Here is a 72089-nt window from a genome sequence, read left to right as displayed (position 1 = left end):
AGCAGGTTCTGACATTGCCCTGAGAAGTAGTGAGAACTACTAAAGCTTGTGCTTGAGAGATGGTGGGACTGGGTTCACAGGCTAGGTCTTGACGTCATCCTGTGCTTCTGTAGGACATGTCCAGGGTAATGTGGCTGAGGCTGGGCACAGGGTGAAGAGAAAGTTATTGGGGAAAGACATAAATAAAGGTTGATGGAATGATGGTGCACCATGAGTAACAGGCTGAAATCATAACGAGGATTGGACTTCTCATTGGTTAGCCCATGGTCACCTTTTGGGCAACAAAAATCCTCCAAAACTCCCTCCATTCCAAACCCAATAGCCAGCTATGGAGGTGTTCAAGGGAAGAAAGAACTGGAGCATGGTTGCTGATGGTTGAGTGTGAGAGAGTCTATAACATGGACAGAGGTGAAGGAAGCTTTTTAGGCAAGTCTTTAAGAAGTGTGCCAGCAAGGGCCGGGATTGTCCCATCAGAGATACTCGGGATCAAGGCATGTCCACCATTCCTGACCACGTGAGGCTGTCAGGGGAGGAACCCACACCTGGGACAGAGCGGAAGGAGAGCAAAACTGAGACTTTGTATTCTGGAAACTTGCTTCTACTACCGCTAGTCTGTGACATCAAGCCTGTCATCGCTCAGACATGGAATTAAAAGCAGCATATCAATCAGGATTAGCCATTTTAACTGAGGGTCAGATCACCTACTCCACTTGCAAACTTACTGTCAGGGTCCCTCTCACTCACAGAGGATTTCTCCTTCGTGGGCGTCGTTGGTAGCACGGTGGAAACGGCAGTAGCTAGGGGAAAGACAAGGGAACACAGGTAAAATGTCTGGTTAAAGACTGTGATGACTCCCCATTTAACAGTGCTCCCACCCAATCTCCCCCAGCCCAAGGGCCCCAGGGGAAGAGACCAATCTAAATTCTGTAAACATTTAACCAAGCTTTTAGCAAGGGTGACCCTTGCTAACTCACCTTCAACAAGCCCCTCACCCATGCCAACACTCCCATTCACATCCACCTGAACCAGGTCCAGTGTGATTATGTGTTCTGTAGAGAGAATTAAGTCTCTCTTAGTCCAAGTCTTGGAGGAGTGGTGTGAAACAATTCTTACTTAGAGTTAATCATGCACCGTGCATGTTGGATGAGGAGCATGGAAAGCTGAATCCAAATTATCAACCACTGGTCAAAACATACATTATAGCACAGTGCATGACGCAGCTCGACAGCTAGGACACATAGAAGCGGAGTGGCTGAGAAGTAATCATACCAGGTTAAACTCACCCAAACTCTCCAGGAAGTCTACCTGCATGGGTTAAACTCACCCAAACTCTCCAGGAAGTCCACCTGTCATTATCCAGGGTCTCTGCCTCCACAGCATCCATTGCTGGTGAACCGCAGGAACCTGCAGAAAAAGAAATAAATCAGCACGTGATCATGGGGTGAGAGGGGCAGTAGGTCTAGAGGGAAGGAGAAAGGGGGAAAGGAGGGAGGGTGGGAAACTCAAAGGGGGGATTGAGGGGGGAGGGAGAGGAAAAAAGGGAAGGAAGGAAGGAACAAGGGAAGGATGGGAGGAACTAAGGGAGGAAGCAAGTAAGGAAAATAGGTGGAGTGTCTGGTTAAGCAAGACGAAATGTGAGCAGGAAAATCCAAAGAAATTCCTGATAATCAAGTAACCAAGCCATTGCATCACTCAAAGAGTAAGAGATGGCGAGACATGCATGCCAACCAGCGCCAAAGCTCTTGTCTTAGACCTTTGAGTGTTCAGAGAAGGGGGAGCAGTAAGTGTTCTCGCCAAAAGTGGTCTACCGCAGTCCCTGTGGGACACGGCAGCAATGTGGTCACAGGAAGTCACTTAATTTCATCACCAGAGTTGGTCACTACGCTGAATGGGAAACACACACACACACACACCCCCGCAAAGAAATGTGAAGCCCATATCCCACAGCACCCAAGCCTTCGGAAAATAAGGCTTTCCATCCCAATCTCACCGCCACCAACCCTGTTTTGACAAAAAAAAACCCACCAAACAACATGGGGACGCTTACAGGTAGACGGGACAGTCACAATTGTTACCTGACATGATGGCTTCTCTTGCAGCCTCGCCCTGCATCTCTTTGGAAGTGCTTTCCTCCTGGGAAAACAGAAGAATGGAGTCTGGAGGCTCACCTCCCTGCTCCCCCTCCAACCCGGAGCAAGAGCTCTGGCATCTAGTGCTCTGAGTCACACAGTTCGGACGAATGTCTTCCTCTCCGTGTAGAATGGCATCAAGCTCCTCATTAGCCGTAATGACTTTTCAATACTCAGAACAAAGCACCTTGGTCTTGGTGTGGCACTCTAACGCCGTCCTCTTGTGGCCCCTTGCCACCATCCCCTTCGCAATCTCCTCATAAATATCTATATTTCTGTGAGATTGCTTGAGCACTCTCTGCACCCTGCTTTCCCCCCAGAATGCAAGCAAGTCCAAAACTCAGCTTGTTAGACCAATGATAAAACAGCTTCCTATGTTCATGTGAGGTGATCACATCCAAATTCAAATGCTTCACCCTACATATTATTTCACACAGAGGTGTTCTAGAGGTGAGTTCTTGTAGTTAAAAAAAAAATAATGTATACTTTCCTCAGTCTGTTATTTTGCCCAGCACAGAGCAATAAACAAGCCATTTCATTAATGTTACAAAAGTAGAAGCAAACACCTCCACTACTTATGGCAGTTCTGATTTCTCAAATCTTAAGAATCAATAAATATTTACAGCAGCTTCGATTTATCAGACTCCAGTAAAAGGAATACGCTTTAAAAACATGCCTGGCCAGATCCACCTAATATCCTTTCTATATTTTCTTGAATTATATTCCCTTTCTATGTCATAAAAATTTAGTCACTTGTCCTCATATGCTGTTAGGGGTGTAGTACAGTGTTTCAACATGATTTGCTCCTTCTTCTACTGGTGCACTCTAGGATAACAAGACGTAAAGCAGGTCAGAACTGCTGTATCTGTAATGCATACCAGGAAGAATTACAGGAGGTGTCATGCAGGGTGAAGACTGTTATTTGCAGCTGTTTTGTGAAAAGAGGAATTGGAATGGGAAAAGTAATAAGTCACAGAAAGGAACCAACAATGGACCTTCAAAGAACCTCTGGAAAATAAAAGCAGACCCGGGTGCATTTTAATGATGAAAAATAAAGAATAGAGACAGTCCTATAGGAAAAGCAGATTGCACACCAAAAGAATTTCCATGGCAAAAGTTCCTGCTGCCCACTGTTTCACAATGCAGTGATGAGATTCCCAAAGGGCAGGTAGAAACTGAATGCAAAAGCGTAGATAAAGGTTCAAAGTCCAGGACTGGAATGCATATAGCCAAGGCATATTTCATTCATTTGTATGTCAGAGATGGAGTCATAGGTCTATCAGCTGAATGTACTGACCATGTTTCATCTTATCTGTTCTCCTGTCCACCAATATTCCCAACCCCAAGAAATCTGATTTCTATGATCTCAGGACCCACATGGAATAATAGCCATGGGGTAGAGGGCAGCAGTGAGAAGGGGCGGAATTCTCCCAGAATCAAATCTGATCTCCAGACTACAGAGATCAGTTATCCTGGAGAAAATGGTTGCTTTGGAGGGTGGACTCCATGGCATTATACCCTTCCATCACCAAACTCCACCTATCTCAGGCTCCACCCTCAAAACTCCAGGAATTTACCAAACCAGAGTTGGCAACCTTAAGTACAATGGAGGCTCAGGGAGTGATGCTTAATATAGAACTGGAGCCTGGTGTGTCCCTGATTTATCTGGGAAATCTTAGGAGGTTATGGTGTTCATCTGATACCCTGTCTTTTTTTACTGAAAAATTCAGGCCCTTGAATATCAACAGCGCTGTTTTAAAATCAGTCCAATTAATTACAGGCAGGAGTACAATTTCGCGTTTTAATGTGCATGGTAAAACTTTCATCAGGACTAGTTTTTTTATTTAAAAAACAGTATGTTTTAAAAGCATTTGCTGCTTTTTAAAATTACTGTGGAGTAGACTTAACAGTTAGAGATGTCCAAAGCAAAAAAATAAACCAGTATATTTTGGATTCTGGTCCAAAATGGAGGTGAAATAAATATCAATACTCCTGGTTATTAAGGTTGCAAATAATAGCTTGGTATTCAGATCCAGAATTTTTTTTTTATGTTTCTGATATTATTCAGCTCCATTATTCCCTATTGGGAATCTTTCTGGAAGGCTGGAGGGACTGTTTTTAAGCAAATAGTACCAAAATTGTTGGGAAGTTGCTGGTACATGTCCTTTAAACAATCTCAAAAATTCAAGTGGGCCCCTGAACATGATGTCCCCAACCATTCTCCATTGTTTCCTACGCGACTAAACCTTGAAGATTTCTTCTGGGCAAACAGTAACCAAACATTCAAGAGCAAGAAAAGCAACCACTGGCCGAAAACCTCTGAAATCAGACAAAACCAACCAGGCCAAAGAACTAATGCCGAATGAGGGAATTCCAGCAGAACTCAGGTCCCATGTGGCAGTACAAGCTCACCAGAACCAGTGTGAAACCAGAGAATCCCAGCAGAACAAATGTAAGCAATGGGGGCACTTTAGCAAACCCATCTGAAGCTTAGTAGATTCCACAGAAGCCCAGTAGAATAAACTTAAGCAAGTGGAGGGGAGACTTTTTCAAACTCAAAAAACCAATGTCAAACCAGAAAATCACAGCAGAACAAACTTAATGTTGGGGGGTGGCTTTTGCAAGCCCAGTAGAACCAATAGCAATCCACAGAAGTCTCTTCTGGCTGGCGTTTAACTGACGCGGCGCCTGTATTTCAGGAAATTGGAAGATATGCTGTCACAACTGAAACAGCACCAAACTAATATTCTGTTCTTAACTGTTTTAACTATTGAATATTTTGTTTTACTGTTCAATATGTAATTTTTAATTCTTATTGATTTTAACTGTATGTTGGCATTTTATGCTGTAAGCCTGCTTTGGCAGGGAGGACAGGATATAAATCAAATAAATAAATAAGAAGAACCAAAAACAACCAAGCAGACGTAAGACACTGATACAGACATACATAAATACATGCCCTAACATTAGTCCTTCCTAACATGGGGTCCTGGTTGCCATCTGCCTCCTTTCTTTCTCCTTTCTGTTGCCTGGAAAATATGCAAAAGGTGAATAAACTGTCTTGGAAAGTTTTGAAGTTTAAATTGCTGTCTCTGGATATACCCAAAAATATATGCCAGCTTTGGCAGAGATTTTCTGGTGTGTATTTGGATCCAGATATACCTGAAAAACAGTGAAAAGGGGTTTCCTGGGTATATTTTTTATTAGATATATCTGAGTGCACATCGGTATTAGCAATGTTATCACCACAAGTCAGTTACTTTTCTTAAACAAGAGATTTGTACTTTTGACATGCATATTTAATTTTCATAGCAACTTGCACTGTGTAGAATCAGCTGAGCACTCCTGAGAAACAGTGTAATCTGAATTTCAGCAGTCAGATTCTTCCCGCTCTGAATGTAACCAATCTAAAGAATCCAGGATAATTTTTTTTAAAAGAGAACACTGCAAATATCATGACTATTTCATCACTAGGGTGTCATAACTTCTTTGAGGAATATTGATCACCCCATCTAAAGCCCAGCTGTATATAATGTCAAAGGAGATGGCATACAAAATATGTTTTAATTCTCAATTTGCTCCAGAACAGTCCCATTTTATGCCAATTGGACTGAAATTGGTATGGCAAAAAAACAGAACTGAAACCTTCCAACAATGTTTCTTACTTCAACTGCTGTAGCTCCCACTTTAGAAACAGTGGACAGATCTAACTTTGATATAATTACCTGTCTGCTTTCCAGATCTCAGGAGGAGTTTCTTTCTGTTCATTTTGCTGTCAGTGAAAGTAGTAGCGTCAAGAGGTTCTAGTTACTTTCGCTTAGCAGAGTTTTATTTTCAGTCTTGACTTTACCAGAGAAAACTGTAAATAATATCAGCACTAACCAAAAGGTCTTATTCTTTATGCTCTGTGGGCATTATATGCAACAAAGCTGACATTCAAACAATTGGAACCTTGTGAAAATGACTTTCAGTTACTGGTGGCCACAGAACTAGAAAAGGGCTGACAATATGCAGCTGATAGTTGGGAGCTTGTATGCACCCTAAAGACAAAACTACATATTGTTTGTGAAACCCATAAGACCTCCTGATTTTTAAAAAGCTGAAACACAGCAGTGAGGTATGACCAATTAATTTGCAGTAGAAGTGTTGGGAGAATTCATGTTTAACCTTTCCCCAACTCCATTTTCTCTGTTTAAATTACATATACTTCCTGGCTGTTGTTTTATTACACAAGGGGGAGAAGAACATGTATTAACACCATTTTCTTTGCTCAGTCTGTCAGTTATTTACAAGACATCTATGCTTTTTCAGTTTAGGCAGGCATTTTTCTTAAGATTTCACAGTTGTATCCAATGAACTGCCAATGGAAAGTGCAGATTTCCCTTCAGTAGCCCCTTTCTAGTTCTATAAAGATTATTTCATGAATCACGGGACCTGAGCAAAGGTAGAGCCAAGGATGACTGCACTAATGAAGAAAAGGTGAAATCACTCCCCGGCCAATTAAGCATGCATAGCTTACTGCAAAGAATCCAAGCAGTCAAGCCTTTAAAGCTTGAATTTGGCTTCTATGCCTTCCATACGCAACATTCTTTTTTCCTCCAGCGTATTTATTTTGCAACCACAACCAAAAAAACACAGCCTTTCTTAATTGGGTGGAAGAGGACATGGCAGTCCAGCTGGGATTGCTGTGCCTGTGGGGAGCACAGGGGCAGCTTTGCGCTGCCTTCTTGTCCTGCCTGGTTTAAACTAGATGGCAAGAGAGGACAGCCAAGCCAGGAGTCATCCTCCCTCCCATATCACTAGACTCATGCTGCTTGTAAAAAAATAAAAATAAAATATAAAACAACAAGAGACAACCCAATGAATGGCAGAAGATACAGAGTGGGCAGAATGACCTTGATGTGGGTGGGTGAGTGACCTTTTTGAGGCAGCAAAGGGACAGAGAGGAAAAACCTCATGGAATCTGTATGCTTTTGAATTACTTTCAACTCGGAAGTGAAACAAGGAAAAAATCAGCACAAAAGTACTCTCTCTCAGAAAACACAAGAAAATAGCAACTGAGCACTGGAGGGGAGGAAATCAACACAGAATTTAAAAGAAAACCCAATGAAAATGCATCATGAAAGTGAGGCAAAACATTCATGCACAATAAACCCATGTCTTCTTTTAACTGAACACTAACAAAAGAGACAGAAGGGGCCTTCCTCAACTCACTGCAGCTTCCTGATTTGCCTGCTAGTCAGGAAGACCCTGTGACCCCAGGGATGCAGAAGAGCAGAAGGAAAATTGATCAGTGTTGTACTCTTAGTTCCTTGTTAGTCCATTGAAGGCAAGCCTTTTTTCCCCTTGTTATTATATTATCAATTTTACAGGCTGTTGTATTGTCTTTAGATTTTTTCCCCCAAAAACCTATCTACTTCCTAAGAGAGAAGCAGGAAATAAATTTATGAACAAACAGATCGTTTCTATTTTGCCAACAGAATGGGTCCATTGAAAGATAATTTTGCACTGCAGTATAAAGAGCTTCCTCTCATTGTCTTGCTTCCCCAGACCCGAACAGCAATGGCTCTTTAAAACAAAAAGTAAAAATAGAAGGGAGAGCTGAAACGACATTCCATAGGAAATCAGAACTCTATGGCTGCTAACAGATGAGCATTTTGGGCCGGATTGGAGGTGTCCCAAATTGGGTTGGCCCGAAAAGAGCCATCCCGAAGCCTCCACATGCTCCCCTATAAGCCGTCCCCATCCCATCCACAGGGTGACACAGATGCAATCAGACGGCTGTCACACACCATCCCCATTGCTCAGGTTGGGTTTTTTTCCCCATACATTTTTAGTGTGCTCTGAACAGAGTTGTGTTTTTTTTTTAAGTCAAATGTGGCTTGGGGTGGCTTGGCAGTATAACACCATCAAGGCAACTCACTGGAGTCCTTCTGCTCCCAGACAGCAAGGAGGCGACTGGCATTCGGCTCAAAAATTTGCAAGTGGTAGCTTTTTCAGCTGCAATGCAGAGGCCAGAGGACAGGGTAAGTATGGGACAAGGACAGGTAGTAGATGTTTGTGTGTGGAAAGATTTTTCTGGTGTATTTCTATTTCTCTGAGTCAGCCCAGTCTGTAAGCAGCCTTAGTGTCCCATTCTTAAACTTCATATGTTGACATGGTTCTCAACGGTTTTGCTGAAGGGTGCAGAGTGTTAAAGCTGCAGTACTGCAGTCCTAAACTCTGCTCATGACCTGAGTTCAATCCCCAGTGGAAGCTGGGTTTTCAGAAGCAACACGGAGCTTAACTTTCAGTCCTGGGCACTGAAAGTGCTCAGTTGTTTCTGCTTGCTGAGGGGTCAGAGATTTCTTCCAGCCCCTAAGCAAGCAGAAGCAAGGTAGAGCTTAACTTTCAGTCCTGGGCGCTGAAAGTGCCCTGTTGTTTCTGCTTGCTGAGGGGTCAGAGGGGTCTGAATTTTGAAAATATAGGCACTGCATAGATGTAGAAGGTAATGTGTCAACCAACTTTGAAAGACAGCTTCTTTTTGTTCAGCAGCTTGGGAAAAGGCTGTAGATGTGCAGCAGAATGGATTGTTTTTCCTACAAGTGCTTTTTTTGCCATCTGGAGCTGAAGATCAGCTTCTCTCACTGCAGTTTATTAAGCAGCTTATTACAAAATAAACTCCTTTCCCACAGAATCACAAGTATTCCCAAAATGTGCATTCCTTTTCAGTGGATGTTGAGCAAAGCCCCAGTTTATATCACTGGTCAGGACACTGTGGCTGCCAGCGCTGGCCCTAGGGCTCGCGGTGCCCCAAGCAGACTTGCCGAGCACCACAGCCCCACTGCTCCTCCCTTTTTCTTTGCCTGTCAGTGGCCTGTGCCATGCCCCCTCCCTTGTGTTATTTGCAGTGCCACAATGCAGCACCATACTCCATCCCCCCCTGGTGTGCTCAGAGGAGTGATGCCAGCCTTCTCCTTGCCTGTTACTTCAGTGGGCAGTACCGCATTCTCTCTTAAGAGAGAGCAGAATGAGGGGGGATGAAGCTTCATCCCATGCTCTCTTAAGAGAGAATGCGGTACTGCCTTTCCAAGCATCACTCCTCTGAGTGGCATCACTTCTCTGAGCACGCCCTTGGGGGGGGGGGGGTTGCAGAAGGTGGCCTGCTCCCCACTGCTGCTGAGGAGAGTCAGTGAGCCAGCAGACAAGCAGGTGGGAACCCAAATCGGTGCCCCCCCCTCCTGGCACCCTAGGCAAATGCCTAATTTGCCTAGTGAGTGAGCTGACCCTGGTGGCTGCAATCACACATGCTAAATAATGCAGTTTCAATCCACTTTCCAACATGATTTTATTGTGTGAACTGGCAAAATTCAGTTTGAAAATGCATTGAAAGTAGATTGAAATGGCATTATTTAGGGACTTCCGGGAGAGGAAAATGTTGATCTGAGCTGTCTCTCATAACGGAAGCAGGCTGGAACTTCTGTTTGAGGTAGTGGAAGGCAAATTAATGCCTACTGCCTACTTTTCTCAGTTAGAGAATAGTCCAAGACATGCATGAAAAACTTTGAAGAGATTTAGCTTGGCTTAAAGGGAGCCCTGAAGGGGGTCTTCTTTGAGGGGTCTCAGGGGAAGTTGCATAGTCATTGTCTGCAGAAGTGCCCAGAGTCATTTATTTGACATAAGCTCGTCAGGATCCTAACCTTCTTGGACATTGCTAAGCATCTAAAGCTTTGAAAGACCAGTGGAAACTTGGATAATTGGAAGAAAAGGTACAGAAGTTTTTTTTTTTTTCATTCCGGAGCTATCTATAGCTTAAAGGGACAAAAATAAAAGGTGGGAAAAGGAAATATAGAGAGCTTGGAAGAAGAGGAAGGAAGGGGTGAAATTTGGACTTTATAAAGGACAGTGTTAAAAAACTGCTAAAAAGTGAGAAGGAATTTATTGTTTTGTCTACTTGCGGTTTGGAAGTAAAAGCAACATCGTCATACTGGAACAGACCTGCAGCACATCTGAGCAAGACAGGAAATACGTCAATATCGTGAGATCTCCTTGTGAGTTGGTGGCAACAACAACAGGAAGCAGTAGAAAGAAAACCTACTCTAGCAATATCTACCATTGAGAAACATCGGAGGCCATTGCTAAAGGCTAAATTAAAAATATTGTTTTTTAAAAAATTTGGGACATTAAAAATTGTTGGAATCAACTGAAAAGAGGGTAAGAAGATAAGTACTATTGGTCATATTTTCTGTGGGCTCCTAGGAAATTTTTAAAAGGAAAGAGAAATTTTAAGAAGTAGTAAAAAGTTGCGGCCGCCATTTTGGAAATTTTAAAGACTTTTAAAATAAATATCCGGACTTTGGGGGCTCAGAGCACAGCAAAATTGGGCTTGCCATAAAGGGCAAGTCCTAATCTTTTGAACCTGATAGTCAGATTGAAAATTGGTAAGGTCAAAAATTTCATTTTTGAAGGTTTTAAAATTTTTAAAAATTCATATCTTTGCCTAGGAAGCTCAGAGGAAGATGAAATAAAGCTTATTATAAAAAGCAAGCCCAAATCTTTTGAACCTGACAGTTAAATTTAAAATCTGTGAGATTAAAATTTTTGGTATTTTTTTTTCTCTTTCTCTAAATGTCTGAAGCCAAGCAGACCCGACAAAGGGCTCTTTCATTAGAGAAAATGCAGGAACAATTGGATGCCATGGAAGCCAGAATAATGAAAGAAAGATGATAGATGAATCAAAAGAAGAAATTATTGCAGAGATGAAAAAAGACATGGAAGATCTCAAAAAGGAGACTGGGGAAACAGTTAAGAAAGTGCAGGAGGTAGAAGGAAAAATGAATGTATATGATACCACCTTGTTGAAAATTCAAGAAAAAGTGACAATTCATGACTGCAAATTGATGGAAACTCAGATACGTCTGAGAGGAGTACCTGAAGTGCAGGATGGTGATTTGAAAGGATATATAATAAAAATAATTGCAGAATTTTTAGAAGAATGATGAGACCAAAAATATTTTTTTTGCCAAGAAAAACAACCTACAAAGAGATGTTGTTATAAGATATATGACAAAGGAAATGGTGGGAAGGATCATGAATAAAAATTTTGAAAAGACATTGATAGTGGGAGGCAGTAAAGTGAGAATCATGAAGGAGTTGCCAAGGCAAGTGATAAATGATAGGAGAACATATAAAAAGCTGACAGAAAAACGGAGAGACAATGGCATGAGGTTTAGATGGATAATACTGTTGGTATAAGGAGTCCTCCTTTACACAGCCTGACAGGTGCAACGTGCCAGCAGGAGATCTAACTGACAGGTCAGGTCAGAGTGGCCTTGTCAGCAAGCCGGTTCTGGCTGGATAAGGACAAGGGGAAAGTACCTGCTGGAGTCAGCAAGATTATGGACTGCCTTGATTGGCTGATGTAAATATATAAGGACTGTGTATAGTTCTCTCACTGGAGAGGTGAATGCTGGCGGAGCACTTTGTCACTGAGATCCATGTTTGTCACTGCACTAGTTACTTTGTATATAGCTTGTAAATACACTGTTTTAATACTAGGTGCAGGTGTCTGGCTCACTTCCTTACCGGAGCTCATTATTGTACATATCTCAGTTCCTCACTCTGCACACACATGCACCGATAAATACCTGAAGGCTTGAGCTTTGAACTCCAGGGGAAAAGAGTCACAATTGCAAATGCACAGGAGTTGCGTAGATTTTTTGAAGAAAATAAAGAGTTTGCACCATGATGGATTACAAATTATTGTCTTGGAATGTTAATGGACTAAATTCACCACAAAAAAGAAGGGCAACATTTCATTGGATTAAGAAACAAAACTGTAATGTAATTTGCTTGCAAGAAGTACATATTAAACAAAAGGATTATAAATTTTTATGGAATAAAAAATTGGGAGTAGAGTTTTTCTCACTAGCTGAACAGAAGAAAAGGGGAGTGGTTTTATATATTAAACAAGAATTGGAGCCAAAATTAGTATTTAAAGACAAGGATGGAAGATTTGTAGCAGTGGAGATAATATTAAATGCGAAAAAAACATTGTTATTGGGACCGTATGCGCCTAATGGTGCAAAGGATGCCTTTTTTAAAGACATTATACAACAATTTGATGAGTTGACTTATGATCAAGTATTGCTAATGGGAGACTTTAATGGAACAGTTAAGAATTCATTGGATAGATCTGGAGGGGGGAAAATGATGGGGGGAAAGGTAAATTGTCAAAATCTTTCTTTGAATTGGTTAAACAAGAAAATTTAGAAGATATATGGAGGAAATTTAATCCTGAAGTGCGGGACTATACTTTTTTTTCAGCAAGACAAAACTTTCTCTAGAATTGACATGCTGTGGGGAACTAAAGACTTAAGTCTTATAACAAGGAAGATAGAGATTTTATCTAAAATTGGGGCCGACCATAACCCAATAATGTGGATTACAAAATTGTCCAAGAAATTGAGAAGATGGAGATTGAATGAAGATTTGCTACAGAATAAAGAAACAGTGACATTTCTAGAAAAGGAAACTAAAGCTTTTTTCCAAGTGAATGATAAAGAAGATATTGATATTCAGACGGTCTGGGATGCTTATAAAGCAGTAATGAGAGGAGTGTTGATTACTTTTAATAATAAAGACAAAAGAAAAAAGAAAAACAGTTAGTGGACATTCAAAATGAAATAAAGAAAAAGGAAGGGGAGCTGAGAAAAAGACCAGGGAAAAGAAAATCTTAAGGGAAATTACAATATTACAAACTCAATTGAGACATTTGTTGAATAAAGAAGTGGAATGGAATTTGAAAAGACTTCAGCAGAAATCCTTTGAGGGAGCAAATAAGCCGGGAAAATATTTGGCTTGGCAATTGAAGAAAAAGAGAGAAAACAGAATTATTAACAGAATTGTGGTAGATGGAAGAGAAGTGGTTACTCAAAAAGGAATAAAGAGAGAATTTTTTAAGTACTATGCCAAACTGTTTAAAGGTGTCAAAATAAAGAAAGAGAAGATGGATGAATATTTACAAAAGTTAAAAATAGAATCTCTAACTGAAAATATGAGAAAAGTTTTGAATGATCCAATAGAAGAGATAGAAATTGAAGCAGCAATCAACGCAATGAAAAATGGAAAAGCTCCTGGACCAGATGGATATACAGCTAAATATTTTAAAACTCTTAAGGATGAATTAATACCAAAATTGCAGAAGCTGATGAATATAATAAGAATAAAAGGGAATGTACCAAATACATGGAAAGAAGCTGTTATTTCCTTGATACCTAAAGAAGACAGAGATGCCACGAATGTAAAGAACTACAGACCAATTTCGTTATTAAATAATGACTATAAAATATTTACAAGAATCTTGGCAGAACGGCTTAAACAACATTTGATAAATTTTGTAAAGGAAGATCAAGCAGGGTTTCTTCCCAAAAGACAAATAAGAGACAATATTAGGACTGTTGTAAATATTGTAGAATATTATGAAAGACATCCAGAAAAAGAAGTAGCATTATTCTTTGCAGATGCAGAGAAAGCATTTGACAATTTAAGCTGGGACTTAATGTTTGCTGTAATGGAAAAGATGGAGTTGGGAGAAAGCTTTATAAGAATGACAAAAGCAATATACTCTGAACAAAGGGCAAGGTTGTGTGTTAATGCAGACCTCACAGAAGAAATGAAAATTAGTAAAGGTACTAGACAAGGTTGTCCGTTTTCACCATTGTTGTTTATAATGACTCTTGAAATATTACTGATGCAGATTCAAGAAGAAAAAGATATAGAAGGTTTACGAATAAAAGGATGTACTTACAAATATAGAGCATTTGCTGATGATATAATGTTTATAAATTAAAACCCCATACAAGTTACACCTTTGTTGTTAATGAAAATACAAGAATATGGGGAGTTGGCGGGACTTTCTATAAATAGAGAAAAATCAAAACTTCGTGTAAGAATATTCAGTTGAATAGACAACAAGAATTACAAAGATTAACGGGCTGTGAAGTTGCCTCTAAGGTAAAGTACCTAGGGGTGGAAATAACAATGAAAAACATTGATCTGTTTAAAAATAATTATGAGAAGTTATGGCATAAAATGGATGAAGATATGCTAAAATGGAAAAAGCTTAATTTGTCATTGCTGGGTAGAATAGCTGCAATAAAAATGAATATTCTACCAAGGATAATGTATTTGTTTCAAACTATACCTATTGTGAAGGATGCCAAACAATTTGATAAATGGCGTAGGAAAATTTCAGAATTTGTGCGGGCCGGGAAGAAGCCAAGGATTAAAATGAAAATTCTTTCAGATGCAAAACAGAGAGGCGGATTTCAACTACCAGATTTAAAATTATATCATGAAGCAGTTTGTTTAGTATGGATGAAAGAATGGATAACACTGTTAAACAAAAAACTTTTATTGTTGGAAGGCCACAGAAATAAATTTGGCTGGCATGCATATTTGTATTATGGAAAAAAGAGGATGGGTGGTCTTTTCTCTCACCATTATATAAGGAGCAATTTATTAAATACATGGATAAAGTATAAGAAATATGGAGATGAGAGAAGACCTTTATGGATTGTGCCAGCTGAAGTGATAAAGATAACGGTTAAGACAGGCGAAGAAAAGTGGCTGTCATATAATCGATTATTAAAAATACAAAGTGGGAAAATAGAACTGAAGACTGCTGAAGAATTGAATCATAAATATGATTGGTTTCAAATGCAACAAATAAAAAGCTTGGTGGAGAATGACATCAAAACTGAAGGAATAAGGAAAGAACAAACAGAAATGGAAAAAGTTCTGCTTGGAGACAATGAGAAACTAATTTCAAAAGTATACAAATTACTTTTACAATGGTCTACAGAAGATGAAGTAGTGAAATCTCAAATGATAAAATGGTCAATCAATGTAAATAAAGAAATAAAGATGGAATCTTGGGAATATTTGTGGAAGAACTCTATGAAACTCGCAACATGTCAAAGTATTAAAGAAAACTGTTTTAAGATGATGTATAGACGGTATATGACTCCTAAAAAATTAGCAAAGATGAATAACAAGATGCCAGACAGGTGTTGGAAATGTAAAAAGCATGAAGGTTCTTTCTACCATATGTGGTGGACTTGTGAAAGAGCTAAAACGTTTTGGCAGATGATCCAGCAAGAGATTGCTAATATCTATGAGTTTAACAAAGTTGCAGAGACTTTTCTGTTGGGATTACAAATGGAAAAATTTCCAAAAGAAGATAGAACTTTAATTTGGTACTTGCTCTCAGCTGCTAGGACATTGTATGTGCAGCTGTGGAAGCAAGAAAAAATACCAGAGAAATGGGACTGGATTATAAAAGTTATGTCATGGAGTAAAATGGACAAATTAACAAGAATATTAAGAGACTATGATTTAGAACTTTTTAAGTTGAAATGGAAGAAGTTCAGAAGATACGTAGAAAAAGAGTGGAAAATAAAGGGACACTGGACAATCTTTGATAATGATAAAATAAGAGTATAACTTTTTAAAATAAGAGTATAACTTTTGGTTCTTTAATAGTTAAGGGTACCTTTAATATTTGTTTTTCCTTAAGTAAATAACACTGGCGGGGGTCAAGTAACAGGGGGAGGGGTGGGGAAAAATTAAGATATGGGGTAGATAATTTTTTCTTTTTTAAGTTGTAAGATATAGATATAGTTTTGCTACCATATGTTACTAATAAAATTGTTTATAACAGGGAAATGGCATTATTTAGCATGTGCAATCGCAGTCTGTGAGTTACAGCTGGGATGGAAAGCTTGTGTTTGTTCTCTTTGACTCCAGTTTTAAACTGCACAGAGACATAGCCTTTTTTTCTATGCTGAGGAGCTACAGAGAGAACATTTGAACTAATATACTGGCGCCTTACCAATTGAGCAGCACTTTCACTGGCTGGAACTTGACTCATTCTAGTCAAAGACCATGCTTCTTAGATATGGCTTGTGGGCGATTTCAATCTTTCCAAATATATGCACAAAGGTATTGGACAGAAAAAATGCACAGCCCATTTTTTTTTTAATTTTTTTTTAAAGGAAATAAAAAAGGCATGGCTAGGTATGGCAGGGAAGAGATTTTATATGTGTTTTTAGTAAGATAGGAAGGGCTGCTATGACAAAAAGGCAAAGGTTGGTCATTGCTCCCCCACTTCTTATGATGGACAATTTGCCTGCTTTGCAGACTGGGGGCTGAGGCTTCTTGCCTTTCAAAATTTAAAAAAGAAATGCATACATGATAGAAACCTTAATCTGAATTAGAAGCCCAGCAGCAGGAAAGAACAAAAGGTGAAAATTCATTCCCATGCTTTTGCATGGCTATTCTGCAAGGGAAAATGTGAATAGTCTATGACAGCATTTCCCAATATGTTGTTCTAATCCCCAAAGTGGATTGCAAAACTTGCAAAAGTGTGTACTAGCTTTGTGTTTTTATAGATTTATGTACGCTGTTTTTTTAAAAAAAATTGTCACCCATTTCAGCAAGTTTAGACATACTAATTTTTGTTATTATTTTTTACTTATTATGATGATGCTATTATCCAAAGATGCCTTTCTGCCCACAGAACAGCACTTCTATTGGCAAATCAGGGGAGAGCGATTTTAATCATTTTTTTTTCCCCTGCCGACTGCAGACCCTTACTTTGCTATCCAGGTTGTTGCTTGTTGGCATGTCTTTTAATAAACTAGTTTTCTGCTCTGTCCAGTCCCTTAAAAGGAATCTATGTGGACATGCCCTTTAGTAAACTGAATTATGTACTGGCTTGCTCCTAGAGTTAGCAACATCAAATTTATTGTTGGTAAGAAAGGGAATCCTGAATTAAATAAATGCATCTGGATCGATGTTGTGCCAGAACAAAGTCCTCAGGAATGCTGTAATTTGTGTTAAGCAGGCTGTCATTCAGAAAATCATAGCTAGCAAATTAATTAACACAATATATTTTAATGCCAAGTATTCCCTGGTTATATGTTCACACACAAACATGCCTGTCTGTGTTCAGGCACACAGCTCAGAAAATTGAAGTGTACTTAAGCTGTTTAGGGAAGCAATTTCCACTGATTTCCCTCTCCCACTGAGCCTAGGCTTCCCAACCCTCCCGCTCTGGCGGGAGTCCCCTGGGTTTGCAGCCTCATCTCCCGGTCTTCAAGAAGTGGGAAGCGGGGGGTGGGGGGTGGAGGAGGGGGGAGAACATACCTGTAGGCTTCATTATAGAGCTCCTGAGCCGTTTGTAAAATGTCTGCCCCTTTAAGGCTAGGCAGGGAGCAGGAAGGGCTTGGGAGAACAGCCCCACCCTTTCTTTTGCTTTCACTTTCACAGCAAGAGTTCTCCGGAAGAAGATCTGGTAAGTGTGTGTGTGTGTGTGAGAGAGAGAGAGAGGGGGGGAGGGGGCAGGGGATTCCCTGGTTTGGAGGCCCTCCCCCCTTTTAGAAAGCGTGGGGGGGAGGGAAATGTCTACTGGGCATTCTATTATTCCCTATGGAGAACGATTCCCATAGGGAATAATAGGGAATTCATCCGTTGGTATTGGGGGCTCTGGGGGGGCTATTTTTTGAGGTAGAGGCACCAAATTTTTAGTATAACATCTAGTGCCTTTCCCCAAAATACCCCCCAAGTTTCAAAACGATTGGACCAGAGGGTCCAATTCTATGAGCCCCAAAAGATGGTGCCCCTATACTTCATTATTTCCTATGGAAGAAAGGAATTTTAAAAGGTGTGCTGTCCCTTTAAATGTGATGGCCAGAACTCCCTTGGAGTTCAATTATGCTTGTCACATCCTTGTTCTTGGCTCCACCCCCAATGTCTCCTGGCTCCACCCCCAAAGTCTCCTGGCTCCAGCCCCAAAGTCCCCAGATTTTTCTTTAATTGGACTTGGCAACCCTAACTGAGCCCCATGAAGTTTGTTTCTGAGGCCAATGAACCCTCAGGTATAGCACAGCGGGAGTTGGCAGTGGAAATCAATGGAAATTGTCATTTCCTACTTTAGAGCTCTTAAATTTCCTTAATGTGTTTGGTTATAGGTGAATGTGTTTACCATCACAATGAACAGAAACTAGTCTTATTACAGCAGCTCTTTTTTGCAGCTGCTGCATCTGTGGGAATTTCCTGTTTATGTAACAAGGGAAGACTTGCTTTAAGAAATGCTTTGTATGGATTGCTTTTGAACATGTTTGCTAGGATTTTCAGATTTTGTGCCTAAGATGCTCAACAGGTTTTCATGCTGTTGCACAGGAGGCTAACTCCAGATCAATTTGAGTCAATGACAAAGTATTTATTTATTTCTACTGTCATTTGTTCTATATTCAAATGCAAGTACTTCACATAAATCATAATTGTCTTGTGGTACTCACCGCCACAAGAGATATTAGATGACTCATTCCATTGATCACATTAACTTACTTTATATAATCCACCTTTTGTGCAAAAAGTAGACAATAAATAACATAATAAAATAATGGCTTTTAAAAGCATTTTAAAAATTGTGAATAATAGGTCCATTGATAACAATTAGTCACTACGCTGTATGGAACTTCCATATTCAGAGTCAGTATAATTCTTGAATGCCAGTGGCTTCAGAGGCAAGAATAAGGTTTTGGCTTCTGTGCCCTTATTTACTGATCTTCCTGGATATCTTCCTGTTCTTAAATTCATTCCATAACTGCCCATGTTTGAGTATTTAGTGGAAACTACAAGCCCTTTGGTGACGGGTCTCAATTGAGAGAGAGAGAGGAAGAAAGAAAGAAAGAAAGAAAGAAAGAAAGAAAGAAAGAAAGAAAGAAAGAAAGAAAGAAAGAAAGAAAGAAAGAAAGAAAGAAAGAAAGAAAGAAAGAAAGAAAGAAAGAAAGAAAGAAAGAAAGAAAGAAAGAAAGAAAGAAAGAAAGAAACCCAATTTTATATGGAAAGACAAACAGTTCTTGAAGAATTTTGGGAGAAACCAGGGCTTTTTTTTAGCAGGAACACACAGGAATGCAGTTCTGGCTGGCTTGGAGTCAGGGGTGTGTGGCCTAGTATGCAAATTAGTTTCTGCTGGGCTTTTTCTGCAAAAAAAGCCCCTTGCAAAACAATGGTGATGTCAGGGGTGTGGCCTAATATGCAAATTAGTTCCTGCTGGAATTTTCTACAAAAAAAGCCCTGGGAGAAACCATCAGCAAAGGACTATAAATTCATTGTGTCTGTAGGGGAAAGAACTTACCTGAAAATAAAATGGTACTTCACAGTGGCAAATGAGGATGGGAAGGTCTGTGGGAAAAAAACAACCATGGGCCTTATACTTACCTGTGGGGCTGAGGAAAGAAGAATTGTTGAATCATAACAAGCACAGGAGCCAGGCAGAAAAGCACAAGCCAATCAAAGGCAGTCATTTCTAAAGACCATTTCACACCTTGTAGAAACAGAGGTTCTTCTCCTCCCCCCACCCCGGTGGTAAATATATATTTTTTTCTGTAATACGTGAAGAATATTTGCATGTCAGAAAACAAGTGTGCTTTACTTGCAGGAACCAGAGTCTTTTATAGGAAAGGTGCCCCCAGCAGAACTGCAGTGAGCTGTCTTTTCCTGTGATGAGGGAAGTATTCCTCAATGTCAAGATTCATCCTGCCATATCTTCAATTCTGATTCTGTCCAATCAAATTACTGTTTCAGATTTCCAGAGGCAAGAAAGCCCAGTAAACCTCTGAATTAGAAACCATGGTCTTGCTCTGCCCTCATGTGGCTAACCTTAGAAAAAAAAGGATTAAATTACCATAGGTATATATACAATTAAATTGGGTTAAGATGGAGAGAAGCCAAAAAAGGAGATTACACTTTACCATCGTATACAGAAAAGCAATAAAATTATGTAAGTGGTAAGGGCAATCAAAGTGCATCTGTGCCGCTCTTTGCTGGAATAACAAAACAAGAGGGTTTATATGGATTGTTTCAAAGGCTAATGGACTACAGCTCCTCCACATGGCTACAATAATAAAAAAAAAATAGCACAAGCTTTTGCTTGCATCACTGCAGCCATAATGAAAACATAGAATTAGGCAACCATCCCACTTTGGCCTCAGCCTTGATTCTTGACCTCACTGACATGCAATTTTTGATACCTAGCTTTTAAAAACTGCACTTCCTAGTCAGGGGTTAATGGATTCCCACTGCAGATGTCTCATTTTTCTCCTCAATAAACAGGCTAATAATGAGGATTTTTTAACTTCCTAAGTACCAGTGTCATTATAAAAGGACAAGTGGGAACCCATGAGGACTTGTGGGATAAATCTTATTTCCCTCCCTCCCTCTCCCCCCCACACACTGTTTCTTCTTCCCCTTCCTTGAAAGCTCCATAGCCTTTCCCCCTTTCCTGCCTCCTTCCCATCCGCAACTGACCTACCTTTATCTCCTCACCATCTATCTATCTATCTATCTATCTATCTATCTATCTATCTATCTATCTATCTATCTATCTATCTATCTATCTATCTATCTATCTATCTATTTTATGATTTATATCCCGCCCTCCCCAACGAGTGGCTCAGGGCGGCTTACAACATAGAATCTAACATAAATAGGGTTTAAACATTTAAACCGTTAAAATAGTTAAAACATTTAAAACATTTAAAACATTTAAAGCATTTAAAACATCTTCAGTTTCAGTCTTCTCTGCCCCAGCAGTCTATATTCAGGAAAACTATGGCTCCTGCAAGGGGCTCGACCGGGGTGGGCATCACTATCTGCCTCATCTCGTATGGAATTCAGCTGTGCTGGACACTGCTGTCTACCTTGTTTCCTGTGGGACTCAGCCAGGTCAAGTGCCACCTCCTACTTTGCCTTGCACAGAGCATGGTCAGGTACCACCATCTGGCTTGTGCCACTTTCTTCCTCACTTTGTGCAGGTCCTGATTGAGATGAGCATCACTCTTCATCTTGTCTCATGCCAGGTTTTGCTAAGTTCTGCCCTCTACCTTGCATGGAGCTCTGCTGGGTGCTGCCATCAATCTCACCTTGTGCTCATCCAGGCTGGATGATGCAATCTGCCTCACTCAGGTGCTCAGCCAGACACCCTCATCCACCTTGCTTCACTTGAGGGCACCACTGTCTGCCTCAGCTTGTGCAGGACACCAGTGCCTGACTCACCTCATGCAGGCACAGCCAGGTACCACCACCTCCCCAAGCTGGCTGAGTGCCACCTCTCCCACCTTCTGTGGGGCTTGGTTGTGTTGGGCTCAGCCATTCTGTCAGAGGGTTGGCTGGCTTAGGTGGAGAGGGAAAGTCCATCACCAGACCAGGAGGCATCCAGGTGCTTTCAGTGACAATTCCCCCCTACCTGTGAGGTAAATTAGGCAGCAAATGTGGAACTGACCCAAGGTCACCCTGTGAGTTTCCACAGCACAATGAAACTCTAACCACTATATCATACTGGAATTTTGTGAGTGCTGCCACTGAACAATATCAAGCAGCCAGTCCTGGGTGAGTTAGGCAAGTCACATGGTAGGAAGTCACCAGTGGTTGCCAGCTGGACATCCCTGTCAAAGGCCCCTTCCTATCTTTTACTGACAGAAACTTAGCCTGTTGTGGTTGCCCAGCAATCGTCCATGGGGAATCTGTTAGAGGTAGACAGGCACCCCTTTTTTCTTTTCTTTTAAACACCCAATTTAATTTTCTTAGATTTCAGATTTGCCTTGTTCATTCACAAATCCAGTTTCCAGATTTAAGTATTTTCAGATTGTTGCGTCTTGCATTTCAGTCCCAAAATTACAACACAGCAGACGCTACGGAGGTGACCAGTAGAAGCCCACTGGTCCCCGGATGTAGCTCCGCAAATACGCTCCACCAATCAAGATCTGTGGCGGGAAGTTTATCCTGGGCAGACTGAGGGTTGTTCCAGGGTATGTATATAATCAAGACCCGGCCCGCGTTGCCTTGCCTTGTGATGTACTCGCTAATAAAGCATGCTGCCTTCAATACGTCTTGTCACTCAGTACATTACAGTGGTGACGAGGATGGGATTCTAGCCAGGTAACTCCCCAAGCGGGACTTCGCTGACCTGGCCGGAGACAAGGAAGGCATGCATTTGAGGGAGGCGGAAGCACCCGCCGCCATGGCTAACCCAAGTGGGATGATGGGCCACCTTGCAGAGTTCAACCCTGCCAACCCCGATAGGTGGGAGACCTACACGGAGTGGGTCGACTGCTACCTACGTGCAAACATGATTACAGATGACAGTCGTAAGAGAGGCGTGCTCCTGAGTGTCTGTGGGGAGGCCACATTTGAGATTGCAAAGGGTCTCTCGGCCCTCACGAAGATCACGGAGAAAACGTACGAGGAGATAGACTCCTGACCGGGCACTTCTTGCCCCAGCCTTCCATTATCGCCCGCCGATTCCTTTTCCACAAGAGGGATCAAGGGGCAGGAGAGACAGCCGCCGTCTACCTGGCTGCCCTTCGCCAATTCGCAGGGAACTGCAGCTTTGACAAGCTGGATGAAGCCCGGGGGGATTCGCTTCATCTGGGGCCTCTGAGACGAAAGACTGCAGCAAAAGCTCTTCGCAAGGAAGAGCTGACCCTCCAACTCGCCTTCAATGAAGCCACTGCATTTGAGAGAGCAACCAAAGCTTACAACAGCCCACGAGCGGAAACTGTCCACCAGGAGGAGATGGCACTGGGCAACCCAGAGGAGGAGGCAAACCAGCTATGTCGCCAACCAGGAATGGGGCTGAGAGTGCCCACTTGGCCATGAGTGACAGAGAGACCAGCCAACACCAAGTGCGCCAGCTGTGGGGATCCACACGAGCGCCAGAACTGCCCCTATCGCAACGTGAACTGCAGGAACTGTGGAAGAGTGGGCCACATAGCATGGGTTTGCTGGGCCAAGGCCACCTGCAGACGCCAGTCCACCAACCACAACTCGACTGATGCCTATTCGACCGCATCGACTAGCCTGCAGGTAATGAACTTGCCCCTCACCACCCCAGATAAGGTCAGGGTGTCGGTCCTAATCGAGGGTGCTCCATGCCTAATGGAGCTGGACTCGGGCTCCTTCATCTCCATAATTTTGGAGGAGTCTCTAAGAAAACTTTATCCCCATGACCAGCCCCGGCTGCGACCGGCGGACTTCATACTGCGGGACTTCCAAAAAAACCCAGTACAGATTTTGGGTTGAGTCACTGTAAGGGTAGAGTTTAAGAACTTTAAGGGCAAGCTGGACATTCTCATGGTCAAACGCCAGCTCACCACATTACTGGGGCTGGCCTGGTTTCGACCACTGGGTATTCAAATAGTTGGGGTGCAGCAGATGTGAACGCAAAATTTCAAGCACATGTGCCGGGAATTCCCAGAAGTGTTTGATGGGTCCCTGGGGTGCTACAAGGGGCCTCCCATCACCTTACCCCTCGATCCCCACGTGAGACCGATAAGGCTGAAGGCCAGGCGAGTTCTGTTCGCTCTTAAGCCAAAAATAGAAGTGGAGCTAGACCGCCTCACGGCCCAGGGAGTGCTAGAACCGGTTTCCTATGCTGCATGGGAAACACCCATAGTCACTCCAGTGAAGCCTAATGGAGATGTGCGCATATGTGCTGATTACAAGTGCACAATAAATAAGGCACTTCAGGACAACTCATATCCCGTTCCAGTGGTCAGCCATGTACTGGCAGCCTTCCTATTTGATAACAGAATCACCCCCAACCGCGTCACCGGGTTAAGCCCTGCCAAGTTACTAATGGGGAGGAAGTTGATCACAAGGCTAGACAGGTTGCATCCTGACTGGGCTATGGACCTGCGCAGTTCCCCCCAAACTAGGGAAGCCGCTAGGGGATTCTTTCCAGGGGATCCGGTATACACAAAGAACTTTGCAAGTGAGCCGGAGTGGTTCGCCGGGTCACCGCTCCTACGAGGTCTCGTCAGAGGGGAGTCAGATCCTAAAGAGGCATATTGTCCAGCTGCACCGTCGCACGTTGCCGGAAGAACCAACAGCGATCGGGGGAGTGGGAAGCAGGGGAGTACTAACAGCAACACCCCCGGAAGCTGCCCAGCCTATGCCAGCCGCACCGACTATGCGGGCGGAAGAGCACCACAGCAGAGGGAGAACCCCCCCCCCCCCGAGAGGAAAATCCGGAACAGCAACAGGCAATGGACAGTCCTTTTCTGGTGTCACCCCACCACAAGGAATCAGCCGCCCCGCCAGCCACAGCAGCCGCTCCAACTCCCCAAATAACCTCGACGAGGTCGACCCGGGAACGCAGGGCGCCAGACTACTTGAAAGACTTTGTCTCTTGAACTAGGGGAAGAAGGAGTGTTGTGTTTTGCATTTCAGTCCCAAAATTACAACACAGCGGACACTACGGAAGTGACCAGTGGAAGTCCACTGGTCCCCAGATGTAGCTCTGAAAATACGCTCCGCCAATCAAGATCTGTGGCGGGAAGTTTAACTGGCCAGGATTGGACCTGGCCAGACTGAGGGTTGTTCTGGGGTATGTATATAATCGGGATCCGGCCCACGTTGCCTTGCCTTGTGATGTACTCGCTAATAAAGCATGTTGCCTTCAACATGTCTTGTCACTCAGTACATTACACAGATTTAGCTAACTTGGCTATTAGAATATACAAGCCAGGACCCATAAGAAACTTGTAGAAAGGGGACACCCCATTTCCCCTAACCCCCAGTATTTCCAGTCAAAAGGATCAAGCAGTATGTGATGTGAAAGTCCCTGGAGAGCCCCTGCTACTTACTGTTCTTGAGAGATCAGGTTTGACTCAATATATGGTAACTTCCTAATAACTCTATATCCCATGTTTCATGACTATGTTACCCAAAATGGTACATGTGCAGGGCCTGTAACACTCAAATTGCCCTCCTTGCATGTTGGAATCATTCACTAGGGCAATTCATTTGTCACCGATGAGCTGTCTAGTATATAACAAGGTCTCAACTTGGGTAACATTCTGAAGAATGAGAAAAGAAAAATAGTTCTTAAATAAGACAAATCTTTATTCTCTTAGCAAGATTAAAATAGAATTATAAGAAAATCAAAAGTGAGGCAGTGTTGCAAAGTGATGATACGATGAATCTGTCAAACCTTTACACAAGCCTACTTGTTTATGAACTACTGCTTGCTTGGAGAAACCTGGAAGAAGATATGAGCGAGCTGTAGTGAAAGCCAGGGAGGCTTCCATGAAATAAAAGGGTAAAATTAAATATATGAGCCTGATTCCAAAGAGAAGAGATGACTGTGAGTCCAGTCTGAGGAAGTTAACTGAGTGTAAAGAGAACTAGTGGGCCAGGAAAGAACAGAAGGTGGATTGGCCATTGAAATCTAGGAAATCTCCTGGTAGACCTCTGCCTTTGAGGGCTGGTAGAGGAGGAAGTTTTTTTGTTTCACAAGTCTGTCCCTCAATTGGCTGCCTTAGAAGGTCTGCAAATGCTTGTTTTGCTAAACAAGATTTACAAAACAATTTATCTTGTTGTTCATCAAAGTTGAAACCTCTGAACTCTATCATCATCCACTGTTACACATTGATTCATAACTGAAACCTTCTGAACTCCGACTCATGAAAGCTCAGGCTGGAATAAATGTTAGTCATTAAGATGCCCTTGGACTTCTGTTTTATTTTTCTACAATAGATTAACCCAAAGCTCCAGTGAGAGGTGAAATTCAAGGCAGCTCTCTGATACAGAAGCCTGAAGCAGCACAGAGCTATGCCCTGTGACCTATTTGGCTTCACCTCTTTTCCTGGGGCCACTGTGAACAATTTTTCCAGGTCAATATTTGATTTTCAATCCACCTCTGACAGTATTTGTTGATGTTTTTTAAAGTCTGTGCTGTTATTGTGCATGCAAAAATAGTAAGGGTAGCAGTGCTCGTACCCCTCTTTGCATGGATGCTCAGAGAACCAGCAGGATGATGAGGAGTGGTCACTCAGCTATGGAGGAGGTTTTTTTCAGTGGATCTGACCCTTGGCTTGCTACTCAGTATGGTAACTTACAGGTTCTCAGCTTGTATTTCGTGTCCCAGTTCTTCAGCAGGACCAATTACACAAAGTTGGGGAAGCAAGTTCAGGAACAGAACTGTCTATCAACTTGGGGACTCAAGCAAGGAACATAGGGTTGAATCCACAAAAGCAAGCCAACTGCAAGGTTGGGAAGTAGGCTTGGGATGAAGAACCAGCAACAAGAGACTGGGGTCTTAAGAGTGTCTTTTATGCACCTTAATAGTATCAAGAAATAGGACATGGCTTTGCTCAGATGGGATTGGACTTGTAGCTGAAGAAATCTTACTAGAAAGTTTGAAAATAATTGCTAAAGTTGACACATGAGGGGAGCTTGGGTGATGGGGCTGATTATAGAACGAAGTTGGGATATTGGTGACTGTTCAGTCTGACAATGCCTGGAGACTCTGTCCTGGAGCTTGATTGATGTATGCAGATAAGATCAGAAGGGAGAGGGAAGCTGCAGGGTCTGTGTAAGTGCCCTCAATTAATTAACTCTGTGGAGCTTTCAGGCAGGTGGAGTCTCTTAATTTGAGAGGGCCCAGGGAGATCCTGCCATTTTCAGTAACCCACCTTCCTCTTCCAGCTGGCTTTTTAAGGTGGAACCATTGCATCAACATAAAAGCTATGTTTACATGTACATCAAGAGTGTAGCACCATATTAAGTTATATTGTGGTTTTAAATTATTTAACTTAAATGTTGTTTTATATGTAATTGTATTTTAATTGTTATTGCTTTGAATTTTATTGTTGTATCATGGTACAAAGTACTATGTCTTGTGAGCCGCCCTGAGCCTGCTTCGGCGGGGACAGCGGGGTATAAATAAAAATTTATTATTATTATTATTATACTAAATTGGATAACAAATTTTGAGTCCAGTGGTGCCTTTAAGAACAACAAAAGTTTATTCAAAGTATGAGTTTTCATGTACAAGCACACTTAAATTGGATATTTCATCCAGGTAGTATTGGCAACCTGGAAGTCAGGAGTCAGTCAGCCTTGATTTTCATCATCCTGAATAATTTTGTGTCATCTGCAGACTTGGTTTGTTGTTTTTTAAATGTGGGGAAATACATTCTCACATTTCCTTTTGGTCCACCGACTAAATCACACCATGCAAGCCCACTGACCCCTGGATGGGTAAGGGGTAGTAAATTAAATTAGGCAAGGACAGGGAGGAAATACTGAAATTAATGGACCTAGTTTAGGATTTAGCACTCCTTGCCATTTGTTTAAGAATTAGTAATTGTTTAACACATGCACATTTCCATATCTATATCTAATGGAAGGAAAACTCTCCTCAGCACATTTCTATGTGCCTACTTTACAAGATAGAATTGTCACTATTTAAAAAAAAATGTTAATGGCCAAGTAATGGGGGTTCCCTTCCTCCTTCCTCTCTACAAAAAGAATACTTTCCATGGTTACAGTCTCTGAGAATTTAATCCCCCATTGAATAGGGAGATGGGCAAAGTTGGAATCAGTAGTATGTGCATTTCATTGTCAGTAAAACAGAAATGATTTCTCCTATCTACCTGAAATTTGGAAGAGGCCTTTAGCCTCCTGGAATGTTATTCCAATTATGCAGAGGAAGGAATTTACAGGAAAAATGTGTTTTCTCCTGAAACCAATGGAAACTACTCTCAATTTAACTAACCCAAATACATTTGATGGCAGAACCAACTCCAGGCCCACATAAAGTAGACACACTACCTGCTGCAATTTCTTGATTGTTCTGGTTGCTCTTTCTGTACATGTCCAGCTTCAGGATTTTTTTAAAGAATGATTGATCAGGACTGTACATAATAATGCAATAAGATACCATATTGGTGTTAATTTATTAAACTTCTTAATGAGCAACCTTTGGTTATTCCTCTTCACAGCACTTTTTTAAAGGCTCATATATGGTGCTTGACTGTATAATCTCTAGGCTCCCTGTTCCTCTGATTCAAATTTCAAGGAGCTTCCTGCCAGCCAATTCAGTATTCTTGCCTAGGACAGTTCTCTACAGCCTGCCAAAGAATTGAACACTTATATTTGGCAAATGCACTTCGCTAAATACATCTTGTTCTGATGTATTACAGTTGGTACTTCTGCATACCAGCCTCAAAAGTAGCTTGGTTACTGTTCTTTGATCATTAAATATAAACCAGGTTGAATGAAAAAGCAGGACTGCATTTGAACCTATTCTGATAAGAAGAAAATTAGCAGTTTTTGCACTTTGTGTGGGGGCGTTGTTACCAGCAATGCATTTAAGTATCTTATTTTTAATGGGAAAATTAGCTAAGAGACTTGGTAGAGCGAATTTAGGAGCGAGGATCTTTGCTTTCAATAATACGGAGTTTGGGTTTTCAGCCAAGAATAGTCCAAATGATTGTATTTTATAATGTTTTACTCAAATAAATGTAGGTGTTGCGATATAATCATTCCTTTACACATAAATAATATAAGCACACACACAAGACATAAAGAGGTGAGATATAGCAGAGTCAAAGGAAGACACACAGGGCATACTACCTTTCCAGGTGTGCAGAGGTCCATTTGGGACCTTGAAGATGAAGGCATGCACGGCCATGTGCCATGACTGAGAGACCCCGCCCCTTATTTAGGGTAATGGAGGGGGAACAATCTGGTTACATGGTGTCCAGGCAGGAAGAGAGAGAGCAAGCATGGCTTGCAGTCCTGTATGTAATCTTTGGAGGGGGTGAGACCAACCCAGAAAAGGGGCTGGCTTGTGTGGTGGGCAGTGGTTAGTCTACTCTGGGTATCTGATTGGGTGCCCACCTTAAGCCAATGAGTAGAGCAGACTCTGGTCACCTGGATGGATCTTCAGGTAACAATAGTGGGGCTGATTTAGTAATGTCCTCCCAATAGGTTACAAAAGGTCAGGATGTGTTAATGGTTTGGGCGGTTCAGCAAAGATACCCCTGGGGAGAGGCAAGCATAAAAAACAAAGAATCTGCCCAGATGTCAGACATTACCATAGCAGTGGACAAAGAGAAACTGAGTCACAGGAAGAGCCAAGGAGATGGCTGATTGATCAGTAGCTGAGGATTAGGGTGTGAACAATACTTACCAGTAGTTCCCATATTATTATGCATCCTGTTGGGGTGGAGGTGTTGGGGGGGGGAATAGGTGAGACTACACTAATAGAATTCAGGCGCCAACCAGAACAAGCTCTCTGCGGGGTCCACTCCACCTTTTTAGATGGAGTGTTTTCTTGGCCTGTTTTGGTCAGACTCCATTTTGTTTAACAGAAACAGGAGACCCACTCTCTCTTTAGGCACTGGGGTACTCCATTTTATCAGGCAGCTCTTCTCAGTAACAGTGTCTGAATTCTGGCCAGATCTAAAAATGACAAAGAATGAAATGGTAGAATGGGATATACCACCGTGGACTGTATGTGAGAATGCTGCTCTCAATCTCCCTTTGCAAACAAAATTGTAAAAATACAGAAAACTTGCACAGCAGGTCATAAGCTTCTTCTGCCCCCTCTCTTTACTAGTTGTGCTAGTTTTAGGTTTTAAACAAAGAGAACTATTCCTAAATATGAACCCCCCTGGTCCTGCAGCTGTGCTCTGAAATGACCTAGTCCATTCTGAAACCTTATTCTCCTGCATATTCTCCTGTAAGTTAGGCCCTTTTTACAACAAAACAATTGACAAGAAGAAATCTGCAGAAAGACAACTCAAGCCAAAATAGGAAAACTATCAGGCTGCGAATTGGTTGCTTGCAATAACTGGCAATTTCAAGAATCTGAATTGGTTTATCTCTTACAGTTGTGGTCCTTCTGCTCAGAACTGCAGAGTAGTGTACAGCTTTATAGACCAGAGATACTCTGAGACTCCAGGACATGATTAAGAACTGCCCTGCCTCCTGCTCCCCGTACCTTAATACTAATTTTTACCAGAAAGAAAAACCTACAGGCAGAGCACTGCATCTCACTTTGTGTGGGCCACCAAGATTCAGCTATGACTCAAGACATTCCTGATTGCAGTTCCTCTTGCACCTCAGTGACATATGGCAAACTAGAAACTTTCAGACTCAGTCTCACTTCTGCAATATGGAAGTACTTACCTATCTTTTGTACATATGAAATGGTCTTTGTCAGAGTCAGACTTCTGGTCCATCTTGCTCATTACTGCCTACTTCAACCAGAAATGCTTCTGCAAGCGTTTTTATAACAACCACTGCCACGATCTTGTTCACATGTTACGCTTTGTCAGATTTTTCTGGTACTCCACACACTACAGCCAAGCAAACCTTTCACTAAGGTTTCTTTTTTTGGGGGGGCGGGGGGGGATGCTACAGAACAAATGCCTAATTTACATTGAGGAGAGATTACATCTCTAGTTTAGGGCCATGGTTCAAATCTCCCATTCTTTCATTAAGGTCACTTTTCAGACTTGAGCAAGTCACTGTCTCAGACTTAAAATTTCCATCTAACACATGAGAAATTAACAACCTATTTCATAAGGCTATGGTGAGGAAGAAAAATTTTCACTAACAGTGTAAACACATGAATAGCTACTCTGTCTGGCCTACTGAAATAAATAGGCTTAGATTACAGTAATTCTCCATGGAATTGCACTGTAAATGTCTTAAAGAAACAGAAAAAGAAAGTTGAGTGCAGTAGCACCATCTGTTCAAATTCAATGAAGGAACTGTTACATAAATCAAACACACAGAAATGAGATCCAACATGCTTGTGTCTTTATTGAACACCTGCACAAGTTGTGTGCTCCATAAAACAAGTTAAGCAGAAGAACTCAATGACAGTGGTTGAATATTTCAAATATGTGTTTACCATATTTAAGACATGGATTGAATGCAATCCAATTAGATTTTATCCAGGAGGCCAACCCATCTGACGACCACCAAGGACATGCAGGTGTAAATGGTAGACAGACTGACCACCGTCTGGCCCTTCATTCACCACCACTCGGTATCCCTTGGTCAGGCCCAATTCAGCAGCACATTTCTTCCCCACAACCATTAAATGACCAAGAAGCTGAAAAAGAAAAACACAAACACATGAACAGCAATATACCAGTAGGGACTGTTCTGCTGCAAAACAAAACAATAATCCAAGACTAAAAGTTGTATTGAAACATAAGCTTTTGAGAGCTACAGTCAATCTTCAACAGAAAACAGGAAAAGGAAGAAGCCATCTTAACTCATTGAAGCAAACATATAACCTACGTGAGATACCCAAAACTAAGAAGTGAGACAGAACACACAGTTTCCTCAGCTCTCTCCAGAACTGATATAAATGCTCATCAATGAGAAATGTACAAGCACAAGTGAGCAATCTGCACAGTCTAGGCACCACTATGTGCCTGCAAAATTAATACTCTGCCTAAGGTGGGATCCAGGACTTTCAGTTCTTATGGAGACTTTAATCTCCAAGAATACAGTTTTTTCAATATCTCCAGGCTTACTATTTGAAAAATAAAGCCTAAAGACTCCTTAAGTTTCCAAAATAAAAGAACATTTTGTGTAAAAATTGGGAAAGTAAACTTGTTAAAATCTGTGGTTTTATGTGGTGATTTTTTCAGAGATGTTTAGTTAAAGTATTTAAAAATGTTTGCAAACTTCTGTGTGCATCATATAATGTTCATTTTAACAGGGATCTCATATCCCAGTACACATTAAAAATCAGTTTCAAGTACTGGTGATGTAACTGCATTACCTTTAAAATTGGGCGACTTGTGTTTTAATACTGCAGATAGAAAAGTATGTGTTCCATTATAATTTTTTTTTAATTTTTGATAAATTTTATTGTTATATATTCCAACACCACTCCACCTCTGTGAGGAACCCAGGCCATAGATACATAATAATATTCCATATATTTATAACATTAACTTTCCATCCAAGTACAACTCCATCAGTCTATTTAAACTTCTTATCCATTCATTTTCCTTATTAACCAACCAATCATCTTAAATTGTTTAACCTTTTCCAAATACCTCACCATCTTTCTAAACCAGCCCTCCTCCTGTTCCCTAACCTTTAATCCATTCATTCTTCGTATCTTCATCGTTAAATACTCCAAAATTATTATATTATTCATTTTATCCCTCCAATGATTAATTATCAGTTCCTCAGCTTCTTTCCAATTCCTTGCTATCACTTGTCTTGCTGCTACTAACATCAAATTAATCCATTCACTATCCTGTTTTGATCTTAACCCTACACCATCCAAATTAATAAATGCCATTGCTTTAGATATTCTTCTTTCCATAACCTTTGTCATCTCTATGCCAACCTGAACCCAGAACTTTTTCACTAAAGGACAATCCCACCACATGTGACTGAAAGTTCCAATTTCTCCACATTTCCTCCAACAATTTTTACTCCCTGATTTAGAAATATAATACAACTTAATCGGTGTATAATACCATTTCTGTATCATCTTCAATCCCTGCTCCTGCATTAATCTAGAAATTGTGACAAAAGGAGGTTATCTAAAAATCCTTTCCCAATCTTTATCTAAATTTTTTCTTCATATCTGTTTCCCCAATATTCCTTCAAAAATTCTCTCAGAGATTTCCCAGTACCTAATAAAATCTATACAATTTTGAAACTATTTTTGATTTATCTTCTCCATACTCTTTCACCAATTTTTCAAAGGGAGTATTAATTCTTTTACCAATATTTTTAAGTTCTTCCTCCTTCAACAATGAGGAGATTTGACTTTTTACCAACCAATTAATATTATTCAAAAAATTATACTCCTCTTTCTTCATCCCATCTGTACCCCAAACCTCTTTCAATTCTCGAATTGTAATCCTCTTCAGTTTATCTCCTACTTCCTTTGACAACAATCCCCTTAATGGAGCAAATTTATCATAATACCCACATTTTAATAAGAGATGATATCTCCGAGCAAGTTCTTTTTTCCACTTCTCCCATACCCTACTGGGCCCCATAAAGGTTGATAATTTATCACCTATCTTCTTTCTCCTTTTCGTTCTATCAAATAAACTTTCCTTTCCTCCTATTACCTCTAAATTTTCCTTTTCTATCCCGTTCAGCTCTTCTCCTAACTCTCCCTCCAACCAAGTCATTAAATGCCTTAATTGATATGCATCATAATAATAAATTATACAAACATGAGTGGTACGAAACAGGGATGCCCATTATCCCTATGTTATTTATTTTAGCATTGGAACCGTTAGTGAATAAATTAAAAAAGGGCAAAAGAATTATAGGCTTTGAAGTTCCAGGTAAAGGGAAAATAGATGGGAATCTCTTAACAATGTATGCAGATGACATGATGGTGACAATTAAGGATGTGGAGCCCACAGTGGCTCCTTTAAAAAAAGATATTACAGAAATTTGAGGAGGTGTCAGGGTTAAAAGTGAATTTTTCAAAATCTTCAATGATGTGTGTTAATGTAAAACCAGGTTTACAATTAGCAGCTTCAAAGATTTTGGGTATTCCATAGCAAAAAAAATGGTGAAATATTAGGGTGGCCATAATGTCTGAAGGCCAGCCAGGGACACCTTTGGGGGGGGAGGTAGGGGTGCGTGCGCGCGAAGCGCGTGCGCCGCCGAAACAGGAAGTGACGTCACTTCCGGGTGACGTCATGCCACCGTCATGCTGCTGGAATGGCCTTGCAGAGTTGTCCTTGAAAGGGCAGCTTCCCCTAAATGCCACTGCCGGAAACAGGAAGTGATGTCACTTTCGGGGACGCCATGCCGCCGCCGGAAACAGGAAGTGACATCACTTCCTGTGACATCATTTCCCCCCCCATGCCACCTGCCGGAAACAGGAAGTGACATCACTTCCTGTGACATCACCCCCCCCCCCAGGCCACCTGCCGGAAGCAGGAAGTGACATCACTTCTTGTGACATCATTTCCCTCAAATGACATCATTTCCTCCAAATGCCACTGCCAGAAACAGGAAGTGACGTCACTTCCGGTGACGGCATGCCACCGCCGGAAACAGGAAGTGACATCACTTCCTGTGACATCATTTCCCCCACACCACCTGCCGGAAACGGGAAGTGACATCACTTCCTGTGACATCATTTCCCCTACACCACCTGCCGGAAGCAGGAAGTGACATCACTTCCTGTTACATCATTTCCCCCAAATGACATCATTTCCCCCAAATGCCACTGCCGGAAACAGAAAGTGACGTCACTTCCGGTGACGGCATGCCACCGGCGGAAACAGGAAGTGACATCACTTCCTGTGACATCCCCCCCCCCCACGCCACCTGCCGGAAACAGGAAGTGACATCACTTCCTGTGACATCATTTCCCCCGCTCCACCTGCCGGAAGCAGGAAGTGACATCACTTCCTGTGACATCATTTCCCCCAAATGCCGCCACTGCCGGAAGCAGGAAGTGACTTCACAGCACTTCCTGTGACGTCCCCAAAAATCCCCCAAATATCACCGCCGAAACGCCAAGATTATTTATAGAGAGGGAAAGGGGGGAAGTAAAGTTAAATGAAACTCTTTTTTTACTTTTTTCAAAGTGAGAAGACTAGAGAGAACGGGTTCCATGCTGAGAAGCCAGTCAGATTCCAGTGAGATTCCAGTGAGACTGTGCTGCATAATGCAGCCTATTTATTTTGTCCTGTTTGCTCTGTTGGCTCTATCTGCGCCACCTTCATCACTTTCGGGGTGTGGATCCCCCAGTGGGGTGGTCTCCCGACTCCCTCCGCCGGCTGTTTCTGATAGCCCTGCGCCCCCTCTTTCATTTGATATGTGTCCCGTGCGGGTGCAGGACAGGAACCCGGAAGTGCCGACAGGCTGCTTCAGCGTGCCGCTGCACCGGCCCCCCTGGTCCCATCATTGTGGGGCCCAGGGGGCCGGTGCAGCGGAGAGGCCGGCGCCCTGGTCCCATCATTGTGGGGCCCAGGGGGCCGGTGCAGCGGCACGCTGAAGCAGCCTGTCGGTCACTTCCGGGTTCCTGTCCTGCATCTCGACCTGTGTTATTAGTGACAGGCTGCTTCGGCGTGCCACTGCGCCGGCCCCCTGGGTCCCACAATGATGGGACCGATGCCACAGGGACGGGCTCGAAACACTCTATAACCCCTCAAAAGAACAGCAGTCTAGCTCGCTTCCCCCGAGCCCTGCTGCCATAAGCCTCAAGGGGGCTCATTTTGCGGCATCTCCCGGCGGGAGGGTGGCACCCGCACGGGACACATATCAAATGAAAGAGGGGGCGCAGGGCTATCAGAAACAGCTGGCGGAGGGAGTCGGGAGACCACCCCACTGGGGGATCCACACCCCGAAAGTGATGAAGGTGGCGCAGATAGAGCCAACAGAGCAAACAGGACAAAATAAATAGGCTGCATTATGCAGCACAGTTGAGAAAGTGCCTTATCCCATATACTGATGAAGTAAATACAGGATTTGAGAACAAAATTGCACCAGAAGACACAAACACAAAGCTCCCTTACACTGAATCAGTGCTTGGGTCCACCAAAGTCAGTATTGTCTACTCCAGGGGTGGCCAGAGTTGCTTAACAAAAGAGCAACAGAATAAAGGTCAGATGTTTGAGAGCCTAAGACATGAACATCGGATATTTGAGAGCCACGGAAGGAAGAAGGAAGGAAGGAAGGAAGGAAGGAAGGAAGGAAGGAAGGAAGGAAGGAAGGAAGGAAGGAAGGAAGGAAGGAAGGAAGGAAGGAAGGAAGGAAGGAAGGAAGGAAGGAAGGAAGGAAGGGAGGGAGGGAAACAGGGGAGATATTCTCTGCTGGTCTCCTGTCCTGTCTGGCTAGGTCAGCAACCAGAAAACACCAGATACCTCCCTTAGTCAATGAAAACAATGTACATAAATACACAAGCACTTGAAAAATACGCAAAGCACAAGTAGTATAGGAAAATGATCACCCTATCTATATGGCAAAAAAAAAGTCAAAATGCTGTATTACACAAGCTACTGCCAATAATGCAAATGCCAATAAATGCAAAAGTAACCATATACCAAACCACCAAAACAGGGAGGGAGGGAGGGAGGGAGGGAGGGAGGGAGGGAGGGAAGGAAGGAAGGAAGGAAGGAAGGAAGGAAGGAAGGAAGGAAGGAAGGAAGGAAGGAAGGAAGGAAGGAAGGAAGGAAGGAAGGAAGGAAGGAAGGAAGGAGGGAGGGAGGAAAGGAAGGGAGGAAGGAGGGAGGGAGGGAGGGAGGGAGGGAAGGAAGAAGGAAGGAAGGAAGGAAGGAAGGAAGGAAGGAAGGAAGGAAGGAAGGAAGAAGGAAGGAAGGAAGGAAGGAAGGAGGAAGGAGGAGGGAGGAAGGGAGGGAGGGAGGGAAAGAAGGAGGGAAGGAAGGAGGAGGGAGGGAGGAAGGAGGGAGGAAGGAAGAAAGGAAGGAAGGAGGGAGGGAAGGAAGGAGGAAGGAAGAAAGGAAGGAGGGAGGGAGGAAGGTGAGGGAGGGAAGGAGGGAGGAGGGGAGGGAGGGAAAGGAGGGAGGGATTAAGGAAGGAGGGGAGGGAGGGAAGGAAGGAGGAAGGAAGGAAGGAAGGAAGGAAGGAAGAAAGGAAGAGGAAGGAAGGAAGGAAGGAAGGAGGAAGGAAGGGAGGAGGGAAGGAAGGAAGGAAGGAAGGAAGGGAAGGAAGGAAGGAAGGAAGGAAGGAGAAGGAAGGAAGGAAGGAAGGAAGGAAGGAAGGAAGGAAGGAAGGAAGGCCGCTCCCTCCCGCCAGCCGCCCCCCCCCCCCACTTTCGGCCCCCCTCCCTCCCTGCTTACCTTCATCCAGGGGCGGGTGGCGGCCTCTTCCTCCCGGCGGCTGGTGCTGCTGGCGGGGCTGGCGGCGGCTGCGGAGGCCGGGGAGGGCCTCCGCTGGTCTCTGGAGGGCCTCCAGGGACCAGCGCCGGCCTCTCCGCGGCCTCCGCTGGTCGCTGGAGGCCCTCCAGAGTCTCTGGTCTCTGGAGGGCCTCCAGAGACCAGCGCCGGCCTCTCCGCGGCCTCCGCTGGTCGGCACTGGTCGCTGGAGGCCTTCCAGAGTCTCTGGAGGGCCTCCAGGGACCAGCGCTGGCCTCTCCGCGGCCTCCGCTGGTCAGCGCTGGTCGCTGGAGGCCCTCCAGAGTCGCTGGAGGCCCTCCAGAGTCTCTGGAGGGCCTCCAGCGACCAGCGCCGGCCTCTCCGCCGCCTCCCCCAGCCTCTGCCTCTGCCACCGCCGCCGGGCCCCGCGCGCGGGGAAGGCGGCGAGTGAGGGAGGGAGCGTCCCTGCGCGTGCGCAGGGGCCCTGAGCACGCGCAGGGACGCTCCCTCCCTCCCCGCCGGCGCGCGCGGTCCCACCGCCTCCGGGGCTGGCTAAACCGGGACCTCTAATGGTCCCGGTATAGCCAGCCCGGGAGGCGGGAATAGGGGGCCAGAACCGGGACATTCCCGGGTGCCCGGGACGGTCTGGCCACCCTAGGGTAAATATTCCTAGGAATATTAAAAAAATATTTGAGTATAATTATAAAAGAATCTGGAGTGGAATTCAAGTTAAAATGAGAGATTGGAGGAAGAGGAAAGATTCAATTAGTACAAGGAATGCTATGGCTAAAATGTTTTTAGTTCCTAGGTTGACTTATTTTTTTATGTACTGCCTTGGCATATACCAGAACGCGTACTGAAGAGGTGGCAAGGGAGAAATAGATAGATTTGTTTTTGCAAAGTGTGCAAGATTGCTCTATATGTGGTAACTATATACTTCTGCAACCTAAAGCACTGTGTCCCAGTGAGACAACCGGACTCAAACTGGGAATGACAAGATTTATTTTACATCCAATCAAAGCTTATCAAAGAACAATTTATACAAATCCTGTTTTTTATACTTACAGCTTCATCAGAATCTTCCACTTGAGATATCTGAGCAATAGGCTTTTTGGGAATCACTAAGAAATGGGTTGGAGCTTGTGGAGAAACGTCATGGAACGCGAGGCACTGAGGGGAAGAAAAGATCATTGTTTTTAAACAGCCGTCCTTGAAACACCAAAAATGAAATACCTAATAAACATTTTTCAACAAATGTTTTCCAAAGATTTTAACCAAAGAACTAAACAAGAAAGCCCTGTATAAGCAAGTTCCCTGCAGCCCTTGAAATAGGTCTGAAATTTTCTCAGAAGCCTGTATTTTGATCTGGCTAGCAACTAGAACATAACACTGATATACGATGTGACCTTACAGAGTAAACAAAAATTTAAATACCTCAAGTCAGATACACATTTTGAAACAGAGATTCAAGGAACACTGAAAATACCATTTTTATGATAGGGTGTCTGAATTTAATTAATTAGATTCATTTCAAAATATAAATTCAGAAATGAATCTAATTTAAATTTAATTTCTAAAAAATAATCCAGTACACTCTATCAGGCATAGAATGCCTGTTTCTCAATGTAAAAAAACAACAACAATCTGAGGCAGAGACATGCAACACATAGGCAATGTATTATATTCATCAGAGTTCAGATGATCAGTAATGAGATTCTGTCACACATCGTGGAAGCTTCATTTCCATTTGAGGAGCAACACTGTTCAACCCTTGCGTCTGGGAATGGACTACTTAGATACAAAGAACTTGCTTAGGTCTCATTTCCACTGAGATGGCAAATCTATACTCAGGTTGTATCACAATGCAAGCTAGTTTTTCTAGGTGTAAGAAAAACATTGATGGACCAGACCACCTTGTTTCCCACAATGGTTGCCCAGAGGTTCCAGAAGGCCCTCAAGCAGGAGTGTGGAAGTCAAAGCCTTCCCCTAGTGCTGACTCCCTACAACTGTCTTTCAGGGATATAATGCCTTCCAAGATGGAGATCCCATTAGCAGTCATGCTCAACAGCCATCATGGGATCTTTCCTTCATGTTTCAATCCCATTTTAAAACAATCCAAGCTACTGGCCATCGCCACATCCTGTAGTACTGAGTGCCATGTTAATGATGTGCGAAAAACTTGTTCTGTATCCTGAATCTATTGTCAGTCTCCCCCCCCCACCCCCCCATGGCCTGTTCTTCTGCAATCCTTTAGAAAGCAGGTCCAGAATTTAAAATATTTGTATCACCAAATGTACATTCAACAAGGAACCACAATTTCAGCTCTCTGGTATGTATATCCAGTCAACAAAAACAGTGTTTTCACATTCACATTTTATGCATTTAGGTGTACATTTAAATATACACTAAGGCAGGGGCCTCCCACCCTTTTTGAGCCAGCAGGCACCATTGAAATTCTGACATGGCATGGTGGATGCAGTCACAAAATAGTTGCCATAAAATGGCTACTATAGGAGGCAAAGCCAAACACAAAATGGTTGCCACAGTTTATCTTCAGTCACACACAGCTCTTTCCTTTGTGCTGTGATGGCACAGCAATGTTGTTGTTTAAAAAAAAAAATCTGAGCAACTAAGCACATTTACAATAGCTTATTAGAAACCTCGCTGTTCAGAAGCTCCGCCCAGCCCTACCCACTTTCTAAAAACACTTGGTGGGCAACAGGAAAGGTGATGGCAGGTGCTGTGGTGCCCATTGGCACCATGTTGAGGACTCCTGGTGTTATGTATTGAAACTGGAGTTTGGCCTTAGGGCCAGCAGAGACTTGGCTGAGCTGGAGACCCTAAAATAATAGCCACCTGGATTCAGGAAGGAGGCCCATCAGGGATCCTTAGGCCAGCTATTAACATATAGTCGCGTGTAATGGGATTATGGTAATGGGATTCAGGAAGGAGGCCTATCAGGGATCGTTAGGCCAGCTATTAACCTATAGTGGTGTGTAATGGGATGATGTTAATGGGTTTTTGGGTGGGGAGGTTTGCATGCATATAAACAGGGCCGTTGGTCCTGCCAGACAGTTCTGTTCCTATCTCACTATGCTGAATCACTGAATAAAGAGCTGAACTCACTATCTCTTGGGCGTCCTCATGCTTTGAACCCAGTACATTTTACTGGCGACGAGGATGGGATTCTGGTGAGCAAGGAGCCTCAGCCATTGGCACTGCACCATGCACCGCTGCACTCTGCATCCAGCACCGCACAATGCACTGCTGCTGCCGGACGACATGGTTGCCACTCCAGGATACTTTGATGAGTTCGACGCCACCACCTAGGATCCTACGCCTCCTGCTTCGCTTTCTTCCTGGAGTCTTTGGACATCACGGACGAGGCAAAGAAGCGGGCCACCTTCTTCTGTGTCTGCGGTCACTTGACATTCGAGATTGTCCATTCCCTGCTGGCGACCTCAAAGACATGCCATACCAGACCATCTTCAAGAGCACTTCGCACCTAAACCCTCCATCATAGTGGCTCGTCGCGTGTTCTACAGAAGGAACCAGGCAGTGGGTGAGTCGATTACGGCTTTTGTTACGGCTCTCCAAAGGGCGGCCCACCACTGCAATTTCAGCAACCTGGAGGGGGTCCTCCAGGACAGCTAGTGTGCGGCCTCAGGAATGAAAGAATCCAACTGAGGCTCCTTGCAAAGAAGGACCCCGAGTTCCAGGTCACGATGGAAGAGGCCCTTGCCACAGAGGCAGCAGACTAGTTCACCGCAGAGGTCCGTCTGCCACCAAGTCCACCAGTTTCCAAGAGGGCCACCACATGGAATCGGCTGACGAAGTGGAAGAGGACCTACAGCTGCCACGACCTACTCACCACGCCTCACGCCCAACCGCAATGCCACCTCATGCTGCAATCTCAACTCCCTGTGCAAGCTGCAGAGAGCTCCACGAGCGGAGGACCTTCGGGTTCCGAGATGCCCAGTGCCGGAACTGTGGTAAGGTTGGCCACATCGCCCGAGTCTGCCGCTCCAAAGGGACCCAAAGGCGACAAACCGCGCACCAGGAGTCAACGGACGAGATGGAGCTCCACACCACATCACTCCAACCACTACAGGTATTACATCTGCCCTTTGACACCCCAGAAAAAATCAAGGTGACTGTTAAGTTAGAGGGAGCCCCTTGCCTGATGGAATTAGACACAGGATCCTCAATTTCAATTATTTCGGAGGAGAGCCTCAGGAAAATCTGTCCCAACGGATGGCCTCGCCTCCGGCCCGCAGGGTTCATCCTCAGAGACTTTTCACAGAACAGTGTAGAAATAAGAGGGTGGGGAAAGTTCCGGGTGCAGTACAGAAATTTTGACGGACTTCTGGACTTGCTGGTGGTGGGTGGCCAACGCACAAGTTTGTTGGGTCTGGCATGGTTCACACCTTTGGGGTTTGCAGTCACAGGAGTGCATAGCTTAACCCCCACAGTCTTGGGAAGGGTTTGCAATGAATTTCCGTCCATCTTTGACAGTACCTTGGGCTGTTACAAAGGACCACCAGTGTCCCTAGAACTAGACCCCCAAGTGAACCCGATCAGAATGAAGGCCAGGAGCGTACCTTTTGCGCTCAAACCTAAAACTGAGGCAGAACTAGATTGCCTAGTGCCCAAAGCAACCTGGGAAATCCCTATTGTCACTCCCATAAAGCCTAATGGAGATGTTCGCATCTGTGCGAACTACAAATGTACACTGAACAAGTAGCTACAAGACCACACCTACCCAGAGCCGGTGGTCAGCCATGTTCCAGCTTCCCTCGCTGGTGCGAAAATCTTTGGCAAATTGGATCTGGCACAGGCATACCAACAACTGCGAGTCGATGAAGCCACCGCTGAGGCACAAATTTTTTTACGCACAGGGGGGCATTCAAGCTTAAGAGAACGCAGTTTGGGGTCAGCGTGGCCCTGGGGATCTTCCAAAACCTAATGGACTCCCTCTTAAAAGGTACCCCCAGGGTCCAGCCCTTCTTTGATGATGTTCTGATCGCCGCTCCGACGGAAGAGGACTTCATCAACCGTCTCTGCACCGTCCTACAACGTTTCAACTCGGATGGACTAAAAGTGAAGCAGGAAAAGTGTCTCATGGGAGTCCCGTGGGTCGAGTTACTGGGATTCTTAGTCGACGCAGAGGGAATCCATCCAGCTCCTAGCAAAGTCAGTGCCATAGTCGATGCCCCTGAACCCAAATCCAAACAGGAGCTACTGGGGCTCCTGAACTTTTATCATTCTTTCCTGCCCCTCAAAGCCACATTCATAGAACCCTTCACCATCTCTTCAACAAGAATGCTCCTTGGGTCTGGGGTAAGAAGCAAGCCTTCGCATTCTGGGCAGTCAAAGACCTACTGATCTCCAACAAGGTCCTGGCACACTACGATGAATCCTTGCCGGTCATCCTCACCTGCAATGCTTTCCCGTACGGTGTCGGGGCGGTCCTCGGCCATCGCCTCCCGGATGGCAGGGAGGTGCCAGTGGCTTATTACTCCTGCACCCTGAATTTGGCCAAACGCAACTACGCACAAATTGATGAAGAAGCACTGGCCATCATTGCGGGAGTAAAAAAGTTCCACAACTACCTCTACGCGTGGCCGTACACCATTGCCACAGACTACAATCTTTTGCTGGGTTCACTCACTCCCGACTGGCAAAATCTCCAGATGCTTTCGCCCCGGGTCCTGAGCTGGTCTATTTTTCTAGCAGGCTACCAATACTCCCTGAAGCACAGGCCAGGAAAAATGATGGGGCACGCCAACGCCCTCAGTCACCTGCCGTTACCTGCCCAAGACTCAGCACTGACCCACCAGATCCTACTCATTAAGGATCTCCCTGACCGACCACTGCAAGCTGCTGCCACTCAGGTAAGGACTATATCTTATCCTGCATCCTCGACTGGGTGGGGAGGGGGTGGCCTACCAGCCAGACAGGCCCCAAATTTACAGCCTTTTCCTCATGCCGGGATGTACTCTCTTCCCACAAGGGATGCTTACTCTGGGGCAGCCCGGTGGTGGTTGCCTTAGCCTTGCACCAACGAGTTTTGAAAGCCCTGCACGAGACTCACCCGGGCATTGTTAAAATGAAAGCGCTCGCCCGGAGCTATGTATGGTGGCCGTGGATGAACAGTGAGATTGAGGCCTGGGTCAAGCGATGCCAGGCCTGCCAGGAAACCCAGCCAGAACCACCCCGCGCCCCTGTGCAACACTGGGAGTCCACCCGCAACCCATGGTCCCGGTTGCACTTGGACTTTGCGCGTCCTTTCCAGGGGCAAATATGCTTTATTTTGGTGGACTCATACACCAAGTAGTTGGCAGTAGTCCCAGTCACTTCCACTTCCTCCCGAGCGGCAATACAAGCATTCCATAGGATTTTCTGCACACGGCATCCCGGACACGGTGGTCACAGACAACGGAACGGCCTTCACTTCAGAGGAGTTCCAAGAGTTTCTGGGTCGCTACCTCATCAGGCACATCTGCTCTGTCCTGTTCCACCTGGCCACCAACGGGCAGGCGGAATGGATGGTGTGCACCACAAAAGAGTCTCTCCGGAGATTAATTCACGTGGACGGGGATAACCGATTAGCGGCATTCCTTTTCGGCCATCGAGTGACCCGTAGTGCTACCACAGGTTGTAGCCCAGCAGAGCTTCTCATGGGCTGCCGCCTGATGACCAGACTGGACCATCACCACCCAGATATAGCACCCGAACCTTGGCCATCACCAGAGTGCCAAAAGGTGCCCCAAGGATTTTTTCCAGGAGACTCTGTATACACCCAGAACTTTGGCAGTGGCCCAGCATGGATCCCTGCCCGAGTCACAGGTCCAGTTTCGTACGAGGTCTCAACCGATGGGAGCCAAGTTCTGTGCAGACAAGTGGATCAACTCCGCCGCCACATGCTCTCTGCCAAGCCAGACGCTACATTGGACACCGCAAAGCAACCCCGGTTGGTGCCGCTGCAAGAGCCAGTAGGAGTCAGCGCCCAGCCAGACCACCAGGATTGGAGGAACTCCCACCAGGCACCTCCGACATCGGGGATCCTGCTACCGCTCCACCGTCACAGCCTTCCAGCAGCCCAGACAAGGGAACCAGACTCCTTGGCCACACCTGAGGGGCTTTCTTGGTCCAACAGGGAGTGATGGAAACCAGCACATCTTAAGAGACCATTTCTGTTAGGTGTTGGGAAACTTTGGGGGGGGGGAGGAGTGTTATATATTGGAACTGGAGTTTGGCCTTAGGGCCAGCAGAGACTTGGCTGAGCTGGAGACCCTAAAACAATAGCCACCTGGATTCAGGAAGGAGGCCCATCAGAGATTATTAGGCCAATTATTAACCTATAGTTGTGTGTAATGGGATGATGGTAATGGGTTTTGGGGTGTGGAGGTTTGCATGCATATAAGCAGGGTTGTTGGTCCTGCCAGACAGTTCTGTTCCTATCTCACTATGCTGAATCACTGAATAAAGAGCTGAACTCACTATCTCTTGGGCGTCCTCATGCTTTGAACCCAGTACATTTTACCTGGTCTAAAGTTACTTCCCCAGTTTGAGAAATCCAGTAATATTAGAGTGAAAGCAGGAGCAAGAGCTCTTGATCTAGAGATTTGCCTAAAGAAACTGGAAAGAATGAATTAGCTTATCATACTTGAAGTACAATACAAAACACAAATGCATGCCCTTAGAAATGGATTCAGTAATAAACCAAGACTATCAATTACACAATATGCTCCACAGTTTGACAACAGAAAAACGGTTAACATGGTTCAAGCTGAAATCCACTGCTAATGGAGCAAGCAGACACTCAGTACAGTTTGTTGCAAGAATGCTTCGTGTCTTCACATTCCACAAGGAAATTTCAACTTTTAATAAGAACAAACTTAGCAACATAGTTATGATGACACGCCATTAATCTTCCAAAAATATCTCAAGCTAGGGATCCAATTTCTAGCTTCTCATACTAGGTTATCTATTCCCTGACCTAGCTAGCTCTATATCTTCAGATCTTGGAAGATAAGTGGAGACAGCCCTGGTTAATACTTGGATGTGAGACCCCAAGGGTTGCTATGCAGAAGCAGTTCATAAGTCAACTGCAACTTGATGGCACTTTCCATCATCAGGGATCCAATTTCTAGTTTCTCATACTAGGTTATTTATTATTATTGCAGCTAGCAAAGAGAAGTTGTTCCTTATTCTACAGATGGCAGTCAATCAAAACTCCACTATGTTCTGTGATGAGACAAAACCCATTTCTACTTGTCTTGCACAGAGCAACAAGAGCTTCAAAGAGCAACAAGTATATGATTAATTCATAAAGATATAAAAATGCACTTGTAAGTCTACACTTCAGAACAAATTCTCCGCTTGATTCAGTCCATATTTTTGTATTTAGCAGGATCAAAAAAAAACAATACAGAAGTAGTGCTTAGTATATATATAGGCTTAAGAAACCAATTTTCACTCAGAGGATCAGGTGCTGAGTACCAAAATCCAACTGGTCACAGCTCTATTTTGCTTTTTTAATAAATTACAAAGTGTGGCTTGGTTTTGTCCCACAAGGATTAGTTTTAACGGCCATTTCAGACAAGATGAAAATGATGAGGGGTCCTATGAGGAAAGGTTGAAGGAGCTGGGCATATTTAGTTTGGAGAGGAGACGACTGAGAAGTGATATGATCACCATCTTCAAGTACTTGAAGGGCTGTCATATAGAGGATGGTGCAGAATTGTTTTCTGTTGTCCCAGAAGGCCAGAACCAATGGGTTGAAATTCAATTACAAGAGTTTCCAGCTAAACATTAGGGAAAACGTCCTGACAGTTCCAGCAGTTCCTCAGTTGAACAGGCTTCATTGGGAGGTGGTGGGTTCTCCTTCCTTGGAGGTTTCTAAACAGAGGCTAGATGGCCATCTGACAGCAATGCTGATTCTGTGAGCTTAGGCAGATCAGGAGAAGGGCAGGAAGAGTTCCATCAATGCTTAGTTCTTGTGGACAGTTCTTACACACCCAGGGAAATCCTGATTGACACTCTGGGGTCAGTCAGCAATTTTTCTCCAGGCCAGTTTAGCAAGGGATCCTGGAGGTTTTTGCCATCTTCTGGGCATGGAGCAGGGGATCATCGCAGATGCATCTGTGTGTGTGGGGGGGAGGTATTTGTGACTTTCCTGCATTGTGCAGGGGGTTGGACTAGATGACCCTGGATGTCCTTTCCAACTCTATGATTCGAAGTATTTTAATATAGTCAAAGAACACAAATCTTAAGAACCAACACATGTTGCATTTCTGCTTTAGCAGGTTTTGGAATCTGTACCAGCAACTGAACTTACAAAAAAGGTTAAATATACTAGAATTTACAGATCAGATGACTTTTCATGTACTTCTTCATAGAAAAAATGGTTACATGAACTCACAGAATAAGAAAACCAGAAGCTAACATAAATAAACAGTTAGAAAGGAAACTTAAATTCTCATCTTTCCTATTAGGATGCTGTTTTGAGTTTCAGCAGTTTTCAAGCAATGTTCCCTGGAAACACTACAAACTCCTTGGGAATTCGGCATCCCTTAGTGAGCAGATTATTGATGGATACAGGGAAGTAGCAAGGAATTTGGGGGGGGGGAGGGAAGCTGGGTTGCTGGGGGAGGCACTAAGTAGATTAAACTTCTGGGCCTTTTGTATTTGGCTCATGCAGTCCCTCATCAACATCCTGCAGCTTGGGCAGATCTGAAGTAAGAGACAAAAGCTTCTGCCACACTGGGTGGCTTTCTGCTTGGAGGAGACAAGCAGCTCCCCTGCTATTACTGTCCTGCAATGCAGTTGTAGGAGAGAACAGGCCATCTCCTGCAGTGTCAACAGCTACACACGTGTGATTTCTAAGGACCTCTTCCCAGGCCAAAGCAGTCTTATCCAAAGGGCACCTCAGGGTTAGAATTAATGTAAAACTGCTTCATACATCACCTTCAGAAGGGTTTCTAAGGCCAGCTCAAATGTTTTTAGGTACTCAGGCTAGATACAGTACCCTTTTTAGTTCTGCTTATATTTTTACCCCTCATGCCAAATCTCATTAAACAAAAAGCAAGCAAATTACCAAAACATGTTTTCCCCCAACACTACCTCAAAAAGAAAGGAACTGAATTTTGTTTAAAATAGTTGTTTTATATTGATTATAATACAGCTGAGCTTCAGAACCTAAAAAAACTAGTCATTAAGTTTATTTGCGCTCTCCCAGGATTGCCATTAATTGACTGCAACTTGATGGCACTTTCTGCCAGCACAAGAAAATGTTTCTTTCCAAATGTATGTTCCATCACTTGGTGACTTCAACATGCATGCTTAGAGACAGGTCACAGCTGAATGGTGGAATTAATGTTTTGCATGCATATTGGCAAAAATTCAGTCCCTGGTATTTGCAGTTCAAAGCATAGGTGGGCCAGGAACAATCTCTGCTTGGGCAAAATCCATTCAGGACTACATGGTCAACTGAAAAATACTAACAGTGATGAACTTCTATTAGTTAACGACTGTCAAGCCTAGACATAGTGTCAAAGTCCAAAGAACAGAATATTTCCTAAACATTTCAGCACAGACCTTTTACTCCAGTACATCAAAATGAACTTAGATACCAAGAAATGCTTCTTTCAAACCACTTTACTTAGACTGTGAGGCCAAAAAAAACCAACAACCGGGGAGGGTTACGCTGTTTTTAAACAAATAGCTTTAAACTGCGCATAAGACAAATCCATGGATGAGAGATCAGTCAACTCTTGCCGATTAGCCATAATAGAACCTAAGAGAGCGTATTTCTTGCCTTCCTACCCTGCCTCCGGCTATCGGTACCAAAGGAATGCCGAAGGAGTCAGACCTTCGAATCCTCCCAGCAGAGCTATTCTCCAGCCAGCCCGTTCTTGCTGCCTTGCGCAAAGCGCTCCCTTGGCTCGCTCCCCTTCCAGCCCTCCTCACCCGATCATCCTCGAAGATGATCTTGGCAGGAATCTCTTTGCGGATGATTTTGCCGAATATGGTATCTCCGCCGGGCGCGGCCACTTTAGCTTTACTGATCTCGTCGGCCATCTCTCCGCCCGACGAAACCCGTCAGCGCGCCCTGCGTTTTGTCGCCGGACTTGCGCCACTACACCCCGCCTCTCTCACGCTCCGCCAATAGACACATTCTCCGGTCTGAAAACTAACCTGCCCCGCCCCTTCTCTGCCAATGCGCCCCGCTAGTATCACTGACCTATATAACATAGCAGAATTGATGTCTCTCTTTGGCCATCATTCTCTTCCCGCTTTTCCTTCCAGTCTCTCAAACAACCAAGAGTAGCCGTGGAAAATTCTTTCTTTGAACGCCGTCCATTTATCTATTTATCTTATACATTACCAGCAGATATAGCACCAAAGAAGTTAATTATATATATTATGGTTTTAATAATTGTTTTATTATTAATGTTTTATTCTAATACTGTTTTATAATAGATTATTGTATTTTATGATATTAATATGCTGTTAGCCGCCCAGAACCTGTTCAGGGAGGGCAGGATACAAATAGAAACAAGTAAACGAACGAACAAACTGGGGGGGGGGGGGATTTGGCAGTGTCTAATGGTAGGAAGATCAAGTGTCCCACAAGCAGTAAAAAAAAATGTCGGCTACCGTTCGGTGCCTGCTTGTGGCACCTTTTATTCAATAGGATTTGCTCAATAGGACTTACTCCCTAGTCAGCCGACATTGTGTTCCCCCTTCCTCGTCTTCAGTTTTTCCATGTTGCCTTTTTTCCTCCTCTACAACTCTGCCTTCCCCAGTAGTATCTAGCCGAGGCAATCCTCAACAGTGTTGGTTGTCCGGCATTCCTTGGAAGAGCAGCTGAGTCACAATATAGTGTCATAAGATCTCAATGGCAACTTGTAAGACATTGCTTCTGTGATGTTTTGAGTTTTTTTATGGGAAGAAATACAGAAATTAACGGACCTAATCCAGGGTTTAGCACTCCTTGCCATTTGTTTGTCAGACATTCAATTGGCTAGTCTTCAGGTAGAAGACAGTGCACCAAAAGGAAGGTGGTGCATAGCAAACTACAACCGTTTGACCCTTTCCGCCTAGCGCAGGAAGCATGGCCAGGCTCGTTTATTAAAACTCTTCGTAATCCAAGTTATCCCTTCAAAAAGACGAAGTTTGAACGAATTTACTGTGCTTATGTTGGGACAAGGCAGAATGCTATCAGATCGCAGCCACGAGAATTCAGAATTTCTACATCTACGAGCTGCTGCTGTCATCTCAGCGGCTTAACAGCCAAGGTGTCAAAGGGAACTAAGACATCCAGCCTGTTGTAAAAGGACCTGCTGCTCGATCGCGTTCTCAGCTCACTTCCTGCCTCTTTTTCCAGCATTCCGGTAGCTCTGTAAATCTTTCGCTCTCTATGGTTAGCTGTACGGAGTCCGAAGACGAGAAGCCTGCTGGGGTTTTGTTTTTTTTAACCATCCAGAGGAGTGCTGCTATTGGGTCGCGTGGGCAAAGCAGCGTGGCCTCCTCTCTCGCGGTGCCGCTGCAGCCGTTTCAAGGAGAGCAGCTGCGGCGATGGGGAGTCGAGAGGTCTGTGATGGTTGTGCGCTTGCGCAGCGGTGCCTGGCATTGTAGGGAGAGGAAGAAGCAACGTTAAGTTTAGAGGTAGTCAGGGCTTTTTTAGCAGGAACGCACAGGCACGCAGTTCCGGCTGGCTAGGTGTCAGGGTGCGTGGCCTAATATACAAATGAGCTCTTGCTAGGTTTTATTCTACTAAAAAGCTCTGTGTGAAACTATGGTGATGTCAGGGGTATGGCCTAATATGCAAATAAGTTCCTGCTGGGTTTATGCTACCAAAAAAGCCCTTGAAGTAGTGAAGGGTTAAGTAATATTCAGGACAGAAATCTGGACTAACCTTTAGAATATATGTCAGGCGGAGGTGTTTCATCTATTTATGGAAGGTGGTGGAAGCTAGTAGAATCGCCTTTGCGAAAAGCCAGAATGGAGGTTTCAGCCCTGTAAGGCAGAACTAAGCCCCGTCGAACTCAGACAGGCCTGGAGAATTAATGGGACTAGTGTGCTAGTAGTAAGGTGTTGCGCTGGCCTGAATTCAGATGCTGACTCTCCCATTAAAGTCTTTTTGTTGACCTTCGGCCAGTTGCTCTCAGATTTTACAGAATCACATATACTGTTCTCTGCTCCTTGGTCAAATGAAAAATGTTAGTACATGTGATTTATTTTAAAGAATGGCTTTTTAGTATAACTTACCCTATCAGATGAATTTTGTGTGAGGGCAGTAGTGGGGGGGGGAGGGCACCTGTGTGCAGATGATGGGCATGTTACACTTTATAGTTGTAACTCTGCCCCTGACGAGACTGATGTCATTATCTAGGGTTGCCAGGTCAGTGTTGAAAAGTCTCTGGAGACTGGGGGTGGATCTGGGAGAGGGTGGGGTTTGGGGATGGGAGGGACCTCAACATGGTACAACGCTATAGAGTCCACGCTTCAAAGTAGCGTTTTCTCCAGGGGAGCTGATCTCTGCCAGCTGGAGATCAATTGTGAGAGTGGGAGATCTCCAGGGCACATCTGCATTATGGCTGTTAACTCGTTAATCATAGCTATGACAAATTTGTGGAGTTTCTTTGTGTCATTAGCTTATCTCATAAAACATGTCTGTGCAAGGTGACATGAAAGTGAATATAGTTAAATGTTGGGTGACAGTCTGAATTCCAAGTTACTCAAACATTTTGTAGTAGTGGGAGGCTGTTAAAAAAGTAAAGGTAGTCCCCTGTGCAAGCACCAGTCATTGTTTTTACTCTGGGGTGACGCTGCTTTCACAGCGTTTTCACGGCAGACTTTTTGCGGGGTGGTTTGCCATTGCGTTCCCCAGTCATCGGCCTCCAAAAGAAAAAAAAGTGTAATTGCCACTGACTACCCTTGTTAGGAAGAGCCCCATGGTGCAGAGTGGTAAAGCTGCAGCACTGCAGTTGGAGCCCTCTGCTCACGACCTGAGTTCGATCCCAGCGGAAGCTGGTTCAGGTAGCCGGCTCCAGGTTGACTCAGCCTTCCATTCTTCCGAAGTTGGTAAAATGAGTACCCAGCTTGCTGGGGAGAAAGTGCAGATGACTGGGGAAGGCAATGGCAAACCACCCCCTAAAAAGTCTGCCTTGAAAATGTTGTGAAAGCAATATCACCCCAGAGTTGAAAACAACTGGTGCCTGCACAGGGGACTACCTTTACCTTTTTACCCTTGTTAGTGAGAGGTTGCAGTTACTGCATGCTGCATATTGATGCGAGAGATGTTATGTTGATGCTTTTGGGGGGAGGGTAGTATGTGCACAGAATTTTGATCAGGGAAGATCTGTCACACTTGTATCCAGCCCATTCTCTCAGAAGCTGCATATATGGTTCTCCTTTGCTTTATGTTAGCTTCACAATAACCCTGGCTTAGCCAGGAGAGTGACTGACCTGAGCTTCATGCAGAGTGGAGATATAAATCTTGGTCTCTCAGCTCCTAGTTCTGTATTCTAGTCAGTACATCAGACTGATTATTACTTGAACTACTGGGATTTAAATACATAGAGTGCTGTGTTTGGACCTTAGAAATTTATGTTTTTCAATTCAGCTACATATTCCTCAGATGTTCTCTGTCAAGTCACTGTCAGCCTAAGTTTCTCATTTTTAATATAGGAACAACTTTTTGTGTGAGTTTGGTCAAGATCTGTAATATTGGGATTAGTAAAATGCAAAGGCAATAACACTTTTTTAAAAATGCTCTGCTGTATTTCTAGGTCTTGAAGCTTTTCAAGTTGTTGCACAGGACAAGACAAAATCTTTTCAAAAATGATCCAAGAGCCCTAGAAGGTAAAGATTCTTAGGTTTGCCACATCTTCGCTCATTTCTCCAAACGTTATCAAGCCCCAATGCATTTGTAGCCATGTGAGATTTGCCAGGATATTTCTTCCCTACCAACCGGAGAGGTGCTGGTAATACTAGATGGGAAGCAATCATTCTGAAATTTAAAGGATACCTATTCAGACATAGAAAATAAAGTGGAGAAACAGATAAAATTTGAATACCCAGTAGGAATAGTAATCCTGCTCCACTAAGTTTAAGGTACAAAGTGCATAGATAAGCCATTGCTTTTGCTCAGGAATTTGGAGTATGAGGCTCAAACTTAAATAGGTCTCCAGAAACAAGTCTAGTATTCTAGCCACTGCACACCCTGCCTCTATTCTGAGAATTATCCACAGTTCAGTCTTCTTGGTTATATCTTTATGACATGTTCATGCAGTACACACACACTCTATATGGTGGAAATGCTATTTTTCTGACATAGCCTCTCCCTTCTTCAGCACCTTGCAACTGACTGATTTAATGTGTATAGTGTTTTAAACAGAATTAGTCCCTGTTGTACATTATAACTTGTAATGTTTGGATCTACACCAATCACTCTGTCCATGGACTCCATAGGATGTATTTGTTACTTGGCCTTTTTCATAACTAGTTTTTTTTAGTTTCATGATTCAGTTTCATTGCATATTAAAAATGATGTTTAGCATTAAGCATGAAGAACTAATAGCTGGAAAGACTGTTAATTTTTAAAAATACAAACTATGTACAGGGAAACCAGCTATTTTATAGTGTGTTACCCTACTCCTTAACATGTGTGCTGCTCTGCCATCTGAATTGGTATTTTTCCAGTAATCAGATAAGTGATTCAAATAATCCACTATAAAGATTTTCCTCCTCTTTATAGAGTTACTGAACCTGCTAAGACCAAAATAAAGAAAAAATAACATCTTTTCTCTCTCACTTTCTCCAGCTGCAAGACTTAAGATAAATGAAGAATTCAAAAATAATAAGGATGAGACTTCTTCTGAAAAAATAGCTAAGGTATTCCTCCTGTGAATCTCTTTCTATCACAAGGCACATCTGCTCTGTGTTGATTTAACTATCATAGCTCTCCACTCCCCCTTTCCCCCAAAGCAGCTTAGGACAGGTTAAGAATTTCGAGTGAAGAATTTTGAGAACCTTTGTAAAACTTGCCCTGTGAAAGGGAAACCACAGCAATCAAACTAGTGCAAGCCAATTTTAAGCCTTTAGCGTAAATGTGGCCTGAGAACATGGATATTATGTCTCTTCACCTAGAAGACCAAAGCATTAAAAAGCCGGACTTTAGGACACACACTTTGCTGTGGTGGTTGCTTTTGATTCTGCTGGTAGGAGGGAAAGTAATACATTGTGGCAGAAGAGCACCCCCTTCCTATCTGACCTGGTTGTCCTTCTGTCTTTAGTAGAATTGGGTCTGTTTTATAATAATTATTATGATTTATTACTCTTAATCGCCCCATCCCAGCTTGGGCTGGGCTCTGTGCAATTTACAACATAGTTAAATACATAAAATTAATAACAACACACAAATAAGCTAAAATTGTAAAAACTCAGATGGCACCCTATAGGTTTTCTGTAAATCTTGGACTGCCAGGACGTCATGCTGGGGGAAGAAAGAAACTTACAAAATGTCGGTGGGGTAGGAAAAAAAGAGAGGTGTCAGTCAGATAATAAACCATTGCTGCCGTCAACTGAAAGCCTGGTGGAGCATCTCTTCCTTACAGGCCCTTCAGAATGTCATAAGGTCCTGCAGGGCCCTGGTGTAATCTGGAGGAGAGTTCCACCAGGTTGGGGACAGGACTGAGAAGGCCCTAGCCCTGGTCGAGGACAGCCAGGCCTCCCTAGAGCCAGGTATCACCAGTGGAATGCAAGGCTCTTCCAGGGACATACCAGAAAAGATGGTCCCGCAGATACATTGGTCCTAGACTGCTCAAGACATGGTCAAAACCAGAACCTTGAACCTGACTCGATACTCTACTGGGAGCCAGTGTGGCTGGCACAGCACCGGTTGAACAATATTGGTTTGTCTTTGGAAGCTGTCCTTGGCAGCAACCCTGTAGGTACAAAGACCTCAATGGGCTTCATTTGCAGTCCCTTGTAAAGGGTACCCTAGTCCATTAAGCAGCATTTCTGCCCTTTTCAGCCCATTGCTGTTATGGTCTTTTGCTTAAGAACATAACAAGAGCCCTGATGGATCATACCAATAGTCCATCTAGTCCAGAGGTGGCGAACCTATGGCACGGGTGCAAGAGGCGACATTCGGAGCCCTCTCTATGGGCACGCGCACTCCCTCGCCCCCCCCCCCCCTGCACACAAGGCTCTGGAGTCATATCTCATTGAAGCTCTTCCTCTCCCCAAACTCAGGCTCCTTCCCCCAAATCTCCAGGTATTTCCCAACCCAAACCTGGCAACCATAACTGGGCCTCCTTCAGAGAGACAACAGGACACTACAACCTTTTTGAGCTCATGGGCACATTTGGAATTCTGATGTGGTGGTGTGGGTGCAACCACAATGCAGCCCCCAAGCACAACACACAGAGGAAAATTCCTTGCAGATGTTCGGCAGTTTTAGGGAGGAGGTTAGATGGGACTCACTAGGGCAGGGGTGGCCAAACTTGCTTAACATAAGAGCCACATAGAATTAATGTCAGATGTGTGAGAGCCACCAGACATGAATGTCAGATGTCAGAGAAGGAAGGATGGAAAATAGGTGGAAAGGGAGAGAGAGAGGTGGAAAGAAAGCAACTTGAACTTTAAATGCATTCACCAAGCCACTGGCTGGCTTGGCTTGAAGAAGTGGTTTAAAGAGACAAATGCTTTCTCTGGTGGGGGCTTCAAGAGCCACACAATGTGTGTGAAAGAGCCACATGTGGCTCTCGAGCCACAGTTTGGCCACTCCTGCACTAAAGAGATGAGTATAAGGCAGCTTCACGTTTTCATGTGGCCAAGACCTGATTGCATTTTATATTTCAAAACTGTTGTGGCATGGTCCAAGCCAAAGGGAAGAAGAGAGCCAAAGGGAAGAAGAGAGGGTGTGTGGGGATGAGGCGGGGGAGGAGAGATCGGGACCTTGAATCAAGCACGTTTTTTTGAAGGGATGTGGGTTTATTACAGGAAATGTTGGATCCCACTAATCTGGCAGAAAAAGCGGCCGGGATTACCTCTGGTTTAGGAGTGGAAAGGGAGGAGGCTTCCTTGCTTTCAGATATGTTTCTGATAGCAGTATCTGAGCAGAGTTCTTTCAGGCTACAGGGACCATAAGGCAAATTGTTGATAAGCTGTTTTTGAACTGTTGCACTGCTGTTCTGGTTTTCCAGAACTTCCCTGACAAGTGCTTGTCCAGCCGCTGCTTAGCGACTGCCAGTGAGGGGGTCGATTGCACTGTTGAACAACACTTACTGTTAAAAAGTTTTTTCCTATGCCAGTCCTCTCTTCTACTGCCAGAAGGAACAGCTGCCTGCTCTCCTCTAAGTGGCAGCCCTTCTAATAATTCAAAAGAGCAATCATGTCTCTTCCCTCAACCTCCTCTTCTCCAGACTGAATATCTCCAAGTCCCTTAGCCTTTCGTCATTGGGCTTGCTCTCCATTGTTTCTCAGAAGTAATCTACAGTGAGTACTGTGGCACCTACTCTCTACACATGCACAAGACTGCATTTTTAGTTTAAAGAAAGAAGATATTGGATTTATATCCCGCCCTTCACTGAATCTCAGGGTCTCAGAGCAGCTCACAATCTCCTTTATCTTCCTCCCCCACAACAGACACCCTGTGAGGTAGGTGGGGCTGAGAGAAGTTCTCCCAGAAGCTGCCCTTTCAAGGACATCTCTGTAATAGCTATGGCTGACCCAAGGCCATTCCAGCATCTGAAAAAGAAGGAGTGGGGAATCAAACCCACTTCTCCCAGATATGAGTCCACGCACTTAACCTCTACATCAAACTGGCCCTTTCTCACATCAGACTTTCTAGTTAATACAATTCAGACTATCTCTGAAGTTTCCAAGGTTACCTGTGCTGGTCCATAGTAGAACAACTAGATTCAAGCCCAGGAGCACCTTAAAGACCAACAAGATTTGGGGGAGGGGGACAAGCTTTCCATAAGAACATAAGAGAAGCCATGTTGGATCAAGCCAATGGCCCATCCAGTCCAACACTCTGTGTCACACAGTGGCCAAAAAATTATATATATATACATATATATACACACACACACACACACACACACACACACACACACATATATATATATATATATATATATATATATATATATATACACACACACACACACACTGTGGCTAATAGCCACTGATGGACCTCTGCTCCATATTTTTATCTAACCCCCTCTTGAAGCTGGCTATGCTTGTAGCTGCCACCACCTCCTGTGGCAGTGAATTCCACAGGTTAATCACCCTTTGGGTGAAGAAGTCCTTCCTTTTATCCGTTTTAACCTGACTGCTCAGCAATTTCATCGAATGCCCATAAGTTCTTGTATTGTGAGAAAGGGAGAACAGTACATTAGAGATAATAATAACAAATAATAACAAATAGTTAAAAACAATTTTGGTGCTAGTATGAGTTATTTCAATATTCAGCGTTATTTCAATGTTAAGTTCTTGCCCATTATTTCAATGTTAAGTGTCTTCTTATACTATTATTCAGCTGAAGGCAAGTCAAAATAGTGCTGTTTTATAGGCCTTGCGGAACTGAGCCACATTGCCCAACCGGTTCCTCTGGACGGGCAACAACCGGACATAGAAGCTGAGGCCTTCTCTGATGTTGCCTCCTGGCTTTGGGATTCAAAGGATTAGTGCCTCTGACTGTGGAGGGTCTCCTCAGCCACTCATGTTTTTGTGTCCTCCCCCCCCACCTTCAGCTTTTCAATGCTACCTTTCTCCCTCCTCCTCCTCTCTAACTCTATCTTCCCTCCGTTGCTGTTGGTTGCCTAGCATTCCTCAAAATTGCAGCTGAACTCACAACATAGTGTCATGAGATCTTAGTGGTAGACTTTTCAGAAATTTATTTTATTTTAGGCAATTTATAGTCTGCCCTTTCCCAAGGATTGTTTCTGTGGTGTTTGGATTTTTCTAATATTGCATGGTTTTATTTCACATTTCACATTTTTTGTAAACCAGGGGCTTCACTAGTGCTTATGGAATGCCCCACTACCACCACCAATCAGTTCTTGGTCCCATTGTGAGGATTTTTTGGAACCATATTGTATGACCCAGTTCAGAATTATATATAATGGTGAAATAGATACTTGCAGGCCTCAGATTCAGTGGGAGCTCACAGGAGCACAGCTTCTGAAACTTTCTGAGAATTCCACCTCCTTGTCCATTGAATAGTATGTGCAGCTGCATAACAATCCCTCGATGAGCTCCACCACTTATTTTTTTACAAAATGACTCCTGGATACTTGTAAAGTTTTATGCACAAACATCTTGCTAAAAATGTGTTGCCTTGTAAACTATTGCCTTTTTCATTAATATACATAAAAGAAAATAAAAATGCACACAAAGAAATGAAAAAACAGCACAGACTTGGATCTAACCATCAGTGGTAGATGAAGATTTCCCCATGTTTCCCCTCCCCCGAGGGGGGGGTTGGCCCCTTCTAAAGGATGATTTACTATTGTCATTAAACTTTGGTTGACAAAAGTCATATAAGTTGGGTGGGCTACATTGAAGAAAGGTGAAGAAGGCAAAAATCATTTCTCTTTGTCAGCAGAGCTGCTCTTGCCCGTTCACTTTCTGCCGCTCCACGAATAATCTTCTGGGAGGTCAAAGGAGACTGCCAGGGAAAGAGGAAAATGGGGGAAGGCTACATGCATTCTGCTAATGTGGTTGAATTCAGACCACTGTCATTACATCATTATACTTATTGTTTTGGAGCTTTGGAGCAGACAATGAATGAAGCCATTTTGTCTGTTTTGAGATGGATGTATTCTCCAGGTTTCCTACACAAGTCAGCAAAACCAGCATTCTTTCACCAATGGGTACAATTTAAGCAGTAGCCTCCTTGCTCTTCCAGCATTTCCATATTGAAAGTAACATGTTTGGGCTTGAATTATATGAACATATTCTGTATATACTAGATATCTTCTGCTGTGGATCTCACTTCCTCTTGACTAGCACTTCCATCTGCGCAAGATCAATGGCTTTCAACCCTTGTGCAAATCAGCAGTACTAGTACAAGAGGAAGTGAGCCCTGCAGCTGAGGCTGACTAGTGCATGTAGAACTTAATAGGATCTAAGCCTTAAATATTCATAGATTAAAAACTTTTACAGAATTGGTGGTTCTCTTGTGCTTGACAAATGTGGAGGACGTCTTTGAGAATAATCCTGTGCCATTAAATCAGTGCCTTTTTTTCTGAACAGCTTATGAAAATAGGTTCAGATGTAGAAGTTATACTCCGAACTTCTGTAATTCAGGGTGTACATACAGGCTCCAACAAACTATGTAAGTACAGAAGGCAGTAAAGGTAATACCATATGCTTGATACACAATGTGCTACTTGTAAAATGTTAGGGGATTTGTGTTTATAAAACCATGCTAATCTATATTCATAAAACAGTATTCTAGGGTTTTTCCCTCCATTTTGTTTCAGTACTGGGGATCTAAATTTTCTTCATATTTCCCATGAGGCATTGACAGCTCAGAAAACCAATGCTGACTATTCAATCCAGTTAGTTTTGGCAATTTTTGAATAAGATTTTATGTAGACTGTGCTGGTTTGAAAATGTAGAGCATATACCATAGGAGCTGATATGATCCTGAAATTCTTTTGATATGATCCTGAAACACAAAATGTGTTTTATTGTTCCTAGTTCGACCTGTAAATACTATTTCGTCTAAGCTTATATATCAGTGTCTTGAAACCTTTAAGAACTGTATTTTGTTAATACTTGAAATTATACTTGCTAGGAGTAATATGTGCAAGGGCTCTCTGAAAACCATTGATCTTTTTAAATATCACTCCTTGGCAAATAGAAGGGGAAGACATGGAAGTAGTGACAGACTTCACATTCCTAGGATCCAAGATCACTGCAGATGGTGACTGTAGCCATGAAATAAAAAGATGTTTGCTCCTTAAGAGGACAGCTATGGTGAACCTGGGCAGTATAATAAAAAGAAGAGACATCACCCTGCCAACAAAAGTCCGTATAGTCAAAGTGATGGTGTTCCCAGCAGTAATGTATGGCTGTGAAAGTTGGACCATAACGCCAAACGGAGAAGAATAGATGCTTTCGAATTGTGGTGCTGGAGAAGACTCTTGAGAGTCCCTTGGACTGCAAGAAGATCAAATCAGTCTGTCCTAAGGGAAATCAACCCTGATTGTTCCCTGGAAGGTTAGATGCTGAAGCTGAAGCTCAAATACTTTGGCCACCAAATGAGAAGGGAACACTCACTGGAGAAGACCCTGATGCTGGGAAAGACAGAAAGAAAAAGAAAAAGGGGACAGCAAAAGATGAGATGGCTGGACTGATGTAACTAGCATGAATTTGAGCAGACTTCAGAGGATGGTGGAAGACAGGAGGGCCTGGCGTGACTTGGTCCATGGGGTTGCAAAGAGTCAGACTAGACTGTGAGACTGAACAAAAACAAGATTTACATAACAGTAAAAATTAAAGATGCATATTTGTTACAGGTTTCTAGCTGGTTCTTTTTCTGGATTTGTATCTTAATGCTAAAAACACAGGGTTTTTTAAAAATGTATTCATGTTTAAGCAAATGTGCATATATCAGCCAAGCACCTAATGGAGTCCAGCTGCATTTTTAGGCTGCTGCTTGCAGACTTTGAAACAGACAATAGTATTTTGAGCTAATGCAACAGATAAGACTGGCTGAGCCTCATGTCCTTTGAACTCCAATTGTATTTGCAGGTCATTCATGCTTTGCAGAAGTAATCACCACAAGAAATCCTTTCTTCAGCCTTGTCCCAGTGGGTACAAGCTGATTCTGCTTCAAGCAGTAAATGGTCCAGATCTGCCAGCAATGGTGGCTGTACAATGACTTTTAAAATGAAATGTCTGCACTGGTGCTAAAAACACACAACATAGTCCTAAGCATACTTTCTCAGAAAGAACTGCCACAGATTTAAGTTGATATATTCTTTGGTATGTTTGTTTAGGATTACTGGTTTAGGGAAGTAATTTCTTTCTTATAGGAAGGATCTTCTTTGTTACCATTTTGCAGATCCCATCACACAACAGTGTTATTTCACTGCATGAAAGCAGAATGCCACACAGTATTGCTTGGCCATCAGAGTGAATGGCAGGTTTTAAAAATTAGTTAAATAAGACGCAAGCGCTTTTAAAATAATGGTGTGAAGGGTTTGTATTAGCTGTTGGTTTTGTTTTTTTGTTTGTTTTTTAGAAATGTAGTAATTAAGAAATTACAATGTGGCCTGTCAAGTCAGATTATCTGTTAAAATGCAAAGAAACTGGCTTGGATCAATTTGATCTACAGAACAGACCAATACAAATAAAGCCACCTTCTTCAGCATTCAATATTTCATAGAATATCTGGATGTGTTTACTTTTCAGTTTGCCACAGTGAGTAAATGGCATGAATGGAAAAACCTTGCTTTTTGAGAAATAAGTTATAGAGCAGTGCTCTTAGCATCTTTTCAGGTGCATTTCTTTGCACATTCACTTCAAACAGTGAACTCACTGACCAAAAGGGAATATTACCATCACATTTTTTCCTTTTTAAGATTTTTTGTAACAAAATAGAAACAAACCATGACAATAGGCAAAGAAGATAAACACATAGTAAGCAGAGCAGTAAAAATACTGGCAAAGAATATAAACACACAGTAAGCAGAGAAGTAAAAATACTGACACACACACTACAGTTCTTTGGTTAAAACAATTTTATTTGGTAGCATATGGTAACATATTATATTTCTTGCATCATTAATAACTTCTTTTATTTATCCCATATATTACTTTCCACACACCCCTCCCCCCATTACTTGACCGGTGTTATTTACTTAAAGTACTATTGTTTAAATACCCTTAACTAATAAAAACAAAATTTAATATTCTTCTTTTTTCTAAGACTTAATCATTATCAAAAATTATCCAATGTCGTTTTATTTTCCACTCTTTTTCTACATATCTTCTGAACTTTTTCCACTCCACCTTAAAAACTTCTAAATCATAGTCTCTTAAAATTCTTGTTAATTTGTCCATTTCACTCCATGCCATAACTTTTACAATCCAATCCCATTTCTCTGGTATTTTTTCTTTCTTCCACAACTGCGCATATAATGTCCTAGCAAGTACCAAATTATAGTTCTATCTTCTTTTGGAAATTTTTCCATTTGTAATCCCAACAGAAAAGTCTCAACTTTCTTAAATTCATATCCCAAGATCCTAGAAATTTCTTGTTGAATCATCTGCCAATACTTTTTTGCTCTTTCACAAGTCCACCACATATGATAGAAAGAACCTTCATGTTTTTTACATTTCCAACATCTGTCTGGCATCTTATTATTCATCTTTGCCAATTTCTTAGGATTCATATACCATCTGTACATCATTTAAAAAATTCTCTTTAATACTATGACACATCGGAAGCTTAATAGAGTTCTTCCACAAATATTCCCAAGTTTCCATCTGTATTTCTTTATTTACATTAACTGCCCACTTAATCACTTGAGATTTCACTACTTCATCTTCCGTAGACCATTTTAAAAGTAATTTATATAATTTTGAAATTAATTTTTTGTTGTTTCCAAGCAGAACTTTTTCCATTTCTGTTTGCTCTTTTCTTATTCCTTCAGTTTTAATGTGATTCTCCACTAAGCTCTTTATTTGTTGCGTTTGAAACGAAGCATATTTATTATTTAGCTCTTCAGTTTTCAATTCTATTTTGCCACTTTGTATCTTTAATAGTTGATTATATGACAACCACTTTTCTTCACCCGTCTCAGCTGTTATTTTCATCACTTCGGCTGGCACTATCCATAACGGTTTGAGAGAAAAAGCCATCTATCTTTCCCCCCCATAATACATATAAGCGTGCCAGCCAAATTTATTTCCATGACCTTGCAACGCTAAGTGTTTTTTGTTTAACAACATTAGCCATTCTTTTATCCATACTAAGCAAACTGCTTCATCATATAATTTTAAGTCTGGTAATTGAAATCTGCCTCTCTCTTTTGCATTGTTAAAATTTTCATTTTAATTCTTGGTTTCTTCCCCGCCCACACAAACTCTGAAATTTTTCTTTGCCATCTATTAAATTGATTATTGTCTTTCACAATCGGAATAGTTTGAAACAAATACATTATTCTTGGTAGAATATTCATTTTAATTGCGGCTATTCTACCCAACAGTTACAAATTAAGTTTATTCCACTTTAACATATCTTCATCCATTTTACGCCATAGCTTCTCATAATTATTTTTGAACAAATCAATATTCTTCATTGTTATCTCCACACCCAAATATTTTACTTTGGAGGTAACTTCACAGCCCGTTAGTCTCTGCAATTCTTGTTGCTTATTTATTTGCATATTTTTACATAGAAGTTTTGATTTTTCTTTATTAATACAAAGTCCTGCCAACTCCCCATATTCTTGTATTTTGGCTAACAACAAAGGTGTGACTTGTATGGGGTTTTCATTTATGAACACTATATCATCTGCAAATGCTCTGTATTTGTAAGTAAATCCTTTTACTTTTAATCCTTCTATTTCTTTATCTTCTTGAATTTGCATCAGTAATATTTCAAGAGTCATCATGAACAACAGTGGGGAAAGTGGACAACCTTGTCTTGTACCTTTACTATTTATCATGTCTTCTGTAAGATCAGCATTTATGCATAGCCTAGCACGTTGTTCAATATATATTGCTTTTATCATTCTTATAAAGCTTTCTCCCAGCTCCATTTTCTCCATTACTGCAAACATAAAATCCCAATTTAAATTTTCAAATGCTTTCTTTGCATTCCCAAAGAATAATGCTACTTCCTTTTCTGGATGTCTTTAATAATATTCTACAATATTTACAACAGTTCTAATATTGTCTCTTATTTGCCTTTTGGGAAGAAACCCCGCTTGATCTTCCTTTATAAAATTTATAAAATATTGTTTAAACTGTTCTGCCAAGATTCTTGTATATATTTTATAGTCATTATTTAATAATGAAATTGGTCTATAATTTTTTACGTTCGTAACATCTCTGTCTTCCTTTGGAATCAACGAAATAACAGCTTCCTTCCACGTATTTGGTATTTTTCCTTTTGTTCTTATAATATTCATCAATTTCTGAAGTTTCGGGATTAACTCCTCTTTGAGGATTTTAAAAAAATTAGCTGTATATCCATCTGGTCCAGGTGCTTTTCCATTTTTCATTGTATTAATTGCTGCTTCAATTTCTATTTTTTCAATTGGATCGTTCAAAACTTTTTGCATATTTTCTGCTAAGGGTGCTATTTTTATCTTTTGTAAGTACTCATCCATCTTTCCTTTCCTTATTTTGGAGGTGGTGGCGGCCACAAGTATAGCCACCTTCAAGAGGGGTTTAGATAAAAATATGGAGCACAGGTCCATCAGTGGCTATTAGCCACAGTGTGTGTGTGTATATATAAAAATTTTTGCCACTGTGTGACACAGAGTGTTGGACTGGATGGGCCGTTGGCCTGATCCAACATGGCTTCTCTTATGTTCTCTTATGTTCTTATTTTAACACCTTTAACTAACTTGGCATAATACCTAAAGAATTCTCTTTTTATTCCTTCTTGATCTACCACCTCTCTTCCATCCACCACAATTTTATTAATAATTTTACTTTCTCTCTTTTTCTTCAGTTGCCAGGCCAAATATTTTCCGGGTTTGTTTGCTCCCTCGAAAGATTTCTGCTGCAATCTTTTCAGATTCCATTCCAGTTTTTTATTTAATAAATGTCTCATTTGCGTTTGTAATATTGTAATCTCCCTTATAATTTTCTTTTTCCTTGGGCTTTTTCTCAGTTCCTTCTTTTTTCTTTATTTCATTTTGAATGTCCAACATCTGTTTTTCTTTTGCCCTCTTATCTTTGTTATTCAATGTAATCAATATTCCTCTCATTACTGCTTTATAAGCATCCCAGACCATCTGAAATTCTATATCCTCTTTATCGTTTATTTGGAAGAAAGCTTTAGTTTCATTTTCTAGAGATGTCACTATTTCTTTCTTTTGTAGTAAATCTTCATTCAATCTCCATCTTCTCAACTTCTTAGACAATTTTGTAATCCACATTATTGGGTTATGGTCAGCCCCAATTTTAGGTAAAATCTCTATTTTCTATCTTATAAGGCCTAAGTCTTTAGTGCCCCACAACATGTCAATTCTGGGAAAAGTTTTTTGTCTTGCTGAAAAAAAGGTATAGTCCCACACTTCAGGATTAACTTTCTTCCATATATCCTCCAAATTTTCTTGTTTGACCAATTAAAAAAAAGACTTTGGCAATTTTCCTTCCTTATTATTTTTTTTACCCTCAGACCTATCAGTGTGTTCTTAATTGTTCCATTAAAATCCCCCATTATCAAAACTTGGTCATATGACAGTTCATCAAATTGTTGTATAATGTCTTTTTAAAAAGTATCCTTTGCACCATTTGGTGCATACAGTCCCAGTAACTTTTTTTTTCCATTTAATATTATTTCTACAGCTACAAATCTTCCATCTTTATCTTTGAACACTAATTTCGGCTCCAATTCTTGTTTAATATAGAAAATCTCTCCCCTTTTCTTCTGTTCAGCCAATGAATAAAATTCTAGTCCCAGTTGTTTATTCCATAAAAATCTGTAATCCTTTTGTTTGATATGCACTTCTTGTAAACAAACTATATTACAATTTTTCTTTTTAATCCAATGAAACGTTGCCTTTCTTTTTTGTGGTGAATTTAGTCCATTTACATTCCAAGATAATAATTTGTAATCCATCATGGTGCAAATTCTTTATGTTCTTCATAAAACCCACGCAGTTCCTGTATGCTTGTAATTGTAAACCTTTTTCCTTGCAGCTCAAAGCTCAGACCTTCAGGTATTATCCATCTGTACCTCATTTCATTGTCACATAGTTTTTCTGTCAATTTTTTGTATGCTTTTCTATCATTTATCACTTGTCTTGGCAATTCTTTCATGATTCTTACTCTGCTGCCTCCCACTATCAATGTCTTTTCAAAATTTTTATTCAAGATTTTTCCCACCATTTCTTTTGTCATATATCTTATAACCACATTTCTTGGCAGATTATTTTTCTTGGCATATAGTGAGTTCACTCTATACATATAGTAATACATGCTTCTAGTTCCTTCAGGATCTTCCTCCAAAAATTCTGCAATTATTCTTATTATATATCCTTTCAAATCAGTCTCTTCATCCTCAGGTACTCCTCTCAGACGTACATCAATTTGCAGTCATGAATTGCCACCTTTTCTTGCATTTTTAGCAAGGTGGAATCATGTACTTTCACTCTCTCTTCCACCTCTTGCACTTTCTTTGATGTTACCACAGCCTCATTTCTGAGATCTTCTATATCTTTCCTTAGCTCTTCAATGTCTTTTCTAATTTCTTTTTTAGAAGCAGTTATGTCTCTCACCCCTTTCATCATCCTGGCTTCCATTGCTTCTAATTGCTCTTGCATTTTCCTCCATTGAGGCAGTCCTTGCACGGGTTAACTTATGCTCTGACATTTAAAAAAACACCGAAAAGTTTGACCTCTCCAAATTAAATTTAAACTATCAGGTTTGATAGAGTAAGGCTTGCCCTTTTCAATAAGCCTAATTTCGCCGTCCTCCTGGGTTCAGATATTAATTTTTAAAGTTTTTATTTTTTCCAAAATGGCGGGCGCAACTTTCTGCTTCCCTTTAAAAAAAATTTCCCTTCAAAAGGCTTCTAAAATAATTATCAGCGATAACGTCCAATAGTGTTTACCTTATAATTGTCACCTCTGTCAGCTTCACCAATTTTTAATGTCCCGAACACTTTAAAAACTTTGTTTAAATTTTTACCTCCTAGCAATGGCCGCCAATGTTTTTCTATGATATTATAGTCCTAGAGTAGGCTAGCTGCTTCAATGATTTCCCTTTTCCATCTGACACTTCCTGCTTTTCTTGCCACCAAATCCCGTTTTCACTGGTAAAAAGATCTCACGATGTTTGACGTATTTCCTGTGTTGACTGTGAGAGCTGCAAATCTGTGACGATGGGGCTTTTTCACCAAACCCGCAAGTAGACAAAACAATAAATTCCTTTCCACTTTTTAGCACTGTCCTTTAAATTTACAAAATTCAAATTTTGCTCCTTCTCCCCTTCTTCTTCCAAGCTTTCTGAATCTCTTTTTCCCACCTTCTGATTTTATTTTGTTTAACTTCAAATAATCCTGGAATGAAGATAGTCATCAGTACCTTTTTCTGCAGTTATCCAGATCCAACATCGGTCTTGTATAACTTTAGATGTTTAGCAGTCTCAAAGAAGGTTAGGATTCTGTCGAGCTTATGTCAAATAAATGACTCTGGAAACTTCTGCAGATGAGGAATATGCAACTCGTTTCCGGAGACCCCTCAAAGCCTCAAAGGAGCCCCCCGCCCGGTCTCCCTTTTAGCCAAAGTAAATCTCCTCAGAGTTTCCTGTGTATATCTTGGACTGATCTCTGACTGAGAAAAGTAGGCAGTAGGCATTAAATTGCCCTCCACTACCCCAAACAGAAGCCCCAGCCTGCTCCCCTTCTGAGAAGCAATTCAGCTCAGCATTTTCCAACCCCGGAAGTCCACACACAATGTTCTAAAACCAAGTCACACATTCCAAGTTGGAGTTAAAGATGGGTTATGGGTCTGAAAATATTATGCACCATAGCAGAGTTATAAAGCACTATATTCTAGTTCCCCGCTCCCCCCCAAGAATTTCAAGCTGACATACAGAGTCCCTACATCATCCACTGCTCAGGTAATGGCCAGAGCTACCTGACTTCACAGATGGGGCTGGATTGATATTTTCCAAACCTCCTCTGGGTCCACTTTTTTTTTTCTGTCACAGCTGACTTATGGCGACCTTCAGGGTTTTCAAGGCAAGAGACATTCAGAGGTGGTTTGTCATTGCCTGCCTCTGTCACACCACTAGACTTCTGTGGTGGTCTCTCATCCAAATACTAGCCAGGTTTAGTCCTGCTCCGAGATCGTATCAAGGTGAGGTCAGGTCCATATTTACTCATACATTTATACTCTACCTTTCCTTCAAAAAGTTCAGTGCAATGTTTTGCCCTTACAACAAGATGACAAGGTAAAGTCTGGCTTAATAAGGCATTTCAGGAAGCATCACAACTGTGAACGGGAATTTAATTTTCCCATGCCAGACACTGGTGGCTTGCACATTTAACTGTCGAGTTATTTCTGTGACAGTGTGCAGCTAACTCCTGTAAGACTACTGTGAAAGGTGTGCCCTACATGCCATTTCCCCAAGTCATTTCTACAATGACTTGATACACAGATGGAGTAATGAGAGGGCAATTTCTTAGGTATGTGGTTTCTTAGCCATTTAATACTTCACTGGTTAAAACAGTACTGAGGAACTGTGCCCATGGGAAAACAGAGAGCCAGCACATATTCTAGCGGACTGCTATAAACATGTTCCTAATGATACCTGGATTGTTTCATTGGGAAAATGAAGAAAGCTTTCGGATCCCTTGGGATAACTGTCTGGGTCGTTTAAAACAGGTTATTAACATGTTAAATGACCTAAAAAGCATTTGCACTTGATTCTCCTACAGCTATCCCAGTCATGCCACAATGTTTGACTTAACTGCTTGGGAAGAGATTGCCACATACACATACCGTACTCTTTTCAAGGGCTTTTTGGTGTTAAAATCTTCATTGGAAGCAATATTGGGATATGTGGTGGCCCAGTCCTGCGTCTGCTAGCTGGCCCCGCCCACCCTTCCCAGTATGCTGACCTGAAAGGGCTGTTCCACTTTGCTGCCTCAGGGTATTCGCTGCCAGCACTGTCCCTCTCTGGGCTCTGGTTAGGCGGGACAGCCTCCTAACCTCCCTCTGGACTCGCTAAGAACCCTTCTTGGAGCTTCCTGGGGTCTTTGGGGCTCCCCTGGAGAGTTGGCAACCATCTGCTGTGCCACTGCTCCCCACCCTAGGGATTCCCCAACTCACTCCTAGCATTCCAAGCAGTTTGGCGGACTATGTGGTACAGAGGGACTCCCCTTTAAACAAACATTTATTTAAAGCATACAACTATAAACAGGCATTTTTAAAAAGTGAACAAAAGAAACAAATCATAGTAGGGAAAAAACGCTCCTTCTCTCCCTGTTATAATACTTGCCCTAACTGGATGACATGCAGGGCAGGCACTTTATTTAGATTGTTGCAAGCTTGACCATACCCTGATAAGACTGTTTCCATACTCACTGACTGACTGCCAACTTTAACTGAGAGTTTCCCATCCAAAATCTCCAATATAAAATCCAGTTCCTGCCCAGAAACTGGTTTACCTCTAACAGTATTCTGGGAGACAGGCCTCAAGGATTTCCTGTCTCTCTAGGAGGCTCCCCCCAGAATTGCTGGTTCCAGATAGGAGGGGAGGGGGCAGGAGGAAGAGACTAGGCCCAAAGCCTGCTTTGAGTCTGACAGCCTCTTCCTGCCAACCCACGAATAACCCTAGCCTAAAATGGCGTTTCTCCACAGGATATAAAGATAAGAAATAAGCACACTTATTCATGAATATCATAAGTAAGAGAAACAAAAGCTAAGGGAAGGATGTGCAAAAAAATAAATCTGAAAAGATGCTAAGAACACTGCTCTATAATTTATTTCTCAAAAAGCAAGGTTTTTTCGCTCATGCCACTGTGGCAGACTAAAAAATAAACATAAAAAAAAAAAAGAATTCCAGATATTCTATGAATGTTGGATGCTGCAGAAGAAGGCTTTGTTTGTATTGGTCTGTTCTATAGATCAAATTGATCCAAGCCAGTTTCTTTGCATGTTAACAGATAATTTGACTTTCTCATGACTGTGATTACTAGGGTTGCCAAGTCCAATTAAAGAAAAATCTGGGGACTTTGGGGGTGGAGCCAGGAGACTTTGGGGGTGGAGCCAGGAGACATTGGGGGTGGAGCCAAGAACAAGGATGTGACAAGCATAATTGAACTCCAAGGGAGTTCTGGCCATCACATTTAAAGGGACAGCACACCTTTTAAAATTCCTTTCTTCCATAGGAAATAATGAAGTATAGGGGCACCATCTTTTGGGGCTCATAGAATTGGACCCTCTGGTCCAATCGTTTTGAAACTTGGGGGGTATTTTGGGGAGAGGCACTAGATGTTATACTAAAAATTTGGTGTCTCTACCTCAAAAAATAGCCCCCCCAGAGCCCCCAATACCAACGGATGAATTCCCTATTATTCCCTATGGGAATCGTTCTCCATAGGGAATAATAGAATGCCCAGTAGACATTTCCCTCCCTCCCCCCGCACGCTTTCTAAAAGGGGGGAGGGCCTCCAAACCAGGGAATCCCCTGCCCCCTCCCTCACACACACACACACACACACACACTTACCAGATCTTCTTCCGGAGAACTCTTGCTGTGAAAGTGAAAGCAAAAGAAAGGGCGGGGCTGTTCTCCCAAGCCCTTCCTGCTCCCGGCCCAGCCTTAAAGCGGCAGACATTTTACAAACGGCTCAGGAGCTCTATAATGAAGCCTACAGGTATGTTCTCCCCCCCCCTCCACCCCCCACCCCCCGCTTCTCACTTCTTGAAGACCGGGAGATGAGGCTGCAAACCCAGGGGACTCCCGCCAGAGCGGGAGGGTTGGGAAGGCTAGTGATTACAGATCCGGAGTAATCTTTGTACTGAACCTTATACCTGCAGCTTTGCAAAGATGTCTGAGCACTTTTATTTGAGTATTACACCCTTATTCCAAAACTTAGTGCTAGTACATTGAGGATAGTTTCTGGGATAGCAGTTTTTCTGGACAGGTTACTGCAACTAATCTGACAGCCTTGAAAAACTGAGCCAGATTGTCAGAATTCCAGTAGACAGGAGGACTGTTGAGAAACTGCTCAGTCATGCAAAATTCGTCTAACTATTATTGTCTCTTTCTCTTCTGAAAAATCTATATAACGCAGATAAGTAAAACTCTAAAATTAAGCACAAAGATGTAAGATGAAGATACTTGTTCTGTAGTTTGTTCAGCCTTCCATCTGTCTCAAGAATGAAAAATGGTGCCACCTTGAAATAGTAGTAAGCTGCTGTGATGACATTTCGCTAATTAACTTAATTACATTCCAGAGATGTAAGGAGTAGTGACTTCTTTTCAGTGAGTAGAGAATATTTTAAAGCCAGTGGTACAATGGTGGCTGGTTTAGGTAATTGATTTTAGGCAAAATAATATTTGGTTTACCTTTATTGATAAAATGAATAGGAAAATAATCTCTCTCTTTAAAAAAAATCATGTAAAATCTTACTTGTACTCTTCCTTTTACTTTTCTTCCAGTGCTGATACCAAGAAAAGACCTGCTACTAGACAACATTCCTTTCTGTGACACACCAACCCAAAAGTCATGAATTTGAGGGAATAAAGTTAGTTCTTACAGTCAGGTGATTTCTTTTATTGAAAACAAAAATCTGGATAGCTGTCTGATTTTATCAGATCTTGGTAGCTAAGCATAGCTGGTCATGGGAAACCTTCATGGAATACCTGGCATAGAGGCAGGCAATGGCAAACACCTCTAAACATCTCTTGTCTTGAACACCCTGCCATAAGTCAGCTGTGACTTCATAGTACTTTCCACTACCAAAGATCTATTTCCTGTAACATCACTCTAAACAGATTTTTTTTAGTTTTTGTTTTTTTGTATTTGTGAGTGAGCTAAATATATAAAATATTGGGTATTATTGATGAACTTGAGAAAGCAATTCTGTTTTGCTGTTCTCTGACTGGGTTTGTGGTAATGTTTTTTAAACTAGTCAAAACATTTGTGAAGCCATTCCATAACATTAAACTCCTCCTATGAAAAATATTGCTTTTCCACATGCAGTGCAAATCTGCAGTGTTGATATTCTCGCCCCCCTCCCCCCCAATATAGCAATCTATTAAGATTTACTTCAGGATGTAAAGCCTATATTTAGGGGGTTCAAAATGTTACAACTGAGTTTAAGATACTGGAAAAAGATGATACAAAATAAAAACAAATGGTCAATGTGCCCAGTTTTTCTTATTGTTGATAAGATTATTGTTGTTAAAAGGGTTGAAATTGTTTGATTAATTACAGGTTTATAAATATTGTTTTAAATATTTTTGCTTGAGGAAAGGAGTATTGTTTTCTCAAAAGTAAGCAAGATGACTCCTTTTCTCTTTCTCCGTATCATCTCTGAAGCTAAATTTAAGGAAAGAACTATATATCAGATGCAATTCCGTAAGTCTTCTTTAAGGCTTTTCTTTTTTGAAGAATGCAGCTGTTGAAGATATTATCTGAAACAGAAGATTGATGTGGAGCAAATGGGTAGGAAGAAACTCTACCCGTCTCCCCTCTTTTTTTGCAGAAGCAACCCCCTCAGCCTCCAGCCTCACCTAGAAGCTATTTTTAATGGGGAAAATATATGAATGCCTGTATATTTGGAGAAAGGAGCAGGGTGAATTTCAGTGAGGAAAAAAAATCAACATGAGGAGAAATTCAAACTGTGTAGCCTCAGCAGCTGAACTCATGATGTTGCCTTATGTTGAGTGTTAGACGATTAAATCTATCAAACCTTATCTATCAAATCTATCAAATGGATCTGCTTCTACTGGAGGTGCTACAGGTTGAACCTGTGACCTCAGCCCCATCAAGAAATAAAGTGATAGGCTTCATAGGCTTTGCATAGATGAACATTTTTGCTTAGCTAGGTCCCAGGTTCAATCCCTGGCATCTCCAAAAAAGGGTCCAGGCAAATAGGTGTGGAAAACCTCAGCTTGAGACCCTGGAGAGCCGCTGCCAGTCTGAGAAGACAATACTGACTTTGATGGACCAAAGGTCTGATTCAGTATAAGGCAGTTTCATAGGTTCATAGCTATAGCAGCGGCCATCACTGTTAAACTATTCAGCCTTAATGAACAGAGAAGAAGAAGTCTTGAATCAGCAAAAAGAACACCTCAATAGATTTGAGACCTGATCTCAGGAAACATGTGTCCTAAGGGACACTTATTAATATACAATATTCCTAAAATACTAGACCACAGAAGGCACATCTTTCTTACAAGATGTTCTTAAAATCATTTTAAAAATTGGTAGGACCCTGCTGGTGGCCGTGTACTAATTTCTCTTTATAAATAAGCTCCAGATATTTACAGATCCATGTTTACTATTATGTACACAACCTTCAGAAAGGACAATGGCTAACACACA

At 42.5% G+C, this 72089-nt stretch overlaps 2 protein-coding genes across 2 annotated transcripts; one reads left to right on the top strand and one right to left on the bottom strand.

Moving 5' to 3' along the window:
- Positions 1 to 30772: 30772 nt before the first annotated feature.
- HINT1 (histidine triad nucleotide binding protein 1) lies at positions 30773 to 48028 on the bottom strand. Its single transcript, XM_060235508.1, has 3 exons — positions 47780 to 48028; positions 37871 to 37975; positions 30773 to 31092 (listed from the first exon to the last, which is right to left on the bottom strand). Exons 1-3 carry the CDS (start codon positions 47888 to 47890, stop codon positions 30928 to 30930), a joined length of 381 nt encoding a protein of 126 aa, XP_060091491.1. The 5' UTR covers positions 47891 to 48028; the 3' UTR covers positions 30773 to 30927.
- Positions 48026 to 70301, top strand: LYRM7 (LYR motif containing 7). Its single transcript, XM_060235509.1, has 5 exons — positions 48026 to 49405; positions 51607 to 51679; positions 52641 to 52711; positions 58085 to 58166; positions 70199 to 70301. The coding sequence occupies exons 1-5, from the start codon at positions 49391 to 49393 to the stop codon at positions 70267 to 70269; spliced, it is 312 nt and encodes a 103-aa protein (XP_060091492.1). The 5' UTR covers positions 48026 to 49390; the 3' UTR covers positions 70270 to 70301.
- The last annotated feature ends 1788 nt before the right edge of the window (positions 70302 to 72089 follow it).

This window comes from Heteronotia binoei, chromosome 4 (genome assembly GCF_032191835.1).
Source record: "Heteronotia binoei isolate CCM8104 ecotype False Entrance Well chromosome 4, APGP_CSIRO_Hbin_v1, whole genome shotgun sequence".
NCBI lineage: Eukaryota > Metazoa > Chordata > Lepidosauria > Squamata > Gekkonidae > Heteronotia > Heteronotia binoei.
This window is presented reverse-complemented; position numbering and strand designations above follow the sequence as displayed.

Coding starts and splice junctions, on each gene's coding strand:
- HINT1 (XM_060235508.1), bottom strand. CDS start 47,890: ATGGCCGACGAGATCAGTAAAGCTAAAGTGGCCGCGCCCGGCGGAGAT. Junction 37,976..47,779: donor TCATCTTCGAGGATGATCGG/GTGAGGAGGGCT, acceptor TCTTCCCCTCAG/TGCCTCGCGTTCCATGACGT. Junction 31,093..37,870: donor TGGAAGATTCTGATGAAGCT/GTAAGTATAAAA, acceptor TTTCTTTTTCAG/CTTCTTGGTCATTTAATGGT.
- LYRM7 (XM_060235509.1), top strand. Junction 52,712..58,084: donor CTTCTGAAAAAATAGCTAAG/GTATTCCTCCTG, acceptor TTTTCTGAACAG/CTTATGAAAATAGGTTCAGA. Junction 58,167..70,198: donor TACAGGCTCCAACAAACTAT/GTAAGTACAGAA, acceptor CTTTTCTTCCAG/TGCTGATACCAAGAAAAGAC.